Raw genomic sequence first — 72,089 nt, 5'->3', positions numbered from 1 at the left:
GCAGTCATACTGCCCCCCCCATTTCTAACCAATGGGGCGGGACACCCCCCCCCCCACCCCCCCCGTCAAAATGGTATAACACTAATTATGTTGTCAGAAAACATGCTTTCATTCCTCCTTACAAGTTTAAAAAAGGGGGAACCACTAGAATAACTAGGAGTCCAGTAAATCCTCTGATTGTACTGGATTGACATTGAATTTCTCTAGCAAACGATTCACATTCAAGCTTTAGCCCTGATCCGAAGGCATCACTCCCCATCATGATCCTTTTAATAACCACTAATTCATTCTGCAATATTTTATTCTAAAATCACTTCCCTGTAACCAGTGACACCGACAGCAAATGGTACTGAAAGCTTTTGCACCATAATTGAAACACTGAGATACAAACCAGATCATTCTTGAAAACACATGCATATTTAGAGGTACTGTGACAACGTAGCATTACAGCCCAAGGTGTTACCTGCAGGAATTAGAGACTCAGAGTCAAAAAGCTGCAGTGAAGCACTGTTGCACACATTTATTCACAACAAAACAAAGACAAACAAATAAACAGGGCACAAGTGCCAAAATAAAGATTCAAACAAAACAAGCAGAAATAGGCTGGGCAATCGCCTTCACTACCAGTAGTCAAAATGAACTTCATCCTCACTCATTCCCACTCACTCACTCACTCACTCACTCACTCACTCACTCACTCACTCACTCACTCACTCACTCACTCACTCACTCCCTCCACAAAGCAAAGGCTTTTCTTCCCCCATCTCAAATTAGCACTCAATTACCTAATTGAAGAATGACCACACCTGTTGGCAAGGATAGATTTAACCCCATCCCTGCCAACCTTACATTTCTTTACATATAAGCACAGGTATGAATAGAAAATAGTGTATATGTATGACTAAGCCCTTAATTATGTAATTTTGAAAACTTACTTTGGCAGGTGAACAGGAAAAAAAGGGTACGTGGCACTGAAAGCAGTATAACTCCTTTGAACATTTTTGTTTGCAGCCATTACACTCAAGCCAAAGTCTTATTGTCTAAAAATAGACACCATATTCTATAAATGTAACAGCAGAGTTAACATAGTCCATACGTGGGCCCTGTGCCAACTCCCACAGGAGCATTTGGAATGTTCTTTTGTCATTTCCTGAAGGTTTACATAATGAAACAAGTATATGTCAGTTTTATGTACCGTGACAGAATGTACTCTATTATCCAGACCAGTTCCACTGGATGAACAGTACTATGACACCTAACCAACATTAAACCTGTTTTTTTTAATCACTTTACCACTATGAATAAGCACATCACCTACGTCAGCATTTGATTCATTTATTCCTTACAGATGCAATGCTCACCTGATCCTTGGTTAAAAATAAAACTATTCTGCCCTGTGCTTTTCCACTCTCCATGGCAGTGCTGTTCTGTATATCTATTGCCTGTACTCTTTCGACAAAGTATGTTTGCTGCAAGGAAAAACAAAATGTTACAGACAACCAAGGTACAGGGTCAACTCCTTAGATTTATCATCAGACTTTATTTTGTAAAGTTTTACTCCTCTGTTTTCATTTCCTTTTTTTGAAATGATAAAATTTTCATTTAACAGAACATTACTTTCTTCAGGGAACATTCAACATTCTGAACATATGCAACAAAGCAGCAGTCATGCTAGTTATGTGCTTCACATTTGGAGCTAGACAATATATTGCAGTCTGTCTGCTTCTTTGAAAAAATAAAATATACAGGAATATTTGCTGTAGAGAATTTGCAGGTAAAAAAAAAAATGTCATAAAGAGCTTCATTGTCATTCTAGAAGGAAAATGTTACAAGAAACCAGCTGAGCACACTGAGAATAGGTGGTGTATGTTTGCTTTTAAGGCAGGCACCTATTTGTGGAAAGAGAGAAGCAAACAGTTTGGAACAATAGAAACAGTACAGGTCTGTTTACAGAAACAGTGTTATCTGTGCCATGATTGCCCATCTTTTTTTCTCCTTTCCTGTGAATTACCACATACCTTTAGATAATATTACCAAGTTTTAGTTGTGTTTTTGGGCCCAAAATAAGTGTATCCAGTTTAAGCCTCATATAAAGACTGTCATGATAACATCTAGACACAGAACAGAATGTTACAATAGAACAGGGAATGCAAAGCTTTCTTTGACATCTTGTGAAGTAAGGTATTAATTTAAAAGGGGGTTGGACTTCAAGTCTGGGGCCTTTGCGAATTTTCCTGCAATACTTGAAAATGTTAGCTTTTAAAAAGTGTGACTCTGTAAGAACATCTTATTTTATTTAAATTGTGTATACACTTAAAAAAGCTACAGTGTATTCCTTTTCAATAAGGCCGCAGAGACATAGTTTTAAATAACCCATATTTAACTAGTTAAATTAGTGGATTATACTGTCAATAAAAAGTTAGAAATATGTATTTTGTAAATTGCAGTACATGTGTGCCTAATCCAACTCTGTCCAATGGATGGTTCTGGAGCAATATATGCCTAATGCCCAATGCATTCATTTTCAATATTTGATAGGGAACTGGCTTCTGAATAGCGCACACAAGAACTGAAATTTAAAAACTCATGATACAGAAAATAAAGTTTTTTGGCAGGGTGAATGACAAGAAAAAAAAAAAAAAACATCTGATGCATGATTAATAAAAACCCCAACATGTTGTTCCTCAGCAAGAAGGCATGTCTTCTTTAGTTACTATCTATACTTTTGTAAATCTTCAGCGATGCCCTGATAACAGGTCTGCACGCAATGCGGTCTGTGAATTTGTCAATTTGTTTTGCTCTGTTTCATCAGATTTATATGTTTTTAAGCAAGAGGAAGGGGTGGATAAATATATTTCAGTGATTAGTCCACCATGATGGCTATTGCTTAGTATGGATTACTCTTTCAAGAGAAAGCGTGGAGGAGATGACCTCAGGCTTCTCAATAGCTCAGTCAGTCTGTGTCAGTAGCATGAGTATGACCAACTGTACAGTCACAATACGTAGTAATGTTCCAGAACATGACTATTGAATATAGTGCTACATGCAGAATGCTAAAATAAATTAAATAGCATCAATGATACATGTTTTGACTAAAAATGTTCTTCAATGTCACAAACATTTTTTGGAAAAAGGTATAACCTTTAGTATCACTGCCAGTCAGGTGTCACAGTGACTAATGCAATAACATGAACGAAAAAGTTAACGTTAACTTGTTAGCATTTTATTTTTATTTTTAAAACACACAGCCAAAATAAGGATACATAGCTTAAGTTCTCAAAATGGTAGTCATATATATATATATATATATTATATATATATATATATATATATATATATATATATATATATATATATATATATATATATATATATATATATATATATATATATTATATATATATATTTAAAAAATGAACAAAATGTATGACATTTCTTAAGAACCATTAATTGTTTCTGAGATTCCTTTTACCTTTGTCATAATACAATAAAAACAACGCATACACATGCTATAGAAGATATTGTAGCTTCAACAAAATAAGTGTCTGAGACCAGCTTGATATATTTATTCACATTTCTGAAAGAAATAATATTAAAACATACCCTGTTATTACAAAAATATTATTCATCATAGGTTGCCCATGAGGATAAGACTTGTGCATATATACTGGGTAAAGACCAGTGAGATTCCTCATGGAATACAGATCACTCTGTACTCTAGTTACATCATATTTCTACATGACAACTAGAATAATTTTTTGTGTTATTCTCTACAGTAGCAGCTGCTTAAAAAATGACCAGCACCAACAGCATATTTAAATTACATTAAATTTATATATATATATATATATAGTTTCCCATTTACTGCTTCCCATTTTGAGTGCAAATACCAAATTGTCTTGGCCCCATAGCTAGTCTCAAAATAAACCCTATCCTGAGTATTTTATCTACAGTAAAACATTTTATTTCACATCTTTGTTCACCTCTTAAGGTGAAAGTTATTAATATCCATATAAAAGACGTTTTCCTGAAACTTGTCACATTTGCCAGTTCATTGTGTTTTCCAGCTTCCACCTGATGTTTACAACAGGAGCTGTAAGAACATACTTAATAGTGGAGGCTGACAGAGTCCCTGTTTTCTAGCCCTTCAGAACTTCTTTGGATACCAGTCAGAGGTTCATGTTTTCAGATATTTGCTCTTCCCTTGAGATACAGAGCACAGTTCCTGATAGATTTCAGAGAGCAGGAATCGTGGGTAAGAGTTATTCTCCATCAGGCTGTAAACCTTCTTCTGGGCAGCGCTGAAGCAGTTAGCCGTTGGCTGCTGAAGATTCTGTGTGATGTCTTCTTTTGTGTGGTAATCTAAATTAATCTGAAAATAAATTCATTCAATGAGATTTACTCCAGTTTTTTGTTTTGTTTTGCTTTAAATAGTTATTATTTACAACTCATTAATCAGTATAGATAAAACACTCTTCTTCTCTCTTTCTCTCTCTCTCTCTCTGAAATGAAGACAGCAACTCCCGTTACAATTAAGTCGACAGCACAAAGGAATTCTCAATAAAAGCAATAGTCTTTATTGGCTTACGCATTTTGACCCGTAGGTTTTCCTCAGAGCACAATAGATATTCTGAACAAAGGAGCCACCTCCCTCTAAACAGCATGAATAGAAATCATAATACATTTCAGATTCACTCACACATGTTAAAAATCAACACTAGCATTTGTGGGGAATAGCAATCAATTACCTCCAAACATTTTACAGCTGTCATAGAATTTGATTATTTTTACAATTAGAGTACAGGTGCATCAAACTGCATTCCTCATTTTATCCAGAAATGACTAACATTTGGAATATAGATGTCCGGTGTGTCTTTCAAAAGAGAGCAATCAATTCATCTATGACTGCAATCAAGTTATTCATTTAACAAATGTTCAACAATTATTAGAATCTATACATTGTCACACCTTTAGATACATTTAATTACATTTAACAATTCAGATTCAAAGATATAAATTGAACATTACTCGTAATGGTTCTAATATTTCACATAAGAACGTCTAATGCACAATTCTTAATAAGGAACACCAATCATTTAGCACATTACCTAGATGATAAACAGTAGAATTGTTCCTTTAAATGCTAGTGTTGATTTTTAACATGTGTGAGTGAATCTGAAATGTATTATGATTGCTATTCATGCTGTTTAGAGGGAGGTGGCTCCTTTGGTCAGAATATCTATTGCGCTCTGAGGAAAACCTACGGGTCAAAATGCGTAAGCCATTGTTGTGGTTTTTAATATGTTTAAATAAAGACTATTGCTTTGTGCTGTGGACTTAATTGTAACGGGAGTCGCTGTCTTCATTTCTCCTTCGATGGGATTTCTCACTGGAAGAGACTTCTAATTATATGTATCCCAGGACGAGGCACCCCGGATTTTATAAACTGTTCTTGAACACTTTTGAAGTGCCGGCATCTGCATTTTCTACAGTAATATATATATATATATATATATATATATATATATATATATATATATATATATATATATATATATATATATATATATCAACAATTTACTCAAAGCCTCCACTTGTGTTTTCTACTATTATAACAACTGTGACTTGCATAAAAAAGGAAAAACATTGAGTGAAATAGCTTGCATCTCTCAATTTTCAAGGTATGGTATCTGAAGCATAATCAACAAGTACAGAGACAAATCATCTGGAATTGACAAACCCATATCCTTAAGGAATAAAAAGAAGACAGGTGTTGAATTGACAACAGAACTGGCAGAAGGCACAGGTGTCGCTGCCCATCAAATCAACAGTATGAAGGTCACTCTTGAAATCAGGACTTGTATATCTTTTAAGAAAGGGGAACAAGACTAAATGGCTAAAATATGCCTAAGAACACAAAAATTGGACTATGGAACAATGGTCAAAGGTTCTTTGGACTGTTGATGGATGGACAAAGACACCTGTTGTCATTTCAACACTTGTCTTCTTTCTGTTCCTTATATTATTTTAAAGTATTGCTCATCCTTGTTAGACAGCTTTTTGGGTCTTCCAGTCCTGGGTTTGGCAATTACAGGTGATGTTTCTCTGTACTTGTTGATTATGCTTCGGATACCACACCTTGAAAATCGAGTTATGCAAGCTATTTCACTCAATGTTTTTCCTTCTTTATGCAAGTCAAGGTTGACAATAGTAGAAAACACTAGTGGAGGCTTTGAGTAAATGATTAATGCTCATAACACATCATAGTTGAAAACTGCAACATGTCTAAGACTTTTGCACAGCAGTATGCATGCACATTTTTTAGAAATATTCCATATTCACCTCTTTCAGGGCCTTGTTCCAGATGAATTCTTCATGGATCTTTTTTGCCTTGGAGGCTAGTTTCACAGGTGACTTGATCTTCTTAAATTCCTCACAGGCAAGCCAGAACTCAATGTTCTCTTCACAGTACTCAGATTTAAGGAAGATTCTGAATGCAGCTTGCCCATCTGGAAGGAAAAAAAAGAAAAATGCTTTACTTGAGAGAACGGGTTTTAATTAACGCATTCAGCGTCCTGGCCACATTGAAATATAAAGTTATTCACACAAAAAAAAAAATGTAGAAATTCAGGAAACGGGTTTTGGAAAATGGTAAGCTTATGGAAAAAAATATTAAAAGTGTGAATATGCCAATCTCCTAGTACAGCCACATGCAATTTCTTATTGACAGTGATGTCTTTTTTTATGTGTGTAAAAGTACTCACATTTGTGGGCAAGTAGTTTATCAAAAGACTGGGCCCATTGGTTCACCTCATCAGAAGTAGGTCTGTAATAAAAACACGTTTCTTTAATGTGCTTTATAAATGTACAAACTAGCAATTGAACAATGTACCCATTGCGTATTGCACACTGAGTAAATAAATTCAGGTAAAGAAAATGTTAATCTGTTGCAACAGCCCTACAAGTAACTAAACCTCTGACAGCATCTTTATTAGACGTCAAAGTTTGAGTATTATTTTCAATGTCTGATTACTTGCATGACTAAAACAGGTGAATGAGTGCTTACCTGTAGGTTTTGTTTGTTAAGAGACGAGTGTCAGTAGCTGTGTGAGGTGAAGGAGTACATTGCAAAATATTGTTAAACAGGGATCTCCAGTCTTTATGCCTGTGAATCGAAATATTATACAGTTAAATAAATGATAATATTAATTAAACAATCAATACATATATTTTTTCTACCAATAACACCATTTTCATATCACTCTGCTTGATTAGTACAGTACATTTTAAACAGCAATACTACTGTGTTTTGTATATGCCTATGCAGTAAAGAACAATGGTGCTTTTAATGTTAAAGTCAACACCTATGACATTTGTCATGGATGACATTTGATGTGTTCTGTAAATATGCGTTTAACTGCAACAGACAACAGAGAAAGGGATGATTTATAAAGCATTGAGGAAGGTGTCGATAAATTATTTTACCCCTAAAAACTGTAGCTGTTAGTGTTTCCTTTTAAGTTGTAATGTGTTATTGGTGTGATGCAGTGTATATTATTTCCACAAATCCTCCCAGGCCTAGATATAAATACTGCAAGTCAAATATATGTGCATGTGCCAGCATTTCATCAGAGCAGCATTACCAATGATCTCAAAACATCATTTCAGAAAAATACATGTCTCAATGAATTGCACAACATTTTCTTCCAATGGCTAAAGGTTTATTGTGCTCCAAATCAATGGCTAAACATTCCTTTTGCTTGAGTCTTGATATGACCCATCAATATATTATATTCTGAACACCTCGAGCCCAGCATACATACATATTCAAGGTGACAAACAAAAACTAATAATACTGCAATTTGAAACTGACAGTCAAGTAAGGTGACTGTATTATTATTGTTATTATTATTATTATTATTATTATTATTATTTATTATTATTATTATTATTATTATTATTCATGTACCTGCTTTTCTTATTTTTGACCAGAGTTTCACCAGTGTCCAAACAGCTAAAGTAGGCCGTTTCCATCTGGGATGAGTTGTGCTGAAGAGCCAGAAAAAATGTACTCTGCATCTTGGTCTCTTGTCTGCTTCCAGCAAAAGAGAATAATCTTCCTTCTCACTGTGTAGAGCCTTGTGCTCCGTTTAAAGATCTACAGGAGGCGGATCCTGCTCCTTTCTGTTTGTAAAGCTCACTGGCTCTTGGATGACAAGCTGTTCAATATTGCTACATGAGTAAGAACATTTCTGACAGGTACAGCTCTGATGTTGCAATACACAGCACAGCCTCAGGCAAGGCACAGGTGTAACCATTGCTTAATGAACACTGTGTATTATCAGCTGAACATGGAAGTGCCTGTGTTTATTCCACACGTCAGCATTGGTTCTTAACCAGCCTGTCACACCATAACCTTGCTAATGATTAACTCCCTTTCATCATACAACCCAGTATTACATTATGGAAAAATTCTACCATGCATAAAACATTTTATTGTATATAGGTAATAGGTCCATTCTACTGATTTAGATTCTTCTGCATGAACTATTTTAGGATTTTAGACAAAGAATGTTTCCACCTGAAATCATTCTATGACAATAATTATGGTAGAGGTAAAAAAAGACTGTTTGAAGTACAAGTTGCAATACCAGCTCAAATATGATTCCGAGGAGTGGCTTCATAGACCCTGAACAGAATAGTTCTAATAAGGTCTATGAAAATTAGGAAAATCAAGGGATACCAGGACTAGTTACTTCAATTTTATTTTATTAAGATTTAATAAGATTTTTTTTCAAATAGTAAGTGTGAGATGTTGGGCTTTTGGTTGTTTAATAAGAAAAAAAAAACAAGTGATAGAATGAACAGGTCTGCCACATATAAATGTTAAGAACACATAAAAAAATATAGTTTATGACGTGTCAATCAGTGTACACAATTTTCTAATTTTTTAAGACAACCGTTTTTCAGGATATAAGGCTTTCAGCTTCATTTCACTGACAGAGGTCCGAATCTGTGATGAGAGTGCCGACCAAAATCCCTGTTGGAGAGATAAGCTCTACAGAGGAGCCTGACTCTTTTGCATAGTGTGTAAGATGCTCAACATTTGAGAATGCTAGGGACATTATCAATTAATCAATCAATTTTATTTTATATAGCGCCTTTCATAGTGGAACACCATCACAAAACGCTTTATAAGATGCAGTAAATATAAGAAATGCATAATACATTAAATACAGTGGAAAGTACATAATACATGACAGTAGCATAATTCATGAAATACTACAGACGCTCCCCGGGTTACGCAAGACCCGACTTAAGCAAATTTGACCTTACGCAAAAAGTTCCATAAGGCATAAATTAAATTTTCGAGTTGTGGAAAATATTGCGTAGTGTACGGAAATGCAAAGTAGTGTGGTGTGTGCAGGAATACAGCAGTAGCAAAGCTACTCCAAAGCTCCCTCTGATGACCCCGATGATGTAATGCCTGTCTCCTCCACTTCTTCCTTGTTGACAAATTAAGCCCATTCTCATCCACCACCAAAATGCAGCCTTCAGTGTGCCAGGATAAAAATAGGATTAAGGTAAATGCAATATTTTTGTTGTAATTGTTTGTTTTCTATGCTTGCAATGACATTTTCATGTTTTCATTTCCTTTTTTTCATGTTATATAAACATAAATACTGTACTGAACTGTACACACATACATTTACATAGCCACACATTGACACATATAATGTACAGTATTACAGTAATATATATATATATATATATATATATATATATATATATATATATATATATATATATATATATATATATATATATATATATATATGCCTGTACAGTATATATACATTTCCAACTTACCTAAAATTCGGGTTACGCAAGACTTTCCAGAACGGAACGATTGTGTAAGTCGTGGAGTGTCTGTACACTAAATACATTGGAAAGTGACTAATACATTAAATAGTAAATTAAATACAGTGGAAAGTGTATAATACATGATAGTAACATAATATGTGAAATAGTAGCAGCAGCTAATAGCAGATATCAGGCTTGGAAACCAAGGAGCATGGAAAGCAAAAGAGAACAGGTGGGTCTTGAGAGTTGATTTAAAGCAAACGACAGTGAGAGCATCATGCACCAAAGCTAGGAGAGAGTTCCAAAGAGTCAGAGCCATGAAGCTAAATGAGCTTTGTCCAAGTGTGGTGCACTTTTGCTTGGGTATAACAAGCAGGCCAGAGTCGGAGGACCTTGGCTTGCGGGCAGGGACATAGCGGGTCAGAAGGTTGAGGAGGTACTCTGGACCTATGTGATGAAGGCCATTGTGGGTGAGCAGGAGAGTTTTGAACATAATCCTGAACTTTACAGGTAGGCGGTGCAGCTGGGCAAGACAGGTGTGATGTGATCACGTTTTTTACATCTGGTAAGGATCCTGGCAGCAGCATTCTGAACTAGCTGCAGATGGTTTACATTACATTAGAACCATGGGCCTCACAAAACTCAAGCGCACAGTATTTAAATACAAACTCAACCTTAATTTTGTTAAAATGATGCATACCAAGTCAAGATATATGTAATCAAGCAATGAGTTCTAATTACAGCTTCTATTGTTTTATATCTTACCTTAGTTTACCACTTTGTTAATGAAGTGTGGTGTAACCTATGTGTTTACTATATGTGATCTTAGCTCCTCTAATACAAAACAAAAAAACTATACTTTTGCTCAGCTATATAACTTGAGACATGGCTCTGACATGAAAGTGATAGCTGTGTAATAAGTAAGTCAAATCCAGTTTTCAAGTTCACATTTTTAGCAAGACACTGACAATCAAACACAATTTGTCCAAATGGGAATGATTATTTTTATAACATCAAAATGTTCATAACATTTCAGTTTTGTTTTTTAATATCCCATTATGTTAATAAATATCCCTCTATCAATTTCTGTTTTTTTCCTGTTTAGGAAGGGGGGGTGGGGGGTGGAGGTGGGGGGTGTTGGTAGATACAACTGTTACACGTTTGCTACTGTAGTATTCTCAGCATCTTGCACACTTATACAGTCTTCATTAATTTTCTTTTACAATAATACATCTTTTCCCTCTTATTGTAAGGTGTTTTGAATATATAAACATATACAGACAGATCTCAGCCTCTAATTTGGGGTTATAGTATCAGTTCATTTGAATGCTGAATGTTGTATGGATGAAAACAACAACATTCAAATATTCTAAACTATATTTGCAATTCGCATTTCGATATTACTATAAGTATAAGTAAAACCCAACAGACACCACAGGCTCCAACCATTGCTTCTGCAGTATATTTTGGCATATTGTGTATTTCTGCTTTTTAAAATGAAGCTACTCACTGTTTGTTAATTTTGAGACAGATTTCTTATTCAGTTACATTTGAATTCAAACATACTGTAAGTAGTTGACATTAATGCATGATTCATTCCACACTAACTAGGGATGTATTTCTTAAAGAGCAGTATTTGTATATTTTGAATGTGACATATCACAGCACTTAGTTATAAAAACACTTTTCTTATAACTTTCTTCTTTTGAATAAAGACTATTCTGCATTATTAATTTATTGAAAGTAGAGCATACATTACAGCTTACATTTCATTGAAAGCCCCCATGTAATGTTACTGTAGTTTCACTGTTGAAACCAAAACAAATTTCATGTTCAAGCTATAAACAATTGTCTTGTTTTTGGACAATTGTATGGGTTGTTGTAACAGAGTGGCTGGTGTGGTGACGTCAGACCCGGAAGAAACACTCAGTACTGCCAGGTGAAATGTGAATTGCGCTGTTGCGCAGTTTAATCAATAAACAGAAAATAAAAGGTTGAACAAACAGTTTGTAAAATAAAACGGCACAATAGCCAAAACGAACAGACAGACAGACAAACGGTGGACGAACAAACAAGTATCGTGCTGGTTGTAAGCCAGCTCATAGCGATTGTTAATCTTAGTTTTTTTACCTCCTCTCCATACCCATTCTCCACTCACAAACACACAACCCTGAGTGAGTGAAAATATGCTGTTTTTATGCAGCTGTACCGAGACTCGACTGCTAATCAATCATTCAATTGGAGTCTCGGTACAACTGAACGTGAATTTACTTAGTGCAATTCCCCGTGCTCACATATTACATTTTATCTGCACATGAAGTTCTGTGCAATCCTCTTGCCTAAATACAAATATACATTTTAAATCACTTGTGTTCATAACCCATTTATATCCTGTGTACCAATGACTATACACCAACATTAACACACTACACGTAACATACAACACAAATAAATAGCCCTTGGGGGGCACTTTGCCACAGTTGTGAATATTATTTTTTCCAAGTCAACTATTTGTTCACCTTAGTTAATCTGTAGTATTGTTGAAGCTTTTATCGTAAACTGATTTTCTACTCAGATTTCAAATATTGTTTGGATATCATAGCAGTAAAAACAGACAGACACCTTCAGTTATGTCCTGAATATCTTATAACTTTCGCTTTTGAAAGCATTTGTCTGAAACACATTTTCTGAAAGTTAATTAGATTTGGCCTGTTTGAAATTGATTTATACATGTTTGCGTTATTATGAAAACACATTCAAATGCATTATGAATAGGATTGAACAGGACCCTGTGATGAGGATCCTTTGATGTGGCACACATACCCAGACAGCTGCACAGGAAGTCTATCATTTTTACAAGCCTTGACGTCAACAATAGCATTCGTCCAAAAACAGTCACTGTGTGATATTAGTTCACATCCTATTACTGTAGATTAAAAACACAGATACATAATTTAACATGTCAGGTCATTTTCAGAACAGAAAATAGGAGACACTTTTTTACACAGAGAATTGTGAGGGTCTGGAATCAACTCCCCAGTAATGTTGTTGAAGCTGACACCCTGGGATCCTTCAAGACGCTGCTTGATGAGATTTTGGGATCAATAAGCTACTAACAACCAAACGAGCAAGATGGGCCGAACGGCCTCCTCTCGTTTGTAAACTTTCTTATGTTCTTATGTTCTTATGTAAGTCCACAGTTTTTTTTTTTTTTGGGGGGGGGTTCACATCATTCCTCATGCTTTCATAGAAAATAGGTTTTGATAAGTATTAACATATTTAGACATTTTTGCAAATGTGTCTTCTTCTTCTTCTTCTTCTTCTTCTTCTTCTTCTTCTTCTTCTTCATTGACTCAATGCAACCCTCAGCCCTTGTTAAATCCCATTTGGAAGCTCTCAATATATTTAATTATCATTAAGGCACTGCATCTATGTTTAAGTGCTAAACAAGCATCTAAACATCTCATTTCAGTTTATTTAATAATTTAGCAAAGGTCTAATTAGTTGGGTGATCGCACTTTAATTCTCAATGTACTGTACAGCACATCACTCAGCACAACTGGCTTTCCTAGTGAGCCCCCCAGCACTGAGAAAGATGAGTGATTGTTATGGTCATGATTGAAATCTATATGTGGAAATTGTTGAAGTGAATCAAACAGTACCCAGTGTCTCTTTCATAAAAACTGAATACAGAAACACATTTATAAATTATTTGCTTATTAATGTACCTATTTATCCAGAGCTGTGACATACAGACTGATTGCAGTATTTTCTCAGTATTGCTGGTGTCAGTGTTCTGGCAGATGCCCATTTAGTGTAAGAGGCACAAAGGGCACTAGTTGCAAGTTTCCCTAGCCCTGGTCTATCCTAACTTGTTATAATGGAAAGAAAATGTTGTTAATTCTACAGTTCTCGGTTTAATGTGTCAAGAAGCTATAGATATACCAGTCATGAGAACAACCCAGACAGCCCACACATGTCTTTGTTTTTTAATAGCACAACTTATAAATCTAACATAGGTCACCACAGGCAACTGGTTGTGGGTGGCTTTCAAGATCAGAGTGGACTGAATTAATCTGGATAAAATGATCTGATCTTTTTTTTTTTTTTTTTTTTTTTTTTTAACAGACAGCTCTTTACTGAGTCCCACATTAAAATCTTTTCTTTTTTTCTACTTTGAAATCTTTGTAATCATTTTGTCTTTGTACATCACATATTGCTGACTACTTATATCCTTTAATTGATCCAATAAACAGTTTATTATTGTAGGGCCAGAGTGTTCTGGCATGCAAGTGAAGGGATAAGCACTGAAGCAGATGTTCAAACATGCTCCCTTTTATGAATGTTTATCCGGTTTACACAACCCCCAGCTTCTGTAGCACCTTAGGAAGAGAGGCGATGCAGACTGAAAGGTCAACAAGACAAATCATGTTATATCCTTCATCTCGATCTAGTTTATCAGTCAACAGTATAGCTGTAAATATTTCACAGTTGAAAGACTAGACAACAGATCAAAATGATTAGATTAGACAGACAGACAGTTTTTTAGACAGTAGTTTAGTCAAAACCTTGGCGTGGCTGGTTTAATATACCCCCGTGGGCAGAACAGACAAAACCATGTCTATTTTAGTACACAGACTTCATCTTTGTCTCTCACTAGTCCTGTACATAATGAGGTCAAAATGTACCCAATGAGGTAGAAAGTATTATGACATCTAATATTATTACAAAGCTGAAGCAATATGTAACCGAGAGTCAGATTGTTACTTTACCTTAAAAGGTCAAATAAGACGCAACAGGAAATGCTTCAAAATGCACATGTCCATTAATGGCACTGTTGCACACAATTCTTTAGTTGAAAGGATTTACCAAAATAATGTCTCCAATATATAATGTAGCTTTAGGTACATGTATTAAATAACAGAACAAACGTGTATCACTGTAGTTTATATACCCGTACTTTGAAGTGTATCCCTAATAGGTTAACTTGTATGCATGCATAGCATCAAAATATTATATTGTGATTTAATAATGTCATACAAACTTACAGATATACAGTGTGTGATGAATTGGCTTAGAAATTGGAATAGAGGGGGCTCCTGACTGGCGCATCCAGGGATGTGTCCTATAGCCTGGAGATCACAAGTTCGAATGTTACAGCCGACCGTGACCGGGAGCTCCCAAGGGGTGGCGCCTAATTGGTCGAGCACCGCCCGGGCGGAGAGAGGGCTAGGTCGGCCAGGGTGTCCCCAGCTAACAATGCACCAGCGACCCCTGTGGTCCTGCCCAGGGCTGCGTTGTCCTTCGACGCTGTAGCTCAGAGGTGGCTTCATGGTTAGTCTGCAGTGTGTAAAAAGGCGGTCTGCTGACAGCACACGCCTTGTAGGACAGCGTGTGTTCGTTTGTTTTGCCACTCCCGAGTCAGCGCAGGGGTGGTAGTGGTGAGCTGAGCCTAAAAATAATTGGACACAACTAAATTGGGGAGAAAATAATAATAAAATGGTAATTGGTGACGACTAAATTAAAAAAAAAAAAAGGAATTGGAATAGAAAGGCAAGAGCTGGATATGAACAACAAACCACACAGTTCAAAGGCAAACATCTTACCATTCAACTAAAGAGCAAGCTGTATATTTGTGAGGTAAATAAGGGTCTCATGCTGATGTCAGTATTATTAACTCATCAGCTGCGAGGAGGAGATTTATTTCAAGTGATACATCAAACATCCCTTTATGGAGAATTTTTAAGTCAATTCTGAGAAGAAAAGAAGGGAATACATATGGACAGAATGTAATTAATGGCACGCAAAGCTACCTAAGGACAGAAGGATGTCTCATGACTAATTATGAAACCTCCACTGTCCCACATTTATGTTTAAGATAATGAAAATAATAAAGCATTTCATTCCTTCTGTGAAGTCTATTTTATCAAAAAGCACACCTGTTTTCTTTCCATATGGTACTTTTAGCTCTAAGAACACAAACTTCCAGTGAGGACCTGCTTGTCTTTATTTCACTTTAAGGGCCAAATGGTACCACTTTTATCTTCTGGCTCTGAAAAAGCAAAGCTGAAGTTTTCACCAAAGGCTAATTAGGCTTTAGTGTATGGGGAATTAAACCATTTAATGTTTCTGAGAATTAGGGATCATACAATCATATGCTGTACTATTGACCCAATGCAATAATTAGAGACAACTGCTGAAAGTAATGTATGGTAGCATCAGTTATGCAATGTCATTTCCTTTTACCAGCTTACATTCCCCTTCCTAAAAGAGAATTGTAGGCCTCGGTTTGCTTGAATGAGGTACCAAACATGTTGTAATTAGGAAGTTAGGTATTCCAGTTTGAATACAATTTGAGCATTTCTTTATACCAGTATATAAGTAACATTTGACAGTTTAAACGACTTGTATTAGTGAAATCCCTAAGAAACACCATTAACTATTATAACCACTATCTTGTATTCAGTTGGTCCTACAGTGCCATTAGTAATGTCTGATTTGCAACAGGCCTTCTGTGACTTGTGTCTTTTGCTGAACGTTGATAAAACTAAACTTGTGCATTTTAATAGAAAAAATACGACAGGTTCTCTTAATAGTGTTTGCAAATGATTTACTTCTAGTAAGATTGAATTAGAGCAAGTAGCAGTTTATAAATATGTCGGTATTTGGCTGGACAGTGCTTTGTCTTTTAAAACCCATACTGATCAATCTAAAGTTAAGTCTAGAATTGTTTTTCTCTTTCGCAATAAATCATGTATACTCTAGTCCAGATGTCTGTTCTTCCAATACTAGATTATGGTGATGTTGTCTATAAAATGGCCTCGAAAGATGCTTTGGGGAAGCTTGATGCTTTATACCATTGTGCTGTAAGATTTATAACCGGTGCTTCTTATCTTACTCATCACTGCGATCTTTATATTAAGGTTGATTGGCCTTCATTGCACACTAGGCGATTGGATCATTGGCTTAGATTAGTTTACAGATCCCTGATTTGGAAAACTCCACTATATCTGTGCAACCTATTACAGTTCTCTGCATCAGTTTACAATTTAAGATCAGATTCATTTATTAGATTGGTTCTTCCCAGAGTGTCCACTGTTTTTGGGTGTAATTCATTTCAGTTTGTGGCTGCTTATGACTGTAATGAATTTCAAATAAAATTAAAACTACAATGTTTTGGTCCGGAGGATGTTTTTAATCGGAATCTGAATTCACTATTGTTTGATGCATGTGTATGTGCTTGTTAATGTGTTATTTGTTTATTTATTTTATTTATTCTATGTTGTATTTGTTAGCTTTGTGCTGCTGTGATGTTTGTCTCTTGACCAGATCATCATTGTAAATTAGAATTTGTTCTCAATCTTCTTGTCTAGTAAAATAAAGCTTAAATGAAACCTTGGGTTCAAAAGCCACCTGGCTTTAAATTGTCATTAAATAAGTGCTATTAGATGAGAAAGGATCATCATCACCCTTTGCCCTGCCCGAAACCTTTATTGACAGCAACCTTCTTTTCTTATAATCACCAGTGTTGTAAGAAAACAGAAACCTTACGTTTTCCTGTAGCACACTGCTGCATCCTGTAGAAAACCCCACAGCTGTTTATCAGGAAATTAAAGATTTTTAACACTATGTTTTTTATCTCAAATCTTAGAATGATCATTTATTAACATGACTGAAATATCCACATTTAAGATTAAAGTGATAATGAGTGCTTATTGTAAATGGTATGATTTCCAGTTTTTTACAACATATTCTGTTTTAACCTCATGTAACCTCAACCTATGCACAGTTATTAAAGAAAAATAAAATTATATCTCTTAAAACGGATGTCTTGGTGTTACATTCTGTTCAATTATCTTGTTGCTTATTAATCCACTGTTGCTTCAATTCATTTAGGGCAGCAAAATATGTTTGTACTGCAAGAGTGTGCTATGAAATTGTGAATCATGACATGCTTGTGAATTTAACAAGGATGAATAAATCTATTTTATTGTGACATTTTTCAGCTATTACATTTTAAATTTGTCAGATTATGGGGTGTGAATGAACAATACATATAATAAACCATTAAAAAAAAAAATAATAATATTAATTGTAAAAATGAACAATCTAAAACAACAGTCATTTTTACTGTGGAATTATTTAATCTGCAAAACATATATTTAATCGTATATAAATTTTTGCATTTCACACTGTATTAAACCTGTGAGACTTCTCATTTCACAATTCAGTTCAGGGTGGGTTCAAACTCCATTTGCGTCATCCCTTCTGAAACCTGATCTGACGTGGTTTGGCAGTTTGGGTGAATTGGTTTAGTTTTTGTCAAATATTTTGGATGGTTTGTATGTCAAATTCAACATTGCTTTAATTTTCCAGAAGGATCAGGCCTCCAGCATCGAATGACTTCAGAGGCTAGTGAATTAGCTCACAGGACCAACTTGCCCACACCCTCCTAGACCTTAAACAGATTTAACTGACACACCAAGAAATACTTGAGCTGATTGTTACTATGAAGACTTCCTCAGGATGGCATGTTGTTTATTTTTTTAGGTTTGGTAAGCAGGATAGGGAATCCATCCTTGAGGACACACAATGATGTAGAGTGGATACATGTAATCTATTGCTTCAAATGTGTATAGACTGAATATCACACCAGTATAAAGGTCTATGTAAGCTCCAATGACATAATTCATGGTTTACATTCAGCATAAACATGTTATAATAATGTATTATTTCTAATAGTGATCACGTGATTCGGATGTTAGAAATATTTGAATTTATGCTAATGTAAAATAGGGAAGTGATTCATGAAACTTGAGTACAGGTGATGTTGTTTCACTTTTCAGTTAGCTCAATTAAAAAAAAAAAAAGTACAAAAACGTCACACCCTGTGACTCTCATCCCCGTACAACAACAAAAATACATTTTGATCACTGTACTTCCTGCCAAAAAAGTTCAAACACTTGCAGGGACTTTTTGATAAGGTGATATTTTATTTAAATACATTTGTGAGGAATTCATTAGACACATGTCACAGCAGTTTCCATTCACAGAAAAGTACAAGGTACATCAAGTGTCTCCTTTGTTAGTATAAAAACCATGACTGTAATTTACAGTCAATGCGCCCTGCAGTTTTTGTTTAATGTATTGCAGCAACAAAATGTTTTTTTATTTTTTAATTAAGCAATAATTAGTTTTTAAATGTAGTGTAGGAAAAGGTAAACATTGCAAATTCTAATAAACAAAATGACCATTAACTAAACAAGTTGTATTACAGAAACTACATTTTAGTTGCTGTTCTTCTGTAATTTAGCATAAATAATATATACCTTAAAAGCTGTAGGAAATGTCACAATACACTACAACTTTTGATTTCTGTAGTGTATGACTAGACCTAGTTAAAATTATTGCTTAGACAATCAATGAGACTACAGCAGAAGAAAGCAAAGTAAGAAGCAAAAATGTCAACAGTTGTATGCTGTTTTAAATCCAACTTATTTTACATATCATTTTATATAAACTGGCCGTGCAGTAGTCATAAATCAATGCTGCAGAATTCTTTGTACACCCGTCTTGTTAAGCTTGCTCATCAGGTGTGTTGGCTTTAGTTGTTTAGTATTGTTGCTCGTTCCCTTTTGTCTTTGATTTTGCAGTTGCAGTTGCACTTGGATACAAATGCTTTGACTTGTTAAGACCTGCTGTCATTCCTCTTTTGTTTCAACCAATTTTACAGCCAACTGCCTTTGTTCATGGGTCTAATATTTTCTAACAAAGAGGGCACATATTTCATGGGGTGGGAACCAGGGCTGCTAAAGGAAGGAAGTGTTTTGCAACTTAGGATTCGAGGCTTGGCCTCTAGAGCAGGGGAGAGAGTGAGAGAGAAAAAGAAGGGCCGGACTCAATCGAGAGAGCCTTCCCTATGGAGTCGAGGCTGGCCCTATTGGCCTCCGGGGCACTGAAATGTCCTCTGACTTCTCGGAGAGTTGTTATAGGCTCGGCCTTGCGACTGGGTCCCAGTTAACGACTAGGACAGAACAGCTCATATGAAGCCTTGACATAAGGAAGAAAAGAGAATCTGAAAGAACACAAATAGTTGTTAGTTATGGGACTTGAGCACTAACAGTAAGAGGGCCAAGTCCCAGGATGATAAAGGAGGAAGTAAGACAGAGTCTTCTTTCATGAGGCAAGATATGGTACATGAGCTGAGAAAGAACAGTGTGCCCGGTGGTCCCTTCTGACTGCACGAAGAACCTGTGGAGTTATGGGAACTCTAGGTCGAGGAAGTGAGAATCACTATCCCCCCAAAAAATGGATGAACCCGCACCCGTGAAGACAAACAAAGACCACGTGCCAATGTATAACATAAAAGCAAGAAGCTCATTATTATTGAGCAAAGACATACGCTAGCTTCAGCTGGGATGTTGATATTGTTGCCGTGCAGGGGGTTTTAAGAGTTTGGCGAGTGGCAAATCCTTATAAAATAGTTGCTCCGGAGTCTGAGCCTGCTGGAAGGGGAGTTTTGATCTCCGTTAAGCAGGTTTGGTGGCTGGGTAGAGGTCTGTATAGAATTAGGTGATACTGGCTGAAATTCTAAAGGAGTGAGCTTCCATCGGAGAAATGAATGAGATATTTTGAGGAGAATCTGCAGTGTGTGCAAAAATGCTAATGGAAGAGAAACAGCTGAGCTGTGACTGGGTTTAAATAGGGAGTAAATAATGATAGTCAGGTGAAATTTAGAAATAGCGAAGCCCTGGTTCACCCCCCCTAAATGTCACAAAAGTTAACATTTAAATGTTTTAAAAAATATATTTTAAAAGAAAAAGATACACTGAGAAGTTCACATTTAATTCTGAATTGTAATTTTATTGTAACATCATTTTGTCACTGTAACAAAACACTTTTAGTATATATAACAGTGTTATATATATAATCTATATATATATATATATATATATATATATATATATAATATATATATATATTATATATATAATGTTTATGTTATAGATATATCTTATGTATTGTGTAAGCATGATCTTAAATAACATATTTACACACCTTTCATGTTAGGACATAAAGAACCTCTATTTATCATATAGTGGAATATGAAGGATCAATAGCAGCTAAGGCTAAAATGACCTTCTTGTTTTTTTAACTGATTTTACTTTTAAAAAAGCATACAGATTTCACTTACATATAGTAAAACATTTTGGTAATATAGGCCAATGTTTCTTATTTTGGATGCATTTGAAGCAGATTCTGATAACAAATCATACCTGGAGTATTTAATTCAGGTATAAACAACATCAGGTAGAACACATACTGTAGCACAGCTAGCCAGCACTGAATGGAAGAGATCACAAGATGACTTGCAGCAAATCCTACCGTTAGACCCCAAAGTACCATACTGTCAATAAAAACAGTGCTGCATTAACTCAGATCTCAACCTCACACTAGAATGTTACCTAAACAGTATATTGTCCACATTTTGTCTGTTGCAACTCTGCTATGACAATGCTCTTGAACAGATTTGTGGATCAATTAATGTAGTGTAACAGTCCTTCATAACTGCTCACGTAATCCTTATTTGCCTTCACTGATCTTGGAAGGGTCCAATCATCTATGGTTCTGCCGGATGCATTCTGCAACTCTTCAGAACCATTTTGCATGCTCCAGCACTTTATTGCACAAAGGACTTCTTGGGACCCAATCTCTGGATTCTAGTCAGTAAACATAGTGTTAGTCAGTAAACATAGTGTTAAGTTCATTTACTGCTAACCTTCTTCACCCATTTACCGAACCAGGCTGCAGTTTGCCTGAAAGGGTTTGGTAAATGTCCGATCTCAGAAACCTGGGGTAAGAGTCTCTTTCCATGAGCCCGTAGACTATTTTCTGGGCATCATCAAAGCAATGGATGGTTGGGCTTTGAACATTGGAATTGATTGTTTCTCTTGTATGATGGTCAATATTGATCTGTAAAATAATAATACAAAAATTAGGGTTGTAAACAGTGTGTTATCAGTATGCACTAGCATTTTACATTTTTAAGTATGTAATAACATGGTAATAACTTGGTAACTAAACGGTAACTACTACTAAAATAAGCGTATTTTTACATGGACATGACTTGTGCCATGGAGTCCTGCCCTGTAATACTAAATGCTACCAAATTAAGCTCAGAGGGTGATAACATTCATATTTTCTTTTCTTTTTAATTGCCACATATTATGAATAATTAAAGCCTGCCAGTCTTTTAACATTTTTCAATGTGCATTACTAATACAAACATATAAATATTCACAACACAAGTCATTTGAAGCAGGACTAGAGTTTCATTTTTTTTGCACTGCCTGATCTACCCTGAACTTCCTGTTACACTGTAATTAACATTTTTCAATAAGAGGAACATTATTGCAGTTAGTAATTAACCAGCTTCACAGAAATGCTTTTTTTTTTTTTGTAACAGGTAACTGTATTATCATATAAGTCCTTTTGATGAATGAGTGTAAACATACCTCCTTGGGTGCCTCGGCCCGTATATAATGCTCGTAAATCTTCTTAGCCTTGCTAGACAGCCGAGAAGACTTCACTTTCTTAAAGTCCTCACAAGTCAGCCAGAATTCAATGTTCTCATCGCTGAACTCAGATCTGAGAAAAGCTCGAAATGTAGTCATGCCATCTACAAAAAATAATCATAAAAAAAAATGGTCAGGGTTATGCTTTGCCATAATCTATCTATTGCAAAAACCGAAAAGTGTGCATATATATATATAGATATATTATATAATATAATATATTCAGATATATATATATATATATATATTATATAATTCATTTTTAATTAGGTTTTTTAGTACACATTTACAATATAAATGTATACATTTTATTAGAAGAAATGACTTCCCATTTACTATATTTTTGTATGATTCATGGATTATCCTTTTTTATTCTTTTACATGTTTTTTTTGTGTATATTGACTATTTATATGGTTTAATAATTAGGATAGCATTCAAACAATGCTTACATTTAGATTCTAGCAGCTTTTCCAATGACTGAGACCAAAGCAAGGCTTCCTCTGTAGTAAGTCTGTCAAAAAAAGTTAAATTCCATTAGTTAAAGACATAGCAAAATATATACTGACATTTTTTTTTAAAGTTTGTATATTAACACAATATACTAAATATGTGACTTACTTTGAGGGTTTTGAGGCTTCAGCATTGGAACTGGAGCTTGGAAATATGGACTGAAGGCGGCAGATTAGATTTTTACCACTAAAGAAAAAATATAGATACAATTATGAGATGATGGGTCCAATCATGAAATGCCCCAGAAATATGTAATCTCTACTGTGTAATAAGCCTGATGATTATGTAATGAAAGTAGCAGTACAAATATAATGCTTTATTTTAATCTGACTTTAATCTCAGTATACCTCTTGGATACATGGGTATGCAATAATTTTAATGGGATAAGAGTCCTTACAAAGGCAATGCATACAATTTAAATGGATAGCAACCAATGTCATTAGCAAATTTAGATGGTACTGTGATTCAATATGTACACCAAATAACCATAAGACTAGACAAAATGTATACATTTGAATGCATAGATAGATGTGTGCTGCACAATGGTGCTGGAAGGGGATTAAATACATCCCTTTTTAGAATGTTTACTTAAACTAAAAGTCATTATCTCCTACAATGATACAACACAGTATTTGGTTGTATATTTAGTTTCTCACTGTTTTAACATTCTGCCTTGGTACAGCAGAGAAAAAGGATCTACATAGTTTATAATTCATCATCTAATCTAATATAAACTTACACATTATTTGGTTTCCTTTTGTCCCCCATTTGCATGTTGTTAGAGTCTGAGTACTTCAGTGGTGCTGGTGCTGTCCGAGGAAACATTAATCCTGGCATCTTGGGTGTACTGGTTTTAATCCAGAGCGTCAGCACAGGCTGCTTTTCATACTAAAACTATCAAACTGCTCGATCATCAAGCTTCCTTTTATGTACACACCACCCCTGCAATGGTATGAGGCATGACCAGCTCTAGATACCACAAAAAAGAGGAAGTGTTCTATTTTGTCGCTGTGATGGTAATGTTGGAACATTCCGTATGCTTACATTCAAAACCATAGATGATGATTGAGGCAAGCAAACCATGCAAACACGTGCAAAAGCATCCAAATAAAAAAAAGATAAGCAAATAGTGACCTTTCTCATTTCTTGTGGCGTTTGACACAGACATGTTATTGAGAGCTCAGTCTGCACTAAAATGAACATTCCACTAAATAAAAGATCATGTGTGGTGCACTCATGTGTTAAATTGTTCATTTCAATGGAAACATTTTTAAATATTGTTGAAACATTACCCTACTGAAAACTGCAAACTGTGGTAGCCAGGAACAATAACTGGAACAAATATTTTCTAATTTCAGTACCCATCAGGTATATAAAAATAGGTTTACAGCAATTCGATTTTTTTTAAAGTGTAGGAAACAATTGATTTGCTTTAGAAATACAGCATACAGGAAAAATATTTTAAACTGGCTGTTTTCTTCTTTCTTTTCTTTTCTTTTAACCAGTTCTTCAGCCAGCATTAAGTCTCTTGGCAAGCTGAAAACCAAAGTACCTGCTCAGACAGGCTAAACCAGGTGCTGGAAATGGTGGAATTTCTTCCAGGGTAAAAAGTAACTATGATGTTACATATTTGGACTTATTTAGTACAGGTAGTAGTCATTTATAGAGCTTGACCACGCTTTCATAAGGTTTGGTTATGTATGGAATGGAAGCCCCGGACGAAAAAAAAAATACAATAAATTTATTTCATAAACATATTTTATAACATACAGTTGTAGTCATAAGTTTACATACCCCAATGGAAATCTATAATTTCTATAATTTTCTCTAAAACAAATAATTCTAGAAAATATCTTTTGTAGAAAAAGTTCTGCTTTTGTGGATGAGGAAAATAAGTCCAAAGAAATAGATGTCTACAATTAATTATTTCAGCATTTTTTTTTATAGCAAAACTCAAAAAATGCTAATTCAAAAGTATTCATACCCTGACAAGGAACATGAAATGAATAGCTAGTTGAAGCACCTTTAGCAATAATATCCTCTTTTAAATGATTGGGATATTTGCCAATGAGCTTTTGGCATGATTCTTTAGTTATTTATGACCATTCTTTAATGCCAAACTGTTCCCATTCATTCAAATTCCGAGGAGTTCTCTTGTGCAGAGCCTCCTTCAACTCATACGAAAGATTCTCAATCGGATTTAGATCAGGACTTTGACTAGGCCAATCCAGAACCTTGATTTAATTCTTCTTTAACCATTCTGAAGTAGGTTTTGATATGTGCTTTGGATTGTTGTCATGTTGGAATGTTCAGTTGCTTTTTTAAAAAAGTTTTGTAGTGGAGGTTTTCAGACGATTGGTCAATATCTGTTGGTATGCTATGGAATCCATTTCACCATGTATTGGAACTAAATTTCCTGTGCCATTAGAGGAAAAACAGCCCCATAGAAGGATATTACCACCTTGACAGTAGGTATAGTGCTCTTTTCTTTGTACGCCTCACTAGACTTTCTCCAAATGCAACGACTATCAGCGTGACCAAATAGCTTGCTTTTTGTTTAATCACTCCACAAAACCTTTGACCAGAACTCATTCAAATGCTGTTTTGCAAAGTTTAAGTGATTGTCCTTGTCACATTTTCCTAAGAGTGGCTTTTTCCTTGGCCTGCAACCATTGAGACCTTCACCATGCAATAATCGACCTATGGTTGAAATGGAAACCCCAGTCCCACTTGCAGTCAGTTCACTTTGAATATCTTCAGCAGTCAATCTTGGATTGTTATTAACCTTTCTCACAATTTTTCTACTTGTTCTTGGTGAAAAGGAGTTTTGTACTTCTTGATAGTAGAAACAATAGTTGAAATTGGGATACTCAAATGCTTGGAAATTTTCTTGTATCCTTCTCCAGCTTTATGACAATAAATCATTTTATGCCTAAGGTCTTCAGATAGCTCTTTACTTTTTCCCATATTGACTTATTGGTAATGACAGCAATCATCCTATGCCTAACCATTTTATACTCTATAAGAATGTTTACCTAAAATCCAGCATTTTCTGGTCTTTTCTGGAAGTAGGTTCTGCATTATCATATTGAAATTTCTAGCACCTTGTAGACAATACTATCATATCATCAAAGGGTATGAGTATTTTGAATTAGCAGTTTTGCCAAAAAATTGCTGAAATAAATAACTGTAGACATGTATTTCTTGTAACTTTTTTTTCCCTCATCCACAAAAGCAAAACTTTTGCTACAAAAGATTTTTCCTAAAATGCTTTGTTTTTGAGAACTTTCTTAAAATTATACATTTCCATTGGGGTATGTAAACTTTTGACTACAACTGTATATTGAAATAGAAAAAAATGGCCGCAAAAACATATTGAAATACATTGTTAAAATATTTAAATGTATATAGTTACATATATTTTAGACATACATTGCCATATATTTAAAAATATATCCCCATGTACATTATGAAATATATACTGATTTTATATACTTTGAAATATGTTGGGAATATATGTAAAATATATATTTAAATATATAAAATGTCCAAAGTACAATGGAACTGTAGATTTGCAACAAGAAATGGGAAGAAATCACAAGTTCTCCTTATAATTTGTCTCTGAGTTGAATATCACATGACACGTGTCGTTTTTAAAGGGTGTGTCAGTTTCACAGTGCAACCTCACTAAAAAGGAACACGTTAACTGAAAAATGCAAATATGGTTAGAAACAAGAGAGTCTCTGAACATTCAAAGCAGTCCTAAGACCACAAACACTAAAGTCAAATGAGAGCAAGAGACTTTATGCACAATTTGGTTTTTAAACCATGACCTTACTGGTTTTAACCAGTATCACAACAGCAAGTGGATTAGAAATAAAAAAAAAAAAAACCAGGAAATACAACATCCACAATATTTCCCTGTTCTATAGTGACATTAAATAAACCTTTTCAAAGGGCTGATTTGTTTTCATTGTATAGCTTTACATTGCTTTGGCACTCGAAGTAATGCACTGATGTGTTTGGAAGTTGTGTAAATGTGTGCTGTATTTATTGATTGAATATACCCCTATTTCATGTTACAAGAAAACAGGATTTTAGAAGTACCTGGAACAAGAATTTAGTCAGATTTTAAAGGCATATGTGTTCCTCTATGCATATTACCTTAAGGGAATACAGTCTTTTTATACACAATCTCCAAAAGGAAATTTTGTCACAAAGTGATAAGATTATAATTTGCAAACTGTCCTACCGGTATCTTAAAAAAAAAAAAGAAAAATCATGCTTTAAGGAATGTGCAAAAAGTTAACAATACTGATTAAACTACATTTCTATTTTTTATCTTGTTTCCTTTTGTTTCATAGCCAACTTGTTGTGACATTATTATCTCTCACTTAAATCACTAAATGTTTTGGTGTACGTATGTAGATGTGTATTACAGCCGTAAACTTTGGTTACACCCCGATTGGTTATCCGAGCACAGAAATGTACTTTTAAATTATAATGAACTGTTTTTATTTTTTATGCGACTGGTTGGTCTTGGCTGCATATACCATACCTAAAAAGATAAGGCAAAAATGTATAGACAATGAAAATATCAGTATAGTATAAAAATTATACTATGGTTATTTTTCAATGTCAGGTTGTCTTTCTGAATACAACTTTATTATGTTGTAATTATTTTTTTCCTGTTTTGATGTTGCAAAAACTGTAAGGATTTCATGAACTTCATTTCTTTTTACTTGTATGTTTTTGTATCTTTTAGGGAGATCAACTAGAAAATGTAATTGTGCATTTCTTAGTGTGGAAAAAAAAAGATCTGCTAAAAAGCAATAAGCAACAACTTTATCGGTTCAAAGGTTACAGTGGCAAAGTAAGACCAGTACATTGAAATTAAGGGAAGTGGATTTTTAAAGGTTAGGGTTTTGGCACTGAGGCATTGGGCGGAGAACACAGGCATCGCGTTACAAGATATTTAACACTTTCTGTAAAGGTTTAAATTATGAGAAGAGAACTTTATGGTAGCTGAGTTCATGAAATATACTATTTCAAATTGCAAGACCCCAGTTTAAAAAGGAAGCACATACTAGTGAGTGTTAATGCTATGTTAACTTAATAACTATTACTTTGGGATACCAACACCTCCAAACACAATATAAACCTCTTTTGTGGTCTGGTTTCAATCAGAGTTCACCTGATCAGCTTGAAAGACACACATATGTACTACAATTTTCTGTTTCAATTTTACTCCTTTTAAAGTTTCCAGTTTCCATAGACAATTCTAATATGCTGGCCTTTCATTCTATGGTCTTTTATAGGAGCACCCAGTGTCAATCTGTTGGATTTTGTCCAGCATGTCCTGGGCTAGGCTATTCTATGTTTTTTTCAGGGGACTTGAGTCATCAGCATTATACTTGACATACTGGACTTGAAAAGATCTCTCCTATCCTAATGTATAAACAAATATAATAAGCCAATGCTTTGCATCATTTAAAAGTCAGACCATGATTTTAGAGCAGTTATATTGATTTATGAGGCTGAAATGCATGTTCAGTTATGGAAAATCTATCCAAATGCAAAGAAAAAATGCAACCCAGCAGCTTACTCAATCATTAAGTCTCCCCTCTGGCGATGTCTGACTAGTGTGACAAAAATAAATATTTTTCAAAACTAAACAAAACAAGAATGTGGCAACAGATTGTATTCTAAAAATAAACTAAATACGTGCTGTAGTATTTTACTTTCAATAGACAGTTAATAGTTTTATTAACCAGTTAAATGTTCAACATTGTTAAAGACAAACAACATTTGGAAGGAAGGAGAGTTAACAATACAATACAGTATATATATGTGTTATTTGTTTAATTATTAATTGGTAATTGTCTTATTGTTTTGGCAGTTATTATTATCAGAGCCAGCTGCCTATTTCTCTGGGCTGTACCCTATAAACCCCAGAGTTGGTTAATTCTGGGCTGCTACTCTGTGAAGAGCCTGACTGTGCATCGTATTCTGTGTGAAAAGGTGCCGTGTAAACTTTTTGTTTGTAATACTATGTATTTTTGTATTATATGCCAGGTAAAGGTTAGCTATTCTTCTATACTGCACATTATCTAATTACATTTTTTCTAAAACCACAAACTTTAGGTGATCCATGGTGTGTCTGTTTCTTAGAGCTATTAACAGACTGATAAGTGATTATGTTGAATCAGGCAGGCATGTGATCTTAACAAAAATACATGTAGTATACTCTTTCAAAAATGCAGTCTTTGATACACTTGTCCATAAATACATGGCATTGCCCCAACAACCAAATGGGTTTTATAGTGTATGTGAAAGCTGTTTTGTCAAAATTAGTTTGAGAAGAATGAGGGATTGCGATCCATTAGTTATCTTTGAAATATACAGAACCTTACTTGTGTACAGGATGTGTATGGATATAAATTACATATTATAACTACTGTATATAACTCTTTGATTTAGACCACGTAGCAAAAGTTTAATTGAGCATTAGGCATGCTCAGTGTTATAGTTTCAGTTTTTGCACACTGAACTACAGTGGATTCTTGTAAATAAAAACTGTAAAAGCAAAACATTCTTAACATCACATATCAATAGGCATATCATACTTATAAAATGATCTAAACACTGGTAGTTCTAAATATGTCAGTGTTTAATTATGAAATTAGAACTAAATCTGGCATTTTAATTAGTTTAAACAACATAAAACACACTTGCGACTGACATACTGTCACCCTTTATAGTTGTTTTTATCAGTCTCCTTTTCATGATTTAAATGACTGTAGTATTTCAATCCACCACCGCTTAGATCAACTGAATAAACCCCATCATGATATGTATAGTAGTGCTGACCATAAACTGAAATGTGCTTGAAAGTGTGATGATAGCAGATTCAAGGCTATCCACTGTGTCAAAAATGGCAAGTCTTCCAGAAGACGATTATTGATCAATCTATATGGTGGGAGATGACTAGTGACTTGATAAGTAAGCAATAAGACATGACAGGATGTGGAATATACTCTAATATTCACACACCGGGTGCACTATAAGTCATGAGGCGAAGGTGAGTGGCTTTAACTGCACCGTTGCATTTATAAAATGGGTCAATTAACTAAATAAAATAAATAATAATAATAAAAAATTGTAAAAACATGTTTTAATTAACAAAACATTAATTTTTATTAAATATCCTTCCATCCTTAATACTTAAAAAAAGAAAACCAAAAATGTATTAAAAAAAAAAAAAATTAATAAACATTGAACTGATTAAAAACAAGAAGTATTATTTATAGATGTTTAATTGAACACAATGCCTTTAAAATTTAGCTTTGAAGATTTACATGCACTTTTTTTGATGTTCATTCTGAACAGAAGGTGAAGCCGCAGCAAGCGATATCAAGCAACATCACGCTGACCTTTATTTTGTTGCACATCATATTTCGTTGCAAATAAATCTATCTCACAAGTCCCGTGGCAGTGTCAGATGACAGTGTTGGGGAAGATTATTATTATTATTATTATCGTCCTTTGTGATCCGGGAGTAGTGACAGAAGGTAACCATGCAAGATTTGCGGTATCGTTCTCAGTGGCAACAAAGATGTTGTTTGCATTTTTAAATACTCGGACAGTGGCATAAAAAGGACACCCAATGCCCAGGCAGTGGACATCTGTGTATTTTTTTTCCTTGTCTTTTTCTATGTCCAGAAGCTGTGCTTTGGTACATTCGATGCCAAGCAGTATTACTTTTTTTTCAACACTTGAATAAGTGTTGGTTTCTAATTCAGACTCATCAAAATCTCATCGAGTCTGGTTTCTATAATATTCACACCCCTATGTGACCTGTTTTGACCAATCAGGATAGAGTATTTAAAAGACCCATTTTATAACCTAAAATAAACGGTTCTACTGATTATCACAATACAATTTAGCACAGAGAGAAGATCAAGAGGGCATAAGTGGTAGCTGAGTAAAAGTAAGTTGAGAACAGAAGGTAGGAAATACTTTTTTTACACGTTAGAATAGCCTACTGGGTGAAGTAGTAGGATCTAAAACACTGGCAACATTTTAAAAAAGACTAGATTCTGTGTTTTTAAATTCATTCCCTAGTAAGTGAACACGTGTGCTAACTCACACTTTTCTTATGTTCTTTATCAACCAGAACAGGGAAAAACATTTTAATTTTTGGAAATAATTTATGTTACGCACAGACTGTCATGCCTGAAGATAACAGGCTTGCAAGTGATTTATAACACTTAAGTGATTTTAATTAGAACAGCTTTTTAAATCAACAAGTTACATAGCTTATGTTCTGCAACATCAAATACTGTGCATCAGCCAGTATTAATTATGACAACAAAAGCAACAGAACTTATCAGTATAACTTTTGCAAATATTTATTTTGGATCTGATTTGATAACAAAAATAAATCTGCAAGCGTATTTACTTCAATTACTTAACATGTTTCACATTAATCAAACTCTTCTTACTGACTGACTCTTTGGGTAAAATTTTGTGAAAAAAAAAAAATCTATCTAATAACAATACGTTTGGGAGTTTTTATTTCCTGTAAGCATTAAAAGGTGTGCCTTAATTTTGGTTTCACAAAACATGGTGCAAATTGCAATTTGGCATAACAAGAGCCCAGTGTTCTCATAACTGGTACAGATAACCTCCAACATCTAATTCCTTGAATAGTCTCTTCAAAGTTAATACAACACTCTTCATACATTCCTACACAAACACAGCTGTACTAGACTTTCCATTATCACACAACTGCTCACACTTAAGAAAATGTTACTAAGAAGTAAGGAATTAGTCATATCTTGCACAGTCTTTCAGTTGTCTCTGTCTCGCTTTGAGACAGTCCATTCTACATAAGATGCTCTCTTATTTATTTCCCTCGGCCAGCCACCACTCTTGTGTGAGTGATTGAGAAAGACAGAAGGTTTAGATCTAGATTTCCATGCCCTTTCTATGTTTCTTCTCATCCATCATAATCACAAGTGTTTGAGGCATTCGCATGATTTAAATATATTTCAGATTTCAGGAACCTGGTGCAGGAGTCCTTTTCCATTAGACTATACACTTGTTTCTGGGCTTCATCAAAGCAAGAAAGACCGGGCTCTTGAATGGCCTTTTTAATAGACTCTCTGGTTTGATGGTCAATGTTGATCTGCAAATAAAAACACTCGTATTTAACCTCTAATTGATTTTGTTTTAGCTCACATAAATGACACTCGGATAAGGAATGATCATATTGGGATCAGTTACATTGTAGTTCACAAGTGTCATTACAATGTTGTGTTACCAATCGATACAGTATATATTTTTTACAAAATTGTTTCATGTTAAACTTTTTCTTAACACTAGGAGTGCTCAGTCATTCATTCATTTCTGAGATGTGTATGATTTCCCAGAAATCAATCACAGAGGTTATCACATTTCCTCTGTTTTAAATATGAGCACCTCATCACTCATAAAAAATGGGTAGAAATTGGTCAGCAATTATGCTAAGAGTTACGCCCTTAAAGAGTGAGTTTATTTTATCAGGTCTAGATCAGATAGCTGTATAAAATGTCCATGTATAGCGTTATACTTATTTCTCAGTAATACTTTTAAATTGCATTATTTGCACTGAAATTCCATAATAGTTACATAGTAGCTGCATTGAGTATACTGCTAAGTAGAATTGTTGTACATTAAACACACTGTTGTGACTTAAGCCACTTTAAATACATCAATCTCAATGGTATATTTTATTATACCAAAATATGGCTTTGCATTCCTTGTGTTTCTCAAATTTGGGCAATCAGACCCTATTTAGAATGAGCATGCTAACCTCTTTTCGAGCCTGTGACTGAACAAATTCGTTGTAAATCTCTTTAGCTTTGGACGACAGATTAGCTGGAGAAGTGTCCTTCTTGTAGTCCTCACAGGCCATCCAGAACTCAATGTTCTCCTCACTGAACTCTGACCGTAGGAACTCTCTGAATGCAGCAAGGCCACCTAGAAAGTCATATATTTTGTTAATGTTTGTTATTGCGGTATTCAATTATGTACCTACCCAGAAATCCTGCAGCCCCCAGAATGATCAGTTAACTTTTATCAGCCCATTCCTTAACATGCTCAACTGTCAGAATATAATACAGTCACAATATAAAACAGTGATTATTCATATTTGTTTTTGTTTTTATCATATGTAATTATATTCCTATCTCTGCTACTTTTTGTAAAATGTTACCATCCAGAAATTGTGTAACGGACACAAATTATTAAAGACAGCAAGCCACTGCTTACATTTATCTGCAAGCAGTTTTTCCAAAGACTGAGGAAGAGTTTGTTTTTCAGTACAGGATCTACAAAAGAAAATACATACAGATTACAAGTTATGTATATATTTAATGTCATACATGCATCCACATAACAACAGCAAAACACTTCTTGTGAAACCCACATCAACACCTTATTTCTCTCTTATAGTGCACCCCCTACTGGAAATGAAAATCAACTGCAGAAGAAAAATTACCCCTCAAAACAATGTCTACTGTTAACTCTAAAGACTCAAATCAAAATAAATAACAAATTTACCTTTTTTTTTTTTATAGTGCTGGGAAATTATCTCAGGCTATGCAACATCATATCATGCCCAATAGTTTAAATTTCTGTTTCATTTCAAATTGCCTGATAAAAAATAGTATGATGGAAAATACAGGTTTGACTCAGTAAGTAAATACTGCTCTCCTTTCTATGAAACTGTTTTTTTGTTGTCTATCAGTGGGAAAAAAAAAAAACTTCATTCATCACACTGAATTGTTGTCCTTATATAGCAAAGATTTAAGTGAGCTGGCCTAGATGTAATTCTGAGTCATATCCTAATTGGCTTTTATGAATGCATATGTTATATAGCTATTGTGTTAGCGAAGATGATGTTACTTGTTTGTAAGAAATAGGCTATACTCACTTGGAAGGCTTTGCAAGTGGACTATCTGAGTTCACCACAATAGACTCGACACAACCTTTCTGATCCTTTCTGCTGCAGAAGAGGAAAGAGGAAATGTTTAGTACAATGCATAGTATTTTGCTGGAGCTTTTTGCTCCAAATGATTGGTTTTACTTGAAGAGAATAATTAAAAATGTCAATACGGCTTGTGTTTAATACCAGTCCTAATGTCTACAGTATGTGAATAATGTACAGTACCATGTTGGGGTGAACTGTAAACTTTAAAACACATGCCTATACTGTTGTTTTCTATAATGTTCAATGATACTGTAAATTGTTATGCATTACCCTATGACGATTTTGAATTGTCTAGTTCATGTTTCAAGTAAAAACCCTAACATATTGCAGAAGGAAGTGTGTCTGTAGTATGCAGCCGTTATCACATTCAGATTAGGTTCATTTAGGTCCATTAATTGGGAAAGTGAGTCTGTGATTCTCCTTGGCCAGTGTATATAAGGAATGCAGAGACATCTCCAGCAGTATAAACACCAGCTTGCTCATATAGCCTTGTGAACCTTCTCACCAATTTTAAGCAAACTCTCTTTGTAATGACCAACTTCATGTAAAGACTAGCTCACCATTAAGACAGGCTTTGAGTCCCTTTCATTTTAGAGACTTTCAATTCTGAGATATTAAGAGCTCACTCTTTAAGGACCAGATTCAATGTATTTAGATTAACAATTCCTTTATGATCCCCATTCCGCTTCATCCCCTAGGAAGCTATAAATATTGTTCAAATACTGCTGATTTTGTTTTCATTACTACATGTAATAATGAGATTGTTTTGCATTTAACAAGGCCTCATTTTTTAACACATTTACACAGTTACAATCTTTCATCTTGAACCTGAAAGTATAGTACTAATATCATACCAGTACAGTACTTACACATTTTTTGGTTTCTTTTTCTCACTGTTTTTGGAGTTATCATCCTTCAGCTGGCTGGACAAAAACTTAGAGAAATACATTTTGGGCATCCTTGAAGGTACAATAAGTTCACGGGTTGGTCGTCCTTACGCTGCTGTTGTTTTGTGTTTGAGTGCTCATCCGGGCACTACCTTATATTTATATGCTGGGGTATGACTGTAGAAAAGAGGCAAGTTCATTCAGACTTCAGCATAAACCACAAGATAAAGGAAGTCCTTTTGGTTTAATGCTGACGTTAGAGGAACGCAGTCTGTCGCACGGAGACAAGGCAGAAAACTGTAAACAAGTTGGCAGTTTTGAATTTGAATTTTAAATATACACAGCTCAGAGAAATTATTAAGAAAAAACTTTTTTTTTTTTTTTATTACAGACATCTCTTGAGAACATGTAATATCATTTAACTGGTAAAAGGGCCATTATTTCCATTTTTGAAAAATGCAGTCTTTAAAATACAGATTAATTTTTCAATAAAATTTTGCTTTTCCTCTGCTTTCATTTCTTAAAACACACTACCATATGACTTCCCAATTGATGGATAAAAGTTCTGCTTAAAATTGTTTTGATGAATTTTCCTATGAATCTGGACAATGAGGGCTGAAATGGCAATCCTGGTATTAGAAAAGTTAAACCAAGGAACAAAGTTAGATATAGTATATTATAATATATAAAGCAGATATAGCATATTACATTTCGGTCGTTGCAGTCCTAAATTCTGCTTCCCAGCATTAATTTGGGAAATTGTGCAAATTGATTATTTTTGAAACTGGCAGGTGAGTAACTTTTTAAAACAAATATTAAATAGATTCATACTTTATTTTAAATGTTTTTGCTTCTTTTTGCTTTTTATTATACCCCTGATTTTCTCCCCAGTTTGGAATATCCAATATTATATATTTTTTTCTCCTCATCGAAGCAATTCCCCACACAGCTCAGAAGATCTAAAGGTTCAGTTGCTGTCATCTGATCCCACGACCAAGCCCGCTTCCTTTTCTAAACCCAGGAACGCAAGAGCGGATATCAGTGATCACTGGCCTCTGGAGGACAAAGGCTAGCCTTGGAGGTGTCCTCTCTGAGCTCACTGGGCATCTGGCCAGCAGAGTTTGCTGTAGTGTGATGAGGAGAGGCAGTTCATGCCTCCCAAACCCACGAGAGCGCCAGAGCGATGTTCCCTTTAGAATCCCCAGCGAAGACCGGTGACTCTGCACAGCAAGGATGTGGACCTGCACTGTATGACTCACCCTGCACACCACATGGCTGTACTTTTACTAGGTGAACCACTCGGGGACCCCCAATACAGTCATACTTTATGCTTTGCTCTAGTGCACATACTCAGTATGAAAGTATATCATGAACACCACCTGCTAAACAGAATTTGTGTATATTGTGTTAACAACATACAGTATTTTCTTTTTTACTCTATGCTATGGCTGTGGTTGAACTCACGTCCCCTGAGTGTAGAGATGGGGCTTTACTTAGGTGTTGCACTAGTCAGATCTGTAACTTTTCAAACTTTCCACCGCATGGGTATGTCTCTTGTAGTGTATATTTCATGTGACCGGCAACAAAATTCAAATCAGATCTTATCAAGCAAGGCTGAAGAAGAGTTTTTAGGTGCTTTCTGAGGGGAGGATGGAAACCGCAAAGGCTTCTTGAGGAGCTGCATTGAAGGTTACAATGCAGATATTTGTTTGGTATGCTACATGCACTCGCACATTAAAACTCAGCAGGTTTGACACCTGTTCTATATATGGTAAAAAAAAGTAATTTACAGTAATTTAGACATATAGTCAGCTCACAAAGCATTTAAGGCTGATTAAGCCTGTCAGAATTGCCCAGAAGCTTATAAATTAGACACCTGCCAGTATGACACCTCCAGTTCATGTACAGCACTCATTCTGCACTCAGACCATTCAATCACTCCCCTACAGCGCAATAGACTCCCTGCACTTGTCCACTTTCACTTCCATCACTCACATAACTATTTAACCACCCACCCTAGATGTTACAATATTAATTATTGCATGCCATTTTAAAAGTAATTTAATAAATTAAACACAGAATGACATTTTAGGCAAAGTTTGTACTTTCTTGTGTTGTGATACTCCAGTGAGCTCTCTTGTGACTCAAAATTTGGTACTCCTGGACTTGGTGTGTGAAGCACCAATTGTTTCAAAGAATTGTTTAAAACTTAGTTTTGGTTAACAGACGTCTACAGCAGAGTGTTAGCTAACATCTTCTTGAAGAAATCTATTACAAACTGCTGGATGAGATCAAACCTTTTTGCGTTGTTTTTCTCTTAACTGTTTTCTGTTTTTTGTAGTTTTTTTAATGGCCATTCTGTTCTTTTCTTCGAACGCCTTTTGTTTTTGGATTTGATCTGAGACTAGTACTTTTGGATTATTCATTGTTTTTCTTCCTTTAACAGAACTGAAACATTTGGTCAATAGTTTTATTTTTGCTACCATATATTATTTTAAAGAAAGCGGTTGACCCTGTCTTTAAAGTTGCGCTACTAAAAGGACGTACTTTTGCTGTTTCACGATGTATTCGCGTGACAACGTCACACAGTCATGACTGTAGAGTCGCAAGTGCATGTAAACCAAGCCAATGAAGAGAAGTCAACAAAAACACCACACAATTTGTCATTCTCATCTCAGGACTGAATGGTAGGGAGAGGATTAACAAGACACATTGATATGGATTTGTGGGAAGGTCAAATGGTCTTGACTGCCTGCTGTGGCTTGCCAGTGCCATTGTAATTTACCTTTCACTAGCATTCAATTAAAAAGTGACCTTTTATAAAACTTTATATCTATCTATCTATCTATCTATCTATCTATCTATCTATCTATCTATATATATATATATATATATATATATATATATATATATATACACACCACACACACACACACACACACACACACACACACACACACACACACACACACACACACACACACACACACAGACTTCAGAGATAAATAACTGCATGCTCTGTGGTTTTGGATATGCTGCAATGGAAGAAAAACAGAAATTCAGTTGTGCCACCTTCTAACTAAAGTGAAGGAAAGAGCAGTTTGAACTTTACAGACACTTTTCAAACTGAGGGTTAAACACCTGGTACAGTGTAGGCCCTAACACCAACAAATAAAGCCATTCTTCTTCTACTGATTTTCTGATAGGAACCTTTGTAAAAACAGTTGCTAAAGAAAGCTTTGGTGCTTGATTTTGTAACCAAATAAACGTCCAAGTAGATAAATGTGATGTATGCATATTATGTATGTACATAGTTATATGCTTGTATGTAGGACTGTTACATAAAACAGTTCACATCTATTAGAAATTCACCTACCAAACTTCAATATGGTCTTTTGTCAATTTTAATATCATAGATTATCACGTTATTCAATAGTCATACTTACAGCATATACATATTAGACCGCACTTGTAGTATCATTTATTTTTTGTTATGAGGGCACTAATACTGGCACAGGTGTGTATGCTATTGTATGAAACCAAAGGATAAACTACATTATTTACAGAAACCAGCATATATTTAAATATACGACCATACACCGACTGTAAGCCCATGTGCCTATTATACATGTAATGCATTGAAAGATGCAGGATGAGGCACTGATTGGACAGCTGCTGACAGGTGCCAATTGTGCTAAGTTTTGTGATACTGCTTTTCTGAACTTCCCCTAAACTCCTTGGGCAAACATGCAAACTTGCAAACATGACCATAGCAGTAGCTATAACAACTATAGTATTCTAATTGTATTTATAGTAAATGTTAAGGGAGGAAAAACACATTGCCAATTGTACCCAAAATTGGTGCTATTTCTACAAATATAAAAATAACATATAATATAATCAATTAGTGCCTTACGTATATCAACAACTTTATTTGGTCATTCTTTAGACTAAAGGGTGTTTATTTAGTTTAACTGTTAACAACTAGCTTACTAACATGAAAATAAAAGCCGTAACAGAATGAACAGTAAAACAAATAAAAGTGTCACTTAAATTAATTGTTTGTAATTAAAAAAATAACCAAAATAAGAAATACAAAAACAAATAGTATAAACAAAGACAGTTGGTGGGTACACTTGTTTTATACCTTGCTTGCATAACTGGACTGAGGTATGTTATTGACAGTTCTGTCTAATTTATCTATCTTCACCTCAGGGTTAAGCAAAGCTTGCTTTATGTCACATTTGGTAGTCAGTTGTCTGATTAGGGAGACTCCCTGCTGAATCAGAATGGTATGAATGAATGATTATTACTTTCCATCCATAAAAATATTTGTATGCATTCCACTCTTATCTGCTGAGCTGCCACCCAATTTTACTAATCACAAAGCATTAATTACATCATAACAAAGGCAACCCATAAAAAGAGTTTAAAAGTATGAGAAAGACCCCAAGACATTTTTTTAATTGCTGCACTTCCTGGTCGGAAGGGTTTCATTATGCAATTTTGAAGAAAGCACATGTAATACTTCACATGTATTTTCTTTGTGAAGCATGCTAAATTAAATACAGCTCCCGCTTGGCATGCATGACTCTCGTGTCTGTCAAGTTTGAATCCCCTAGGTCATTTCACCTGAGCCGTGTCTTCAGGGTCCCATCAGATCATAATTAGGTCAGAAAAGCAGCTGTCTAGTTAGTGACGGGGAAGGAGTGAGGACAAACTAGGAAGTGCATGTAGTAACAGCACACATCAAAGTACATCATGCAAACTGGAGCATGTAGTCAAGTACACAGTAATAAAGCACTATATATGTTCGTTTTTTTGTTTGTTTGTTTGCTTGTTTTTTTTTTTTAATTCAAGATAGATGATTTCTCTAGCTTCTGTTAAAATTGCATGGGGGACCTACATACTCTAGGAAATGGAAGTACATTTCATTAGCTTTAGCCCATGTAGGAAATACTTTCTAAAACAGCAGTCCCTCTTAAAACAGCATAAGAAGTTAATAAATACCCTAAATTTATGGTACCATAAACATTTTTCCACCATGCTACTGAAAGAATGGCTTTTCATTTCATTAAAATAATGTTGTTTTTTGCAATTAAAAGGCAGGTTAACAAGACTTTTGCTTCACATTTTGATATATTCAGATTAGATGTTTACCTAGTTATCCTAAGGATGGGGATTTATTTATTCTAATGTGTAGCATGATTTAAGACATTTGTCCAGTTGCCTTACAAGACTAAAACACATGCATATGAGATCATGTAGCTTCTCTACATGTCTATCATTTATCACATCTAATAATAATACATTTCAACATCTTGGCTGGACTAAAATATATTATATTCATCATTTTAAATTGTACAGATTGTAATTAGCATTAGGTGTACCAAATGTGATATTATCATAAATATTACAACAATTGGTAATGGAAATGTTTTTCTTTAATCTCTTACTAATGCATAGAAATATGCATAACAGGTCAAGCGGGTTTTCTAGTATTCAATTAATACCTCATGATAGCGATCATTCATTTTTGGATATAAATAGCCGTCCTAATGAGACTGCATGCCAATAGCAGTATGATCCTTTTAAAGAAAGCAAAACAAAAACATCTCTGAAAATACCCTTAAAACAAGTCTATTAATAAAAACATTTATCTCATGCAAAATGACAATATATTTCCTGGTTGAAGTAATAATATAACAACCTACAGCTGTGGCCAAAAGTTTTGCATCACCTACAGTTTTAGGATTGAGACATATATATATATATATATATATATATATATATATATATATATATATATATATATATATATATGAACATAATTTAAATATTTTACTTAACATAATGTGATCAAAGAATCTACAAAATAGTATCGCAAAAGTCTAGCTCTGAAAACTAATGATACCGCTAAAGATATGCTGTAATGTGATTGATATGCTGAGCGGGTGGAAATGTGTGACCTAAACCAACTTGAAGCAAATACCTTATTTATGGTGCAATTTTCAATGCAATAACGTGGTGGGAAGCTCAGAATGTAAATGCTTTCAGCAAACGTAGATATCAAATCAATTACAAACCTTGCTAAGATATCACCTCTTACAATAGTCTGACACCAAATGAGTCAAATACATCTGGGATAGTATACCCTGACACTCACAGCTCAGGATTGGAAAATATAAAGCCTTTCTCTTCTTTTAAACACATTCTTTGATGAGTTAGATGTTCCTAGAAACACAACTGGTATACTATGGTCCTCAAGAGCAATACTGTTCTGACTAAGAAAGTATGAAAACTTAATAATCTGGATATCTTGTATCCATATGTTGAATTGTGCGAGTACAAACAACAAAACACACAAATTGTTAGAATCCAGTTTATTAAAATTATTTGAAGGGATAGTCTGTATGCAGTTAAAGTTATGATAAACACTTCAAACTGTTGATAAAAAAAGAAGACATTGCAGGAAAGGACAAAATAAAAATAGTGGGCTTTATTCAGTCTTGCTTATTTACATTATATAATTTGTCAAAAGAGATTTAGAAAAAAAAAATCTTTAAATAACGTAATGAAATCTATATTTTGTTCAGAGTCTGATGGAACTACAGTTTTTTTTTTTTTGCATCAACACAATGGGACACATAACTAGGTACTGAGATAATGTTGAAAAAACTTCTTTAGTTTATGCTAACAATATAAGACTTTTTATATTTAAATTAATATATATATATATATATATATATATATATATATATATATATATATATATATATATATATATATATATATATATATATATATGATTTCCTCATCAATTCCATGTGTAGAATGTGGCCATTCTCAGATTAGATAATTCGATATGGCCACATGTATAAAAAGAAAGCAACATCCTCTGTTTGGAGGAAGGGTGTAGTTCAGTGAAGGTGATTGCTTAACCCGAGCACAGAGAGAGAGAGAGTAAGAGAAGGATTGCACATAGCTGAAGCTTGGGCGTACAAGCTTTTGGTTAATATAAAGTGTGCAAAAAAGCACTTAAACTGCAGTTCTGAGTCTAGGTACCAATTCAAGGGGCAGACCAGCCTTAACATTGTTGGCTATACCACACCACACTTATTAACCAATATCAGAGGTATTTTATATCCGTGTATATACAGACATCAATCCTGCATGTATAGTTTTAAATGGACACTTCAATATGTGGGGTTTGTTAGGCAGCACCTAAGAGAACTGCTTTTTCCTAAACAGTTAAAAATATATATAACTTCACTGTCCACCCACAGGATGACAAGTTTATGTTGCTATGGAAACATTTCAGTTTCATCACAACAAAAACGGATCATATCTTACCACAAACACTCGAGCGGCTTTGCAATTAAGCTGCCTTCCCAACAGATAAAGTATGATGACAGCCGTTGGTTAGTTTCACTTCTACATTTTATTCTTTACAGTTGTGTTCCTAATTGTGTTACAATGTTGAAAGAATGAACAAGGGCACATTAACATTTGTAATTACCTGTACTATGCATATCATTTTTCATGCATAGGTTGATATAACTTTATTAAAAATGTCTGAATGAGTTCGGTCTGAAGAGCTATGTCTTTGTATTGATTTTGTAAAAACATGCATACCTCCAATCAGCCAAAGGGTAACTAAAAACAGAACAGTCTTCACCTTAAAAGGGAAGTTGTGAGGTCTGTGTATACGATGAGCCAAACTATTATTATCTAATAATAAGCACTGGATGTTGAGTTTCTTTTGTTATTTGAGACACCATGCACGAATGGTAACCACAAATGGGATCATATTGAATCCTACTTCTAATTTTGTAAGCCAGTTTTAACATACATTATATAACATGATTCATGCATTAGAACCCCAGAAGAACAAATACAAAAACTAAATCAATAAAAAATATCCATCCACAGAAGGTGTGATTACCTTTGACTCTAATAGCAATTGAAATAAACACACACAAATATTTGTTTCCTGTAAATGAAGTCCGTAGCAATAGCGTAATAAATACATTTTTGCAGATTTTTATTTTTAATTGTTTTGTATTTTGCGTTAATGTGCTATTTTTTCAGATTAGAGAGCATCTACCGCAATTATTATCAGTGGGAAATATATTTGATACACTGTCATAACCTTCTACATTTTTTGTCCAGAAATAAGATCAACAATAAAATGTCAACCATTCATTCTGCCCGATTCACATGATTCGTGATACAGGAAGACACTGTAGGTATCTAACACAGACAATTCCAAAGTTTTAAACTTGTGGTCAAAAAGATGATGACTGCTTTGATCAAGCTGTCTCAAAGGGTTGGGATACTTTATTTTTTGGCAATTGGTATTGCTGTCTAGACAGAATCTTTGACTTGACACAATTCTTTAACTTTTGGAAATAAGTGGTGTTCTTACTAATGTGCTGTGCTGTTAGTAAATATGTAATACCCATTGACTTTGTTAGATCCCTTTACTGCCTTGCTTCTCACAAACTCTCAGTTGCATTTGCTCATTTCCTCATGTTTTTCAGACATTTCAATTTCAAATTCTACTAATGTTCCTGCATGGTATTGTCGTGCTTTTGGAAGATAGACAGGAGAATGCTACTATAATTTCTATTTTGGATTTACATAGAGATTTTTCATTTACTAACTGAGTTGAAGAGGAGGGGGATACAATGTAAGATGAGGGCACTCATCTATATTTAAATCCATCAGGCATGTGTGCTATTGAGATTGAGCTGAACTATGGTGCCCCTACAAACTACAAAAACACAAAATGCAATCATTTGCAATCATGCTTATTTGCTAAGCAGTTGACCACTTTAATTTTTAATTAAAAACAACTGCAATTTAGGTCAAAACAAGTTGCTTCCTGATGAAGTTAAAACAAAGGAAATCGATACACTAGTGATATCTTCCACCCTTTCTCCATTTCTTCTTTTTCAGATTTAAACTTCTCACCTTAACATGTGTGGCAATGACTTTTAGCAACTTGTCCCCACAAGTCATTAACCACATTGTACATTTTGTTAATGGAAATGTTCACAAGTTTCCGGAGATCCTAAGTGTAAGGTCTTATAACTGTAGTTGTCAAATATGTCCTATTCGTACCTAGTATTCGTACCTAGTATGGATCAATATATATATATATATATATATATATATATATATATATATATATATATATATATATATATATATATAACCCAGAAAGGTAATTAACATCAGTAGTCCTGGGACCCTGTATCCTCTGTTTAGATAATCAACACCGGCGGGTGATGGTGAACAGTTACAAGGCCACCGACGTTGCTCGTTGAAGCAGGTTTTGTGATTCTTACATTGGTTAAGATTCTCGCTGGAGGATTGTATGGTCACTGGTTCACATTCTGCGCCACAGACAGCTCCCTGGGTAAGCCCCTCATATTTGTACAGTGGGGATGTTCCCGCTAGATAAGCACATCTGCCCCTATGTACATGGGGGGACAGCTGGTGCTCTTTAGAAACAGTGAAGCAGAGCAGCTGAACTTTCAGAACATATATGGTACTTGGTGGTAAAGTCCACAAGTTCACTGCATGTAGAAAGTTAATGAAAAATGTATTTCAGTGTTGTACATTAATGTTATTATTTACTGTATTAAAGCTGTTTAAAGCAGATAGGCCCTTATATTCAATAAAACTGTTTGTGTTTGTCGTATGATTGAGTAAGACCATATTTTTCAAATGGAACATTTAGTTCTGTTTTAAACCAGCTTTGTTTCTCTTTTAGGGTAGCGCTTATTAAAAGCAAAACTAACAAAATACATAGCAAAATACTTTTCTCAAGTGCAAAGATCAATGTACTTAGGACCATCATGAGCATGTATTATGATTTTTAATGTTTATTCCATTTAGAAAAGTGGTGCATAATTTGCACTGAAGAAAACACTTCATGTTTGACTTAACTTAACTTAAACTGGGCTCCCGAGTGACGCATCCTGTAAAAGCGCTCCACATGGAGAGCAGGATGTGCCCTATTGCCTATAGGTCGCTGTTTCAAGTCCAGGCTATTCCGCGTCATCCAGGTCGGCTTAAATCGGCCATGGTGTCCTCGGCTCACCGTGCACCAGCGACACCTGTAGTCTGGCTGGACGCCTGCAGGCTTATCTGTAACCTGCCCACTGTGTTGTTCTCCAAGGATCTGAGGCGACTGCATGGTGGGCCTGCAGGGTTGGGGTTAAAAAGTGGACAGCTGACGACACATGTTCCGGAGGACAGTGTGTATTTGTCATTGCTGCTCCCAAGTCAGCATGGAGGTGGTAGCGAAAAGCTGAGCCTAAAATAATACAATTGAGAGAAAAATTGGGTAATTGGGTAGTATTATATATAGTAGTAGATCACTCCATACTGACTCGTTACCCAGGCAACCATTTGCACAATCACAGGGTACATTGCAAGCACATAAATCATTTATTTTGAAAACAAAATGTATTTTTAATGAGGTCTACTGTGTGTTTTTTTTTTTTTTTTTAATCTGTATAGCATGCAGAACCAACAAACAAATACTGAGGTGTTCCCAAATTGTATGGCTTAGCCAATTTCTCTTAACAATATCACTGGGTGACAAAATGTCAGCTTATGCAAAGGCAGTACTGCATTTTGTTATCTATGCACAGCTGCTACTGTACAATGTGATGAAAATATATGATACAAAATAGCCACAGAAACTATTGTAATGGCAAGTGATTCCCAAGATATTCACTTTTGAGCTCAGATAAGTTTTTGTAACAACTATTGCATAATCTATAGCTGGGTATAATTGAGTCACTGCAGATCTGTTGATGACCTGTCCATAGAAGCCGACATGAGAAAATAACACTAAACTGTATGCTCTGTGCTCATCTAGCAACTAGCATTCTCACTGAAAAAGAGGAAAGAGAAGTGAGACCGGTCAATGGACAACACTAAGAAAAGCACAGTTTCATTCCATGTGATGGGAATGATATTTCCCTGTTAGAAATTCCAGCAATGGCTGACAATAAACCAGATGGAGCTGGTTGTGTTTTTTTTTTTTTTTTTTTTGTTGTTGTTGTTTTTTGTTGTTGGTGTTGCTGGCCATGTTGTTTCAGAGGAAGGTCATATAATGCTATATGAGATTTGATATAAGATTTAACAGTTAATGCTATGTGAGATTTGGCATAATAATACACATTGAGCAATACATTGCAAGAGGTTACTTTTGGGAATGATTTCCTTTGGCTCAGGACTATAATGCTGGCTGCAAGTACATAGTCCCATGGTAACCAGGATTCTGGGTAAATGGCATGCAGGATACATTTTTTGAGCTCCTTTTTTGTGTAATATTATACATATTCCTTAGACTGAGGTTTAACTTCACTTCCTTATTATGATGTCTGCTTCCTGACATCATAATAAGGACATGTGATTGGGCACTACATGATATATAATGAAAAATATGTTTAATACAATAAATCATAAATAGCCAAAAGCTATATGAGTGTCTTATAAACCGAGATCATGTCTGCTTCATGATCGCTTAATATTAGGATAAGAATTGTGACCTCTAATGCCCTGGAAAAGATAATAAAAGTGTAGAACCTGTACATTTTTTATCTTAAATGTAAGCTTTGATGTGGCAACATTGACTGAGCATTGTTCACCTCTGTTGCAAGGTGGAAGAACCCTCTCTCTAGTTTGAAGCCAGCCCCAAAGCACTGTAAATACTGTATATTTTGCAGGCTATCATGTTTTTCTATGACTATTCCTGCTGGGGATTTCTTGATCTCACCAACTTGATAAGCTCCCTGAGCTAATTAGATAGCTAATTAGCTGATAAGTTAGTTAAGCATATCCATCTGGTAAAGCAGTTGTAAAGTTGCAATCAGCCTTTGTTCGAAAGAACAGTGGAGGCTGGAACCCAGCACAGACGTGTCAGACAGTTGTTGGCTATTTAAAACCCACAAATGTACTGTAGGGGCTGCTTTCTTGGCCTATAAGGCCACTTTGTTTTTTTGACTGAACTTTTATTTCGGTTTTTGTGTGATAAAAGTGTGCTTTGCCGCGTTTCTCATTGGTTGTGTGATCACTATCTGCTTGACTACTCAACTGCCTTTTCCCAACTTCATTGAGTTTCAATGACTCTTACTGGTTGGCGGGGGGGGGGGGGGTAAGCTGGTTAAAGCTAGGTAAAATCTATTAGTTATGTATTTGGTTTGTCAGGTGAAATGAACTTCTGTCCTCTTAATTGCTAAGAGGGATGTAATGGTGAGACAGCATTCAAACTGGAAATTGCAAATTGTATTGTATAATGGGTAAAACTGAAACAATTGATCCAAAATAATTCCAGCAGGACTGGAATATTTAAGGGTATTTCTGTAAGTATTATAGCTTGTTTTAAAACAATCCTGTCATTAAGCTGGGATGGGGAAGAGTACATTCTTGAGGATAAGTTGGTCAGGTTACTGCTAAAAGCAGGTATCAAAGCTATCACAATACATAATCAAAACTACAGTACAATTGTACACTAATGACAAACTATATTAGGCCTTGAGAAATTAAATATTTAATATTGTGAATGGATTAATTTCATTTCTGAAGAATTGTCAGCATCATTAAACAGTTTTATAGTACAGGGTTGCCCTCCAGTGGCTTGTCTGCAAATTGCAAAAACAAAATGTATCTGAAATGTTTAACTTAGAAATACATATACGTGTACTGCAATTCAAATTTGACATGTATCTATTTAATGGATGTAATTGGTCATTGTTCCAATGGAATTTTACATGAAATGGTCCCACCACATTATAGAACAAGAAAGCATACTTTTGTATTCAATAGTTTTGCCTGGGATGCGGTATTGCTCTTGAAACCAGAGAAGCTCTCTATGTTCCTCAAAACAGAAGTCACAGTATTATAGGAGAAGTACATACAAGTCATTGAAGTAACTTATGATTCAATAGTATCTTGGCGGCAGAGGTGTTTTCAAAGTAAAATACTATGTTCGTAATTTTGGAAGTTATATTAGAGCTTTGAATCCTTTTTATTTCTTTCTTTTTATAGTTTTAATCTACAACAGGTCATATATAGTACCCAGGGTCAAAAGGAAAGACATTTTATCGCACTCCAGCTAAGGCTTTATCTACAGTTATATTGCTAATTATATTGCAATAGTTCTCCAAACCACGAGGTATAAAGGCAGGGAATCATCAGCAAATAAATAGTGCCAATATATTTTTTGAGGACACACAAACGAGCTTCTGTCTAGCCAGTTTAAAAGTGAAATCCTAATTACACAACACCATGATTAACCCTGTCTTTAAAGTGGTTAATCTAAATCTAAAATTAGATGACAAAGGGCTTAAGAATTAATCATTACTAATGTGCCAATTGGTGTATAATGGAGCCATCTAGTGGTAAACTGGGGGATATATCTCGTTGTCTTTCAAACAATGACATTTGTTACCTGCAATGAAAATATCTATTTTTAAGTACTTGTTTTTAAATCCCCTTTTTTATTTTCAAAATTGGCATCTGTTTTCCTGGACATTTATATGTCAGCAGAATATTCATATACCAGAAGGTTAATTTCACATAGCCACCACAGATACCACAAGAGCAAAACCATGATGCTGTACATGTTAGGACTACAAAAAACGATTTAGCATTATAATAGATGCATTATTTATTAAGTGGGAAAAATGCATTAAACATACACACACAGGAGTCAAACTAAATATAAAAAAAAACAGATTTATGGACTTTAACTCTCCATCTGAATGTAATGCATTAATATGCAGGAAGAGAGCAGAGAAAGCTACATTCTTTTTTGCAGATGCCTCAGGTGTCTTGTAAAAAGTCTAGAGGCCAGATATTCCACTGTGGGTCAAGTTGCCCACTGTGCAAAAGAAAAATAGACTGATCCCTTATTGAGGATATGAAATAGGATCATGAGGACACAGATGAGCTAAATTACAGCAAGTGGTAGTGCATAATCAACATTTTGCAATATAAAAGGTTTTGTAATAGGAAGAGAATACAAAACGTTCAGTGTTTGGAAGGGGTGTGATAATGGCTGCACGATTAGTTGGAACTTTGATCAATACATATAATAGCCACAACACCTGCAGATAATAAGGAAGCTCAAGGAGGTATTCAGATTTTCAACACTGCAGGTGAATTGATTAGGACTTAGAATATGGACAACCATATTGCTGCAGTAACAGCCAGAGATTCAGAAAATGGAAAACAGATGTATTTGCATTAAAAGCTTGTCAACTGCGGTGACCTGCATATCATCCTAAGATGCCTGTTTAAGAAGAACAGACCAATGAGAGCCTAGAAAAGGTCACTGGTTTAGAATTTACACCTAATTTGCTCATGCCTCATTAACATCAACATTACTATGGTTGCCAAAACCCTGTGGAATGGAAAAATGCTAATAATGTTAAGCAAAACACATGCAAAATGACAGCTTGCAGATCCAATTACAACCATGGAAAAATAAACAACAACAGTTAAATGAGAGAATCTATGCTGTGCTTAGTGATGGAAAATGACCTTAGATACTGTGGAAAAAACCCACAATGTTATTATTATTATTTGTGTGTGTGTGTGTGTGTGTGTGTGCGGTTATGCACATATTGACAGTGCCAGTGAGGGTTCCTTTTCTTCAGATTTTTGTTATCTGTCATTTTGTGATAAATAATGACCAAGGACATAGAAGATAATGCCATTTTACATGGGGGTAGAGGATAGCAGGGGGAAAGGTCAGATATACAGTATTTAAACAATATATTATGAATACGAGGGGCATTGTTGCTCATGCAAGCTATTACAATATACTATATAGGGGACACATGTGACTCATCTGTCCACAAAAAACAGTTTTCTAGTTCATTTATTTAATGTAAAATGATTTTGTAATGATAAGGACACTCTTCAAATCACAAACAGTTGAAAGAGGGACAGTTTAAAAACCACCTCGGTTGGTTTAGGAAATATTGCCTCTTGTGGCTTTATTGATGCTTAATTGAATAAAAAAGCTGCAAGGCATTGTCTTTTGATCAACAAGATTTATGTGTACAAACAGTGATTCATTCTTACAAATGATATTCACATATTACTGTGAATTTACCACATGCCAGAAGTCTATAGACAGAATTAGGGAGGTAACAGCTTGAAAAACATATGGCATTTTCAGGTAATTTTCTAGCATTTAATGAATAGTTACATAATGTTCAAGATAGCTAGAAACTCGGGTTGACATACTGTAAGCATTCTACATTCAGAAAAAAAGATGTGAAGTCAAGTGAAATATTTGCAGAGCAATGGCTTTCAGTTACAATCGGCAGATTACATTATGCAGCCATGGTTTTTAATGATATTTGTGAGCAGTAGTTAATTATTCCCCAGTAAGACTGTAATTAAATCCAATAATGCCTCATCTGTGTGACATCCCAATACATAGATATCCAGAGAATGGATCTGTGCAAGACATCAGTACACTTGTCTTTCTGTTAAAAGTGAACAACCTTGTATTGTGCTGAAACTGGATAAATATCTATTCCAGGCGATTTAATAGCCTATAATGAGCAATGTATAAGGTGAATCTCATTAAATATACAGTATTGCAAATGTGAAAAAAGAATTACAATTTAACAAATTACATAAACAATCAAATATTTATTTTCTAAAACCAAGGAATTTTCCAGTAAAATCACTGAAAAAGGGTCTTCGCCACAACTGACTTTTAAGCAGTGTTTACTTATGTCTTATTTCCATTTGCCTTTTGGACTGAGTTCACAACAATTTGAAACCAGTCACGTTTTTTCATCAGCAACGGACCACCGATATCAAAATGCTTTGAATCCAAAATCTGGCAACCCACAGACAAGGAAAATGATGCTCAGACTGAAGGGGTTTGCAGAACCAAAGGCAATCAATTATAATAATATATTGGGGAAGGGATTTACACATTTGAAAAATACAAAAATATAATACACATGCGATCTTTGCCTTGCAGTTTAGACATTGATAATAAAACAAGGTGACATTTGTGTTTTACAGACTGCTTCATGGCACAGGTAGAAATGTAACATTATATTTTGTCTGTATGACATTTCAAAAAATGACAGATTCAAGAGCAGTTAAGCCAGTCACTTTATTTTTTAGTTTATTAATTGTAACAAAACTGTTCAGTAAACACCAGATTCCTACTTTGGGATGATCAACTCCATCTTATAATTGCAATGAGGTTACATTTGTCTTTAAGGCACTTTCAAAGTACAATAGATTATTTTTAGAAATAGATTAATATATATAAACAAACCATTAACACAATAAACTATGTTAGCATGTAATAAGTTAGTTGTTAAGTTTATTAACTAAAAAGGTGACCCCTTCTACCTAACAAGATACAATCAAGTGCATATTATGTTTGAAAATATTAATAAGAAACAGCAAAAACAATACCCCGCCTTCTCAAATTAGCCACTGTGCATGTACATTTCAGGGGTATACAATATTTGAATACATTGTAGTTTACAGTAAGTGCAAATACTATTAGAATACAATATGAGAAAATAAGTAACGATTTAGGATTAAGACAATTTATATCTACAATGGCATAATATTAGTGCAAGGACAGTGCATCAGCTGAGCATCCAGTAGCATGGTGCTTAGGTCAGGCAAGCCCAGTGCACAGTAGGAGGGACAGATCAAGAGATCTACATGTACAGTCTAAACAGGTGGGTCTTGAGGAAGTGGCAGAAGGCAATGAGAGACCGGTATCTGGTTGCACCACAGAGGGGTGAGGGAAGAAAAGGAAAAGGCATGGGAGGATGGAGAGTGGAGGGAAGGCATGACCAGTCAGCCCATAGAGGAGGACCAGAAGGGGGGTGTAGGGAGACACGAGGGAACTAGGAGGGGGCAGTGTGGTTAAGAGAGCAGCAGACAAGAACTGGGGTCTTGAATTGAATCCCAGAAGAGATAGGTAGCCAGTGGAGGATGCAAAGAAGAGGGGTAGCATGAGAGTCACGAGGTTGGGAGAAAACAAGGTGAGTAGCAGAATTTTGAATGAGCTAGGGGGTTGATAACCAATTCAGGGAGACAAGTAAGGAGAGAGTTACAGAGTACAAGAGCTTGGACCAGGAGCTGAATGGAATAACTAGTGAGAGAATGACAGATTAGGTAGATGTTCTCCAAGAAAGAAGCGACAAGTGCGTGACAGGGAGATGATGTGTTGAGTGAAGGAGAGGAAGGGGTCAAGAGCAACACCAGAGGTTTTTAGCATAAAAAAGATGGAGCAAGAGATCGAGTCAAGGGAGAGATCAGAGCAGGCTTCAGTTTTTTAAATAAACAAACAAATAAATAGAAAACAAACAAACAACAAGTTTGAAGATCATTTAAAATAGATTTGTTGTTTCATGCATTAAAACTTTTATTTAAAAACAGTAAAAGTAATGAAAGAAGGATTTAATCTATACTTCCCGTTAGTGGTACTGATGTTTCTGAGTAGGTACTGACGTGAACGACTTGAACAAAAACAGTTCTTGTTGCACAAATCTACTGAATTGCACATAATATATATTATTCTAAACTATTGTATCTCCTTAAAATGTTAAATATTAAAATATTTTATGTCTGGGGAATATTCTGTGTTTTCAGGTTAATTCTACAATCCAAAGAGTATACCTTTCATGGTTTCTGTTTTCAATAAATAATGAGTTGTTCATTTTCTGCTTGACTGACAACTTGAAATAAGTCCCAAGGCCTACTCTGAAGTGATCACAATATTGGTAAGAGCTCTCTTCTCAACATACACATATACATATTGTACATAATATACATTTGTTTTATATATATATACAACTAATTATATTCAACCTCTTGTCCAAGATAATGGGATTACGGTTGTTTCAAATCCAGCCTGAAGACACATTTATTGTATACCATGACAATATTTGAATAAATTATTGAAGGTAATGTATTCTGTATTCATTGACAAACATTTATTTGGGGAAAAGTCACCTTTCATTCTGTTGACAATATGCCATGTAGATGTCTGATTTCAGAAACCTGGGATAACAGTCTTTTGCCAACAGACTATAGATTATTTTCTGTGCATGATCAAAAGAGTTGAGAGTCGGTGTTGAAATATGTCTGGTAATATTTTCTCGAGTTCCACAGTCTATATTTATCTGTAGGGGATAAAGATATACCTTTTTAATTAAACACAGAAATTACACTAAACACCTACTATCTTTTTACTTGCTAGATAATAGGGATCTGGTAGTATTTTTTGACTTTGTTTGGTTTCTGAGGGTCTTGATAAGTGAAAGAAGTTTATATTTCCAGAATGTTTAGTCTTTAATTAACAATTAACCTTTTTTTGAAAGGAAATACTTTTACTTGAATGTTTTTAATAAATGAGAAACAAACAATTTGAGACCTTATTTCAGGGAGTGATCTAGAAGATGTAATATTCAAGGGTGTTATTTTTTTCCCATTCAGCCATTCAGAATGATTTCTTATCCCTATGGTAAAGCTTCAATTGTCACTATTTTAAGAGAAGGAAAAGGAAATGAAACCTGGAGGAGAAGCCCAGTAGCTAGTCACCTGACCCTGTTGTGCACTTTGGGGTTGCATAGCGCAGTGCCCAGCCAGAATTCCTCTGTAACTTGTGAGATTGCCAACTTTGCATAAAAGAGATTCAAACTAGTGAACATCTAACATCACCAGATTTATTTTCCTTTAACATAAATTGCACTTTGGAATAAAGATCATGATACAAGTGCCCCAAAATTAAAATGTATTAAATAAAATTACCTCCTTGGGAGCTCCCACTTTGACATATTCTAAGAAAATCTCCTTAGACCTTTCAATCATTTTAGAGGTTGACTTTGTTTGTTTGTATTCCTCACAGGCCAGCCAAAACAAAATGTTCTCTTCACTGAACTCTGACTTCAAGAATGCTATTAAGGCAACTCGGCCAGCTGTATCAAAGAATTAAAAAAAAAAAAAAAAAAAAAGAAATGAACCCTAACTACATGATCTGGTATAGAATTAACAGTGAATCAATTAAATCATAGCCAATGAATCTGAAAGCAAGACAATCTTTTTTAATGGAAAACCACTTTTTATAATGTTTTCCAGTCATTACTTTATATTTTAAATGTCCCTTCTCATTCAGACTTCTGACATATTGTAAAGTCATCTTTGATGAATGTGGCTGTGGTTGTTCCCCGTGGAAGGGTGTCAATTTTAAAATAAAGGCCAATTACTTTATCTAGCAGTACATACAGTTGTATCATTCTATAGTGACAACCATAATCTTTAAGGTATGAGGGCTGTGGAGGAGGTCCTCTGAAGTTCATAAGACAGCAAAAAGTGCAGTGTATCACTAACAGTATACAAAAAGTGAAGGCATTCATTTAATATTTCTGAACACAAAAATGTCTGACTGCTGTAATTTGATAAAGTTTTTTTCATCAACTTTTTAACTCATTCATATTATTACACATACAGTCACTGTGGAACATAAGCTTTTCATTTAGTTTTCTGGAAATTTGCTTGTACTTTGCATACAATAGTACATTTCCTGGGCAATATTTAAATCACTGAAAATAAACCCAGAAAAATGGAGGACATGTATCAAGTATTTGTGACAGAATTAAGGTCAAGTTTACGCCGGCCTTAAAATTGCCCCATATGTATCATGACACTTTTGGCAAGTTAAAGCCGTATTAGCACTGTCAAAATGCACTCCACATTGCAATATGCTCCGCTGCTCATTAGCCATGCCTTTTAAGGAATGTTAAGCCTTAATTATATGCATGGAAAAATTGTAGGTGGGGCTCATTTGTAAATTAAGTTTGTGATATTACAGTTAGATTTATGGGGGGCTCCCAATTTGCGCATCCAGTAAAGGCGCTGATCCCGGCTCTGTCATTGCCGACCGTTCCCAGGGGGCAAGTGCACAATTGGCCGAGCGCTGCCTAGGTAGGGAGGGCTTAGGTCGGCAGGGCAATCCACGGTTCACCGCGCACCAGCAACCCCTGTGGATGATAGAGCACCTGCAGGACTGCAGTGTAGAGATTCAGATCTGTGTTGTCCTCCGGCACTATGGGTCTGGTGGCTTCACTGTGGATCCACAGTGCGAAAAATTATGAATTGGCAGAAACACATTTCAGAGGACTCATGTTTCAGCCTCTGTTTTTCCTGAGTCAATGGAGGGGTTGCAGCAGTGAACCGGGATAAAAATAATAATTGGGCATTTCAAATTGAGGATAAAACTGGGGTAAAAACCATTGACGACGACTAAATTTAAAAAATTAAGATTTATCAAGCAGTAGAACAGCAGCGCCGGGTCCACAGATAAGACCTATTTCAAATTGGTCCTATCTGGGAGCAAAGAAAAAGTCAGAAAGCAGCTGATAGGAAAGAGCATTATAGCAACAGTCATATAGTGGCCCAGACAATTCACTGTATTTTTAAAAGAAATTCACAAATGACAATAAAATGAAAAAAAAAAAAACAAAACAAGAAATTTCACGGAGTCAGGAAACCGCCATTATTTTTCAAAAGATAATGTGAATAGAAACTGTGTTTTTTTTTACAAATAAATATATTTATATATATCTAATATATATATATATATATATATATATTATATATATATTTTTTTAAAAAAAACACAGTTTCTATTCACATTATCTTCTTCTGATGTAAGTTGCCTAAAACATGTTATCATTGATAGTTCATCAAGAACATCACCCAAAAAAGAAGGCTGAAACATTTGAACATATAGCCTAGCCTGAGTCAGCTCTTTAAAAATGTACATTTAACTTGATTCGCTATTGAAACTGGCTGTAAAAAAAAGAACAACCAGACAAAACAGATTTTTTAAATACAACCCTTGAATGAAATATTCAGCAGCATTTTTGAGTTTTGTAAACCTTTAATTAAAATGGCTGTGTAATTCCCATAACGTATTTTGCTCCCTCTAATCACAAAATATTAAACACAGGAGAAACGTGAACTGCAAACTTGAAATGACAAAACTGAAGCTTTCGTGTTTTTCTTTCTAAACACTGTACATGTAGAAATGTCATTGTACAGTATGAGGAATTTTTCTACTTTATAAAAGTATGAAATCAACAGGGGAGGTGAAGAGTACAGTAATACAAAATATTGTAAGGAAAACAAAATGCATATTTTTCATGGTAGGCAGTCAGATACATGATTTCCGTGAAATTCGCGATATCGTGAGCTTTCAGGGGCATTTCTTACGACAGAGTGCAGGCTCCTAACCTTCCTGAACAACCCAGCAACGGAGGGAGAGTACTGAGAAGAGTATTTAGGATCTGCATAGCCCTTTTTGATCTCCCTGAGGATGAAATTATAGCTCAATATCGTCTATTTCATTATGTACAATTGTTTGTATTCGGCGTATAATAAAAGTGATACATTATATCCTTTTCATTATGTATATTTGGTTTTATCCATCATATAATAATAATATAATTTAAGTCAAGACATTTAGTCAACATGGGTCATTGCATCTCCAAATAACCTACCTATTGTTCAATTGAGGTAACCCTCAGGAGGGGAGGTGCTATTTTTCAGATTAATCTGTTAATCTGTGCTACCGGTAGCCCATTTTGAAGGTTTGAGAACACCGTCACAGCGCATTTACGCATTTGGGCCAGTTAATACATTCGTGAAGGGGTACAAGCGGTACTCTACACTCCGTCAATTTAGTGCTGTGTCGGTCGATCTTGATACATGCTCGCCAATGGATCTCTAGGGGAATTTGTGATGGCAATCAGCTAAATTCATGGTGTACAAGCAGTCTGTAATGATAAATGGCTCTGATTACATGACATCTTTTAAACAATGTAACTCATGTAGCGACACCTTTCCAATTGAAATTAACTTCATAAGTAAACATGGAGGACAAGACCAGTATTGAAATGAGCAAAATGAGCAATGATCTAAACTAATTGATCAACAACAAAAATATCCAACGTTTTAAAATGTTGCGATATTGTTCCATTATTTTTAATTAGATAATTACTACTCTGCATATACATCTTGTTTTGTGATTAGAGCTGTTGTTGCAATAAAATATAGCAATATTGTAGGAAAACATGGATGTAGGTATTTAATACTCAATCATTTTCTTATAAAGTCCATTTCGTGACAAATCGTGATGGTGAAAGATAAGATAAAATACCCCTTTATAAAATATAAAATACCCCATTATAAAATGGAAGAAATACACATTCATGTATTAAATGCTCTGGCTGTTAGAAAAATGTACTATGCCACTATCTTTCGTTACATGAATTATTTATTTATTTTATTAGCCCTTTGCAACTATATTGCAAAGACGCTGTAATAAAATAAGTAAGTTGCTCGTACCTTTGCTTTCCAGAAGTTTGTCCACAGACTCTGACCACGCTGTTGCCTCTTCTTGTGGCGTCCTATAGGAAAAACAACAGCTACCCTTGAAAATAGCATCACCATCTTTTACGGATGAATTCATTAGTACAATATTGTGCACCTAGTATATAAATATATCAATTATGTTTGCTGTATGGTAATTTACTGAGTATGGTCTACTTAACTCTTTGTGTTAAGTCTTGCCCTGCAGACAAAAAGTGAATAAACTATACTACTAGTAGTAGTCATTTAATAAGTTTCGTTTTACAGTACTTTAATTTTCTTTTATCACTACCAGCTACTAGTGCATTCGTGTTTCATGTTGCAAGCAGCTGCATGTTGCTGTTTTTTTCTGAAATACTAACTGAAACAAATGTGTTAAAGACTAGTGAAATTGGTTTGTGGCTTCAAACTGTCACATTTTTAACCCTTAAGGACCCATTTCATTATAGCTTAATTATATTGTACACTTGTTTGTTAATATGGAATTTGTAAAATCAGTGGCTATTATTATTATTATTATTATTATTATTATTATTATTATTATTATTATTATTATTATTATTATTAATTAATAATAATAATTAATTACAGATGCAGTAAATAAACTTATTTTATTTATACTTTAAAAATTAAATTATATCAAATACTATAACTATAGTTTATGATGCAGTGCTTAAAGTGAATTCATTATTAATTTTAACATAAAATAATACCTTCTTTCAGCGCACTGATTTGTTCTTCTGAAACTAAAAACTGTATACAGTATATTTATTAAAACTGCGTGTTTGTACAAGAACAAAATATTCTCAAATATATACATATAAACATTTGGAACCCTGAAAGTAAACTGCTTATACATTATAAATCAAGGTTTCTTAAATAAATACATTGTATTTCTGCACATCATTTCATTTAAACTATTGTAAACTTTTGGAAACATAAATATGTTTGCAAAATTCTACTATACGTTCATACTACAATTGAATGTCAAGTTGATTTTTTCAAGTATTCATTAAGATTAAGACTTATATTGCTATTGTTAGAAATAAGGCACCATTCTCTACAGTATAGAGTTAATTAAACTCACCTTATTGGCATTTTGTATCCTTAGCTTTTAGTTGTTTTTGTTTCCTTAGTTGTTAAATGATGCTGTGCTGGAAAATTCAAAAGTACTGTTAGCATTGTGAAAGAAAAAAAAAACATTAAAATTAGTATGCAAAATATATTAGATTTGTTAACCACAGAATGTTTAACATTTCCATTTTCACATGTCCAACATTATTCATTTTCCAGATTAATTTACATCAATTAAGGGTTTTTCGTGCATTTGTATCCTAAGAACGACAAAAAATCACTATTACTCTAAATATTGACCCCTTAAGTGCAAGAACATTGCAATGTGTTGTAATTTCCTGGATTTCTTTTGCAGTGTGTATGGGTGGGGTCCATATTTTGCAGTAGCGCTATTTAAATGAGCATTTGCAGGTGTGTATTTGGACAAGTGGTGCTCATTATGCTTAGGGAAAGAAGCTTTAAGCTCAAGTTCATTTTAACATGGTGGAACTATAGCTTGCCTAATACGCAAATGTAAATTGGACCGTTTTTGGGAAAAATGTTTTAGTAACTCATTTGCAAATATAACAATTTTAATTTGGGAAGGCATGCATTTGCACACCTGTTTGTTAAAGTTTTAATTTCCTCAAAAAAGTTGTGGGGCCACAGTAATGATTTCTTTCCAAGGATCTGAAAAAAAAAAAATCATAAAATGCATGCCTTTCACTGTAAAGGTTTCCTTTTCAGTGATCATTTTTCCTGAGGGCATCTCTGCTACTCAGAGTTGACCTTCAAGTCATAACAGAGCACGGCAAGTCCTCGACTCAGAGCTCAGTAAGAACATGACAACCGTAACATTGCAGTTATATTACACCTTTCATAACAAGCTGTCCTAGATGGCTTAACACATAAAAAACAATCAACAGTCTAAAAACAGTAAACCATTTTAAGATCAGCTATTAAAAGCCTCAAATCATACCCAATTAAGCTGGCTGTAAGAAATACCTTTTTAAACAAACAGCCCTTCATATATGATTTGTAATTGTTATGGAAGGAAAATGCCTTCAAATATGGGAAACTGCAGCAAACACCTGTATATATAATTTACGCTAAGAACTATTGTTTAAACATTATTACTTTTGGGTACCACTGTATATATTTTTTATATTCAAAAGACAATTTCTTTTTGCTGGAACTTTGATATTCACCATGATCAACCTCTTCAGCAATGTTAGTTTATTATTGAACACAGAAGATTAGTTCAGCTATTGTAGATTCTACCAAATTTTTCAGACACTGTGTTGTATGCGATCCATGTGTTGCCACTGCTAGTGGTTTCCCATGAGCTGTTTAGTGTGTTGATATGTAAATAAGTCCTGTTTGCATGAGGGGGGCTTATCAATTTCAATCTCCGTCTCGATCTCCTGTCTGTCACTCAGCAGCGAATGCACTCACCCACACGGCAGACGGCTACCCTGTCACAAGCATTAATACCCTGTATCTTTACAAACAAGGGAGTTATGGGAGCTACCTATAAAATCTGAATCTCAAAACAACAATTGTGTGAATATAGTAATTGTTACAGCTGTGTATTTAAAACAGGATTCATTCATCCGCCTTTTTACATATCTACCCTTACTCTGGTCCCAGCGCAGTCAGATATGCGACGGATTACTGTGTACACACACACACACACACACACACACACACACACACACACACACACACACACACACACATATATATATATATATATATATATATATATATATATATATATATATATATATATATACAGTGCCTATAGAAAGTCTACACCCCCTTGAACTTTTTTCACATTTTGTTGTGTCAGTGTCTCAGAGTTTCATGCATTTAAATAAGGATTTTCTACACTTATCGACACATTATACTCCACACTGTTAAGGGGAAAAAAGTTTTTATTGAGAAAAAAATTATATGTTAAAAATACAAAACTGAAAGATCATAATTACAGCTGCGAGTCTGTTGGGATAGGTCTCTTTGCACACCTAGATTTGACCATTCTTCTTTACAAAACTGTTCAAGCTTGGTCAATTTCCTTGGGGAGTGTTGATGGACAGCAATCTTCAAGTCATGCCACAAATTTTGATTGGATTTAGGTCAGGGCTATGATTGCTCCACTCAAGGACATTTACCTTTTTGTTCCTTAGCCACTGCATTATAGCTTTAGGTTGTTGTCATGCTGAAAGGTGAACTTCCGTCCAAGTTTCAGCTTTCTTGTAGAGGGCAGCAGGTTTTCCTCAAGGACTTCTCGGTACTTGTTCCATATTCCCTTCTATCCTGACAAGTACCCCAGTCCCTGCCGATGAGAAACATCTCCATAACATGATGCTGCCACCACCATGCTTCACAGTAGGGATGGTCTTCTTTGGGTGATGTGCTGTGTTGGGTTTGCGCCAAACATAACGCTTTGCATTTAGGCCAAAACGTTCCATTTTAGTTTCGTCAGACCACAAAACTTTTTGCCACATGGATACAGAATATCCTGAATGTTTGTTTGCATACTTCAAACGGGATTCAAGGTGGGCTTTTAAGAGTAATGGCATCCTTCTTGGCACCTTACTATACAGGCCAGATTTGTGGAGTGGTTGGGATATTGTTGTCACATGCACACTTTGACCAGTCTTGGCCATAAAAGCCAGTAGCTCTTGCAAAGTTGCCATTGGCCTCTTGGTAGCCTCTCTGCTCTGCTTGGATGGACGGCCTGATCTAGGCAGGGTCTTGGTGGTGCCATACACCTTCCACTTCTTAAAAACACTATGTAACACAATTTTTGTTCCTGGGTAGTAAGTGTTATTTCCTAATTGCTTATGCCTCAAAAATATAGAAAATGGCTATTATTCCCCACAAACTTTGCTTTTGTGACCAGGACAGTGATATTTCAAAATATCACTATTTCCAATAGGAAAACAGGCAAATATGTGTCTTTTAGTTCACATAAAGTCAGAAAAAAACAACATATGAATCCAAATTAACATGTATTTATACTAAAGTAATACAAAAATGACTACAAAAGATTTAGAAGTGAGTAGTTTTTCGAGATTTATGATTACAGGTGGAGGCCACTTAACTTGATGTGTGGTTTTGAAGGCGATTGGTTACACCTGTGCTAATTTAGGATTGCTATTACAAACCAAGCTGTTTCAATTTTCATTTTTAATTAATTCTCTACAAATTTGTAGAATATTTTTTTCACTTGTAAGTTGTGGGGTAGGATGCGTAGATAAATTTAAAAAAAAAGTATTAATTCCAGGCTGTAAGGCAACAAAAGGTAAAAATGTTGAAAGTGGTGTAGACTTTCTATAGGCACCGTATTGCCTTATATTGGTTTGCATCTCTAATAACAAGCATTGTGATGCACATTATATCTATATATATATATATATATATATATATATATATATATATATATATATATATATATATATATATATATATATACACAAAATATTATTTTGAAAGATTGTCAAATTTTAAAGCAAATGGATATTTAAATCTGACCTAACTGCTTATCTTTTAATACAAATCTAGGCCTAAACCTAGATTTGTTATGAATTTTGGCTTTGCCAGAGTACAGTGCTCCTTTCACATTTCACTAATTTAATTAGTTCACTCTCTGGCCGTGTTGACAATATATTATAAGAATCCTATATTTTCCTATATAATGTCCTTCACTAATTTCAACATTTCACATTTTCTTATGTGCAAGTCAAATTACAACGGAACATTGTATTTGCTAACATCCAGAATTTCCAAGCTATTTTCTAAGCAGAAAGTAACTCTGGCCTTAGACTTAGAGAGGTCATTGTGCCATCGTCACATGTTCAATTATACTTTTAAACCTGCTAAAATCAGCTCATAGGCCAAAGGTATGGGTGGGATAAGGGCACTGTTTTAATCCTGTAGGGCTGGTTTTGTTGGCCTTTTCTGGACATAATCTCATGACGCATACTGTTGTCCAAATAGTATTCCATTAAAAAGAGACTGTGCTTGGTTAGATTTTAAATGTAAGTGTTGTTTGTGCAAAACAAAATCACTGCAACAGTCACTGCAAGTAATTTTAATCCTGAAGTTGGCTTTGATTCAGTCCAATTGCAAATATGTTGTTGAATACAAAGTAAACATTGATAATCCAGTGAAATCATTATATTGTATGTTGTAAAGTATAATACAAATGCATGGCTTGATTCCTTTGATTTACAGCAACTACTTACATTAAACCTAAGTTGGTTTCTAACTCCTCCCACACCTACGCCTACACCTCGCGGCAAAGAGAAGTTGCTATTAGCTGGCAAATTAATTGTTTTCGTTCATCTGTCCTACATGTTTACAGGAATCCTTGCAAAAACAAATTGCTTTGAATATGTGGAGTACTACTATGAATATAACTGTGAGTACTACTGTGGGTGAGATGCAATTGGCTTGAGAGAGGAATGAAGATCATCTTTTGATCTTTAGTTCTCCTGATCAGTAAGTGGGTTGCAGCAGTGGCATAGATTAGAAATTTCTATATTGGGTAGAAAAATGTGGCTAACATTGACAAAAACTAAAACAGATCAAAACAATCTAAATAAATGAATGAATGTGTATGTGCACATATTTATTAAAAGTGTAGCTATACTATATTCACAATATTTAATACATATGTGAATACTGTATTAACGCCACCCTCGAATTAACACCTCACTCAGATATCAGCTTTTTAATATTGGAATTTTACTCAGTCCTGTACAAATATATATATATATATATATATATATATACACACACACACACACACACACACACAATATGCTTACTATCTATGAGAAGATTTAGTTTTGTTTTCTCTTACAGAGAAATTACAATAAAATATTGCACCTTTCAAAAACCGTTTCTGATGAACGCCGCCCTCAATTAAGTGCCGCAGCTGTTTTTAACAATTTAAAATAAAAGCCCTGGCGCAAATTCGAAGTAGTACGGTATATACTCCATATTTACAAAATATTCCTATAGTATTTTTAACATTTAGCCTAATGTGTCCTATTGTAATTATATGAAGAATAGTGGTTGTAACTGAAAATAGTATAGAGACATGCACAGCATTCCCCATCATTATTATTATTAATTATATATACACTGGCAAGAAAAATTCCTAAGCTTTGATTGCTCAGCCTTGCACTTGACCAATGATATTATCCCAGCATAACATCACAGATCTAGTACTGGTAACCTCCTCACTGAAAACCTAAACAAACATATTAATCTGCCACAACTGTCAATAACACAGAATAAACCACATGACAACCGTGGAAACCTCATTTGGTAAAGAGCCTTCAAACACAGATCAGCCTGGAGAGACAAAAAAACATAAAAAAGACACCTAGAGATCGACTCTGAGGGACTAGACAAGATAGAATCTGACAGGAAGCATCCATGAAACGACAAACCAACTGGGCAGTCAAAGTTTTTTTATGACTGGTAGAGCGAGGGTAACACAAATATATACTTGAAAAATGTCACGATAGAATACCTTAATACAGTTCAATTTTATGCCTCTGTCAGAAATAGCTCCAGAGAGCCATATGGCATAAACAGTTACGTGGGGTTCAGATCGTGGTTAAACAGACACTTAAATTAACCACCCCTGAGTCATCACATTAATATTCTGTCAAATGCAGAGTTCAACTCTGCCAACAATGTGTTCACGACATACATAAAAAAACTTGAGAAGTCATATTGTTATTAACTCACTTTAAAAAGAAATAACATTTTAGTAGATCTATTAGATTGTCATAGTTAATACTTTACTACAGTTGTAAATGGTAAACAGGAACTATTTTATGAGGTGGAATGTTGTTTCCACATTAAAAATCTAATTAAAATCACTTTTAAACATTCAATTAGTTATTTAGTCTTATTTGCTGTTTTTTTTTTTTTTATTTACCGCGTGAGCCATTGTATAATAGGAATAAAGCACTCCAGGTTTTCTGTTGTGCTAGTTGTTGGACGCCTGTGGCCTCATGCCCATCAACCTAAGGCATGATGTTATCCCTGCCAACACACGCCCTGTCATGCATTATGCCTTTATTAGACATTTAGCAGATGCTTTTATCCAAAGCGACATACAGAGACTAGGGGGTAAACCATGCATCAACAACCCCTTCAGTCAAGTACAATAGGACCTTGGTTTTACATCTCATCCGAAGGACGGAGCACAATAAGGTTAAGTGACTTGTTCTGATTTCAAGGACCCCTATGGCCTGATTCGGGTGTCAATAGAGGTAAAACATTTTTTAGACATGAAATTGTCATAAGGGACCAGATCAAGTGAACATGGGGATTAGCACTTGAAAGCCCCTCTCCCCTGTCTCTGCAGTGTAAACTTTAGATATGAACATTGGCATTTGTTCTCCAGCTGAATCACACATGCTCCAAAATGTCTATTGGCAGCTGTCACCCCCAGACAATCCCCTTAAAATTGCCTAGAGCCAGAGTGGAACATTTAAGAAGCTCTTTGAACAATTTAGATATTTCTATAAAAAGGCACCTTTCACTTTAGAGTCACATCATTTTGCTTAATATATATTAAAAAGAAATTATTTTTTCTGTAAAAAAAAAAAAAAAAAAAAAAAGAAACCTACAGTTTACAGACTTTTGTTGGTTATATGAAGCAAGCATAGTTTATCTAAATAAAAATAAATTGTCGTTAGCAAGACACAACTAAATTGTAAGAAGGAGCAGTACATTCTGGAGAAAAAAAAATGTCTCACTATAGTTAATGTGGCTATTCAGTACATGGGAAGGAATGCATCTTTGCAAAAGAAGGTAAATGCCTTTGGAAGTCATCTGTTAACATATTGTATAGACTTTATGAAAATAAATGATGGATGTTCAGAAAGGAAGTGAATTCAGTGGTAATGTGTGCTCTTCTCTGGTGAACACAGATCTTTAAACACAGCTAAGTGTCAGTGATGGCCTTCAAAAAGCTATTGTCACAGCCATCAATTGCTTTAAAGAAACACAACTCTGCTGGAGGGAAGATAGCAGGCTCGGGTATTTGCAAATTGAAACAAACAGAAAGCAAACAAAAAAATTGTAAAGGACATTTGGGACATTATTTTAAATAAAAATGTCACGTAACCCTACTTTTGCCTGGCAGCATGAGCGAAACAAGTGGCATCACGATAAGCTGTCGCATTAAATGCCAAGGTTTATTCATAGTGATATTGAAAACCCATTTTACACAATGATTTATTTAAAAAGCATTCAAAACACCACACCCAGACCCCCTAATGAAAATGTTGAAAATTACTACAATTGGAACTAACTTTCACTTATCAATAACATCATTTATTTTTATTTTTATTAAAACAGCAAAAAAGCAGCACATCACAAAATTATATTCTCTGTTCAATCAAATAACCACATCAATAACTACTTCACAAACTTACAACATCTTGAAAGGTTTTTTTTTTATTATTTTTTTTAGTAAGTAATATTAAATTAGAAAATGGAGCCCTTAACTCTATTTTAATCCTGCTTTGGTCCTTCGCCCATGAGTTATTGTTGAATAATCAGAAATCCTATGGCAAAAGAGCAGTGTATTAGGTAGCAGTATGAAGATTTGCTTTGGTTTAGATCATTTAAAATACACTACGTTGAACTGTATGTTTTATAATGTGTGCATTTAGCCATTCTTTAGTTGCACAATCTTTATCTCAAAAAACACAAAAAACTACAGGGCTATTAGAGTCTTGTAACAATCTTACTTACACAGTGTAGATCAGATGGCAGGATTGCCTATCCCTCTGTGCTGGCTTTCCCTCATAAACTGTTACAAGGATCTCTTCCTGAGTTAGGCTTCAGGATTGTTGATTTATCTAAATTTACTTGCGGTAACACCCCCTAATTCCATATGCCTTGTACCACACTTTCCCAATTACATCTCAGGCTTATATACTGTATATGGGGCTGGTGTTAGGTGTGCTGTAGTCTCCTGTCATCGATGCATTGATGGGCAAACAAAAAACACAAGTTTGACCACATTTTCTGTCAAAACAAAAACATTCTTTGCAAAATGGGAAGCCATGTCTTTTATGGAAATCAATTGTTTCAGATCATCATGCAAATCCTTGTAATGGAGGAAAAGAAAAGGAGATCGACAGGAGACTACCTCAGAATGCCCCATTACCCTTGTTCAAAGAGCACATCGTTTTCCTCACAAAGGTTGATGCACACAACCTGTATGTAAATTAAAACAGGTACTGCAAAACACTGTGAAGCACATTGAATTTGCAACTCAAATCAGTGATTTGCTGATAATGTTTAAAGAACCAGTCTGCCATGGATGCAATCTCTGCTTAGCAGCCTTTGAGAAGTGTCTTGATGTTTCATATTTTTCTTATGGATTATTCGGGGGGGGGGGGGGGGGGGGGGGCTTCCTTGACAAAATACTGAACCCTTACACACACTATGCTGGTTTCCTGTGGGTTGCGCAGTCAAACCAATGGCACAGCAGATAGCATCAGATTATACCAGCAATCCATAATTTAAAGTACACCCTCTAATGTTTCCTTTTAAACATATTGCGAAAACACAAGATCTACCCCAAAAAATAGCATTTGTTTAACACTGCATAACAGCAAAAATCAGTTGAAACCTGACCTTGGGGACTGCTTGGAAGTACAATCAGCACAATTCATAGATTGTTAAAAGCTTTTATTATGAGCTGCTGTTTGGTGGCATCGAGTCATTAATTATTTGGGTAAAGGATTTAGTAGCTTAATTTCTTAGACACAAGAACACTGATGCTGTTTTAATTACATATCTCACGTGGATAGCACATTAATCAAAATAATAATTTAGGCTTTTATTTCTAATTTATTGAGTGACATATAATTAGCTTCAAATTGTTTATTTCCCACTTATGTTCTAATGGTGATCCTGACTAAAAATGTTTTAAAAAGAACAAATAACAACATTGTTATTATTACTGAAAATCAATGTTTTGACTAAAGAGAAGTTGATTAGTAAAGACAATTTATAAAGAAAAGCAGGCAAAATTAAAAAAGAAGAAAATCAAGCACAAGAACATTTAGCACATACTTTAAATATTATGAACTTTTTTATGTTAAAACCTTTGTATGAGTTGGGTTAGGCTTATTAAAATAAACAATCTTTCACCAGCTAATAGGATTGTTTTCACGTAACTAAACCATTGCATCCTTAAATTACTGGGATTTCTTTAGGCTGCAGTGACATCATTTACATAGCCACATAAATAAGAGTACCTTGATCAGGAAAGGGAAGTTTTGAATTGACCCCGTGTTTACTGCATTGATTTACATTGATTTGCAGCTGGAGGGGACACCTTTTCTGAAGGGTAAACATAGGTAGAGTTATGCAAATTGTGTCTAGGTTACATATTTTTTCACTACTTTCTAGTGCTAAACATAATTACATGCCAGGTTAGAGTTGTTCTTCATTTTAATAAAAAAAAAAGACCCATAAAGTTCCTTTTAATTCATTTTTAAAAGTTCACAGATTTTGTTTGTATTTTAAGAAAGATATAAATCAGTGTATTGTCTATGATACAATTTCAATGATCTTTTGGAATATTTAAATTGTAAATATTGTTTGCATGTTTTAAAATGATATATACATTTACATGTACATGGGTACATGCAAATCAAAACTTTACTCCCATTTGGCCTCTCTTGGTTCATGCCGTTGACCTTAACCTAGATCTACATGAATCCTTAATTACATAGTAACAAACACAGCTATTAAAAAAACCACACAACAAGCAGTTTCAATAATATAAGTAATTTTTGCAACGGATATAATTTTGAAATATATTACTGTTGACAATCTAGCTTGCTGGTTTCTTAATGTTCAATTCAACCAACTGTACAATATATGGCCTTGTTTAATTCATACAGAACCAGGTCTTAGATTTACCAGTTTAATAGTTTAACACCATTCTATTCTTGAATTTTGAAGTTTTAAACTTTTATACATTTTAGAAAATGTACAAAAGTTCATGCACTCAAGCAGAACCTTTGCAGGATATAGTTATATGGTGTACATGGTTTAGAATACCTTATTGACAACAGTTGAACCCAGCCTTGGCTGCCATCTGACCACATTTCTAGGTTGGACTACTCTTGCATAAACCTATTATATGTCAGAACTGTCTTTGAATTAGAAAATGGAGACTAACAGTGGGTTACTGGATAAGGCGAGACATGCTTTGTTGAAACTGATCTATTGAAGCACGTAGATCCTGCAAAGAAACACTACATACAGAGCTGTGTGTTGTTTCTGCCAGTGTCTGGTAGGTTAGAAGAGGAAGAATGTGTCAGACCTTCTCGTAATAAGGCAAAGTTATGAACAGGAAACAAGTTGGCCATAGTTTTCTTTTGAGTCCGTACATTCTTAGACAATTGAACAATTGATCTGTTGCCCGCCATTGTTACTTGTGGAAAATAATAAACATTTGATTGTTTTTGGAAATTACAGTATGTATTCAGAAAAGTGGCTTTACAGATTGTGATATTTTCCACAACAAAATTACTCAATATACCCATGAACAAAATCCCTCCTGGGATATAGTTTTTATTTGTTTAATATAAGAGAATATTTAAACAAAAATATTTGGAAACTTGAGATTTTAACCAGAAAAATTAGGTATGCATTCTGTTGCATTTCTTGTTCAACTTACCACTGTGTGGCGCTCTAGCTCCAAATAAACACCCACGTACAGTTCAGCTTCTGTAAAAGTCCCAAAGCAATCCATAATGTGTACCCAATTTAAAAGACTGAACTGGGAAATATAGGTTAACTTATTAAGCACATTATATTATACATAAATTGGTTTTCATGGAAAAGCATCTCCTGATCTTAAAAAGTCAAAATTCTTAAGGAACCTTTAGTATTCTTAGCTTACTCTTTTGAAGGTCATTACTATGATTATATTAAACAGCCTAGACAATGTTAAATGAAATCTTATTAGAATAAGAAAAACAAAACACCGTCAGGTACCACATCGCAACCCCACAAGCAGAGAACTTTGAAACTGGTTCCTGTGAGAAGCGGAGAGCCCCCTTGTAAAATCGCTGATGAGTTTGCTAAAACGACTTGGGTCATTTTAATAATGTATTACAAGAATCCAGTAGTTTTGAAATGGGTGTTTAAAACTTCTGCTAAAAAAAATAAAATAAAATAAAAAATAAATACATAAATAAATTATGTTGGAGTTTTAAGAGAAATGATTTGCATCAGATGTCCATAAATGAATTCTTATCAAAATATTTCAAAATATTTCAAAACTATTACTGCACATGTATAGATCACTATTATTGTAATCATATGGCTTCTTTTTCAAAATGTCTGGTTTGAAAGTAACATGAAATTACCCCACTAATTGGTTCTATTTTTTATTATCTAATTTTTAGTTCGAAATATATGAGTACTTGTAGAGCATCCGAACCTGAGTTGCAGCTAGGGAATCAAAGGCCACTAGTCCTTTAAGGAATCATATGCTTTAAACTTAGAATTGCATTATATTTTGTTTATGTGCTTTTCCTTTGGTAGTTATCATGCAAAATTTTGGACAGCCATGTTACATTTCTCCTATGTATGTGGAAGTTGGAGCTTTGTCCGAGTGAATCAAATCTCAGATATAAGCTCCCTAATTTTTAGATAAACAACAAGTAATATTGTGTAGTGTTCCATGTTCATTTTTTATCCTTAGCGAGGGCTGGCACACATTTTATACTGTTGCAGAGAAAGTGTGATTCAGATCCTGAAATGAAGATTTGGCTCCACTACTTCAGGGGGTGAGAAGGTGAACTTTTTATGTTGTAACTTTGTCCATTTTCATAGCCACCTCTGACACATTATCAAGCTAACCATATACCATTCTCATGCCATAAAGGGTGTGTTATATTTTCCAATTTTATTTACCACACTAGTTCAGCAATCGTTATTACTGCAACACAACCTTTGAATGTATCTTATGGAAACACCACTCTCATATTTCTCTCGCAGTATGTTCTGATGATCTTTGGAAGAAAATATCCTCCCAATATTGTATCTTTAGTGGTCTTTCTGGGCACATTCAGAGGAACAATATTACCCATTCTCTGAAACTCATGAATCACTGTGTCAGTGTGTGGCATATTCGGCCTATCTTCTATCGACGGTTGCCATGCTTGTCCGATCATTCTGTCTATTTCCTCCTGGACCTTCTCTGTCAGGAGAAAACAACAACTAAAACTACTGTATAGGACTAACTCTGTGCCATTAGTTATAGGCAGTACTTTCCTGTGTAAAGCTCCCCAGTTAACATGTGTAGTTGGTGGCGCTTTGAATTAAATATGTCTTGTTAATGTGAACCATGCAGTTGTGTAGTAATGACAATAGTTACGGTTACTGGTCTGTATGTGTCAGTTCTAAATTATAGTTGATGTAAAACAAGTTAAATACACAACACCTGGTAAACATTATTTAGCTTTCATTTCGGCTTGATTTGATTATTTTGATAGAATTCTGAAGTACACTGCGAACCAAAAATATCTATAGCACAACATATTTAAATTACACATTTAATTATCCTTTCAATCTTGTGGGTTTTTTTTGTTTTGTTTTGTATTTTAAGCTAGAAATTGCATTTGAATGTTCTGTGGCCATTCACCATATGGTAGTGTTAAAAAAAATTAGCAACCAGTCATTAGCAGAAAACTATCAGAACTAAATAACCTACCCTGTATCTGTGGGTGTATAATCAACTAGAGGAGTGTCCAGTGCAGATTAATTGATGTTGTTTCAGTCTCAGCCACAAATAGATCAAAAGTGCAATAACACAGATTCTCCTCATGGAATCCGGCTGCCATGTCATCTTTAAACTGAAGGGAACAGTTCAATCTGAAAAAGTACAATTCAGCATTTTCATTGCAGAAGTTAATTCTAATGTATGTTACCTACCCTTTCAATTTCTCCGAGGTAGCAGTCAATGTAATCTCTGGGTGTCGAGTAGCCCAGTCCTCCTGATGTTTTCATTGATTTCACAAACATTTTAATCTTCTCCCAGTTAGATAACATTGTGTTGTGCCATCCAGCTAGAACTTTCATTATAGCTGAGGATGCATAGTAAAGCTAGTAAGCCCCCCCCCCCCCCCCCCCCCCAAAAAAAAAAAGAAAAACATTGTGGCACTCGTGTTCATTTCTAGATGAAACTAATGCTGTTATATTTGGTAAGCATAGTTAATAATTCAGGACATTTATATTGTCCCTTCTAGATGAAGGACTTCATCAAACATACACAGAATATCTTTAAATTGGTTGTCACTGCTTTCAAATCGATCACCAAAAACTACATAGCAGATTACATTAGAGACTGCGTTGTTGACAAGGTAGTGGGGTTAAATGGTTGCCATGACAAATACGAATGTGGAATAGTGTATAAATTAAACTCTTGCATCCGGATATAAGATACAGATAAATGTAAATCATGCATTTAAGATACAGATACATTGCTCTTATAATCCATTGGGAACATCTTATTAACAGGTTATAAATAAATAAATACAAATATTATTCAACTGGAAGACCAGAAATGATCTCCACCTGGTGTACTGTTGAGGTACTGTTATTGTTTATCACTCCTGATAGGATTCACTGTA

The 72,089-nt window shown here is 34.7% G+C and overlaps 3 protein-coding genes, 1 long non-coding RNA gene and 1 pseudogene across 4 annotated transcripts; all 5 read right to left on the bottom strand.

Moving 5' to 3' along the window:
* Positions 1–3,551: 3,551 nt before the first annotated feature.
* On the bottom strand, positions 3,552–8,213 carry LOC121294097 (regulator of G-protein signaling 2-like). Its single transcript, XM_041217664.1, has 5 exons — positions 7,970–8,213; positions 7,067–7,165; positions 6,765–6,826; positions 6,343–6,509; positions 3,552–4,372 (listed from the first exon to the last, which is right to left on the bottom strand). Exons 1-5 carry the CDS (start codon positions 8,077–8,079, stop codon positions 4,178–4,180), a joined length of 633 nt encoding a protein of 210 aa, XP_041073598.1. The 5' UTR covers positions 8,080–8,213; the 3' UTR covers positions 3,552–4,177.
* Positions 8,214–20,900: 12,687 nt separating this feature from the next.
* LOC121330483 (regulator of G-protein signaling 21-like) lies at positions 20,901–23,910 on the bottom strand. The gene is made up of 5 exons (XM_041277027.1): positions 23,690–23,910; positions 23,059–23,136; positions 22,890–22,951; positions 22,380–22,543; positions 20,901–21,837 (listed from the first exon to the last, which is right to left on the bottom strand). The coding sequence occupies exons 1-5, from the start codon at positions 23,785–23,787 to the stop codon at positions 21,649–21,651; spliced, it is 591 nt and encodes a 196-aa protein (XP_041132961.1). The 5' UTR covers positions 23,788–23,910; the 3' UTR covers positions 20,901–21,648.
* Positions 23,911–31,210: 7,300 nt separating this feature from the next.
* On the bottom strand, positions 31,211–35,088 carry LOC121330526 (regulator of G-protein signaling 1-like). Its single transcript, XM_041277105.1, has 5 exons — positions 34,855–35,088; positions 33,929–34,000; positions 33,265–33,323; positions 32,807–32,973; positions 31,211–32,140 (listed from the first exon to the last, which is right to left on the bottom strand). Exons 1-5 carry the CDS (start codon positions 34,941–34,943, stop codon positions 31,952–31,954), a joined length of 576 nt encoding a protein of 191 aa, XP_041133039.1. The 5' UTR covers positions 34,944–35,088; the 3' UTR covers positions 31,211–31,951.
* Positions 35,089–52,825: 17,737 nt separating this feature from the next.
* On the bottom strand, positions 52,826–58,503 carry LOC121331252. Its single transcript, XR_005951952.1, has 3 exons — positions 58,418–58,503; positions 57,307–57,386; positions 52,826–53,081 (listed from the first exon to the last, which is right to left on the bottom strand). It is a non-coding gene; the product is annotated as an uncharacterized LOC121331252 (long non-coding RNA).
* Positions 58,504–70,421: 11,918 nt separating this feature from the next.
* Positions 70,422–71,538, bottom strand: LOC121330707 (annotated as a pseudogene).
* Positions 71,539–72,089: the final 551 nt, after the last annotated feature.

The sequence above is a fragment of the Polyodon spathula genome, chromosome 18 (genome assembly GCF_017654505.1).
Source record: "Polyodon spathula isolate WHYD16114869_AA chromosome 18, ASM1765450v1, whole genome shotgun sequence".
In the NCBI taxonomy this organism is placed as follows: domain Eukaryota; kingdom Metazoa; phylum Chordata; class Actinopteri; order Acipenseriformes; family Polyodontidae; genus Polyodon; species Polyodon spathula.
Note: the sequence above shows the minus strand (reverse complement) of the source record. Positions and strands in the feature narration are given on the sequence as shown.

Bases quoted from the DNA above. Each gene is read 5' to 3' on its own strand.
- LOC121294097 (XM_041217664.1), bottom strand. From the start codon at position 8,079: ATGCAGAGTACATTTTTTCTGGCTCTTCAGCACAACTCATCCCAGATG. The intron at 7,166-7,969 runs GTACATGAATAA...TTCGATTCACAG, and splicing joins GTCAAAAATAAGAAAAGCAG to GCATAAAGACTGGAGATCCC. The intron at 4,373-6,342 runs GTGAATATGGAA...ATTTATTTTCAG, and splicing joins GGAACAAGGCCCTGAAAGAG to ATTAATTTAGATTACCACAC.
- LOC121330483 (XM_041277027.1), bottom strand. From the start codon at position 23,787: ATGCCAGGATTAATGTTTCCTCGGACAGCACCAGCACCACTGAAGTAC. The intron at 23,137-23,689 runs GTAAGTTTATAT...TTTTTTCTTTAG, and splicing joins AAAAGGAAACCAAATAATGT to TGGTAAAAATCTAATCTGCC. The intron at 22,952-23,058 runs GTAAGTCACATA...TTTTTTTGACAG, and splicing joins GAAGCCTCAAAACCCTCAAA to ACTTACTACAGAGGAAGCCT.
- LOC121330526 (XM_041277105.1), bottom strand. From the start codon at position 34,943: ATGCCCAAAATGTATTTCTCTAAGTTTTTGTCCAGCCAGCTGAAGGAT. The intron at 32,974-33,264 runs GTAAGCAGTGGC...ATGACTTTCTAG, and splicing joins AAAACTGCTTGCAGATAAAT to GTGGCCTTGCTGCATTCAGA. The intron at 32,141-32,806 runs GTTAGCATGCTC...TTTTATTTGCAG, and splicing joins AGTCACAGGCTCGAAAAGAG to ATCAACATTGACCATCAAAC.